This window comes from Adiantum capillus-veneris, chromosome 27 (genome assembly GCF_014529385.1).
Source record: "Adiantum capillus-veneris isolate H3 chromosome 27, ASM1452938v2, whole genome shotgun sequence".
Taxonomy (NCBI): domain Eukaryota; kingdom Viridiplantae; phylum Streptophyta; class Polypodiopsida; order Polypodiales; family Pteridaceae; genus Adiantum; species Adiantum capillus-veneris.
In genome coordinates, this window is record NC_140957.1 from 26,008,424 (window position 1) to 26,080,512 (window position 72,089).

General features: G+C 43.3%; 2 protein-coding genes across 2 annotated transcripts in view; both read left to right on the plus strand.

Moving 5' to 3' along the window:
- Positions 1-5,146: 5,146 nt before the first annotated feature.
- Positions 5,147-57,304, plus strand: LOC147421666 (uncharacterized). The gene is made up of 12 exons (XM_086502958.1): positions 5,147-5,359; positions 9,795-9,967; positions 10,221-10,321; positions 10,579-10,629; positions 10,723-10,776; positions 48,652-48,756; positions 50,316-50,420; positions 51,982-52,086; positions 53,646-53,750; positions 55,312-55,416; positions 56,975-57,079; positions 57,242-57,304. Exons 1-12 carry the CDS (start codon positions 5,256-5,258, stop codon positions 57,302-57,304), a joined length of 1,176 nt encoding a protein of 391 aa, XP_086359084.1. The 5' UTR covers positions 5,147-5,255.
- Positions 57,305-70,613: 13,309 nt separating this feature from the next.
- The window catches only part of LOC147421667 (chaperone (DUF3353)), an 18,101-nt gene continuing 16,625 nt past the window's right edge, over positions 70,614-72,089 (plus strand). The window contains exon 1 of the mRNA XM_086502792.1: positions 70,614-71,131. Within this exon, the coding sequence (XP_086358918.1) occupies positions 70,721-71,131 (411 nt within the window). The 5' untranslated portion in view covers positions 70,614-70,720. The remainder of the gene's footprint in view (positions 71,132-72,089) is intronic.

Genomic DNA, 72,089 nt, shown 5'->3' on the forward strand with positions numbered 1-72,089 from the left:
GCTTGATTTTGACCATACATCATGCAAGTTCCATAAGTGACCTGTTTTTCCTTTCATCAACACCATTTTGTTGAGGTGTATACAGAATTGTACATCGGTGTTTTATCCCATGACTAGCCAGAAATGCATTAGATTCATGAGACATATACTCCCCCCCTCGATCGAAACAGAGGGTGTCCATAATACATTTTGAGACATTTTCAGCCATAGCCAAAAATTTCTTGAAGCACATAAAACTTTGGACTTCACTTTAAGTGGACACACCCATGCATGTCTAGAGTAATCATCAATGAAAGTCACGAAGTACATGTTACCCAAGGACGGAGTTTGCATGGGACCGCTATGCACAAGTTGCAACCTGCATGTAGCCCTTACTGAACTGTCCTTTGAAAACTTCGAACACTGCATCTTACCTTAAATACAACCTTCACAAACATGCTTCATAGGTGCTTCAAGAGGCGACAAAGAAGCAACCATATCAAATTTTTATAAACGTAGCAAACTCGCAAATTCAGATGCCCAAAATGTGAATGCCAAAGTTTTGCATCTGAAACAGCCTTTAAATCCACAACTGTATTTGAAAAATTCTACCCACACTTGTCATACAAAGTGAGCTTATACAACTCACGACATAAAATGCAGATGCAACAATTTCATCACCAAAACTGACATCATGGAATGTACATCTATCATCCACAAATTTGACAACAAGACCTAGTCTAACAAGTGCAGATACAGACAAAAGGTTCTTTTTGATCCCAGGTACATACAATGCATCAACAAGTGTGAAAAAACTACCATTCGTAGTAGTTAGCACAATCTTTCCAACTTTGTTGACTAGATAAGAGGCATTGTTGACACAAGTGACTAAATTCCCATGAGGGACATCCTCGAGAGAGGAAAACAAGTCATGGTGAGAAGTAATGTGCTTTGTAACACCACTGTTGTCAAAGTACCACACATGACCATCTGCAGCAGCAGTCAGCTGGCATACATGCATCATGGATAGAAGTATCATAAGTGCACTCTGCACTAAATGCCCACTTTGCATCTACATCAACATCACAAATATCCTTTTACAAAAGAATCTACAATTGTAGCACTTGTAGTGGAACCATCTTTTTTTGCCTTCAATTTTGGACACTGCTTGATCAAGTGATCATCAACACGTCTTCTTTTTGCCCTTTTCACCAAAATTCCCAGACGAAGTGCTGCTAGCATAAGCATTAGGAACATGTGCTTTTTCACTCCCAGAGAACCATGAGAAGTGGCTACATTGATGTTACCACTTTTTCTTTGAGCAACAATAAAGGCCTGCTCAACTGCATGCTGTTTAGCCCCATTTTTTCTGGAAAGTGACTCTTGCAACAACAATGTGCATAATGCATCAAACTTAACATCTTCAAGATTTCCTTGGGTCACAAATGCTAGTAAAACTTTGGTAAGAATTTGGCAAAGCATCAAGAACGATCTACACAAGGGAATTGTCAGAAATGACTTCGCCTGTAGAAATAAATTGCTCATTAATATCCTTGATACCAGCAAGGAAAGTGTCCATTTCATCTTCCTCATGCATAATCTTCAACTCCATCTCTTTGCGCAACAATGTAATTTTAGCCTCATTTTGCTTGCATAAAGACCAGCTAGAATATCCTAAGCTTGTTTTGTGGATTTTACTGAACTAATATGAGGAGTAATAGTGCGCTTCACAGACAACATAATCAATGCATGAGCCTGCGCATCTCTTACATCCCCACGAGCCTGCTCAGTCGTAGGCAAAACAACTCTAGCAACATCAATCCTGCCACCAAAACCTGCAACATCTTGAGTCGATGCAGTTTGCGGTGCCATTGGACAGATTGCTACCACCAGCTCTTCGATGGTCGATATCGCTTCGTTGAGTAGGGACTCTGTAGACGGGATGGATGAAGGGACCTTCTCGCCATCGTCACTCTCCATGGGTAGATTCTCTCGAGAGGACATGGCTGTAAAAAAACAAGAAGGGTCCGTATTTATGCCTGGAGTTGAGCATCATATTTATGGCAGTGCTAATGCACAACGCCATAATGATGCTATAATGTGCAGTGCCATAATAATGCAGCGCCAACGTAATACATAGGCGAGAGAGAGAGAGAGAGAGAGAGAGAGAGAGAGAGAGAGAGAGAGAGAGAGAGAGAGAGAGAGAGAGAGAGTTCTATTATTGTCCTCGAAGGTCAAATATGACCTATGGGACCAAATGAACATGTCACATGGTGTGAGTGGAGGTCATAAGTGACTCTCGATGCTCAAAAATGGCTGAAATGAGCATCAATCCACATCGTGGTTGGGAGAGGAAGGTATGTAGGGAGAGCTCATGGCTGAATATATGGGGAAAAGAGGACCTAATGTGGTCAAAAGCTGAGCACTCAAGTAGTGTGTGGTACTCACTCTCTCGCACTTGACGAGGACATAAGGTGCAAAGTCGATGAAACTCCTCGCGAGTGCCCCAACGTCGTGTCTCGCAGGGTAGAGAATGGGAGCTAAGACGAATGGAGGCAATGGTGCAGATCGCACTCAACGGGATGGGCTCAAGGATGTAGGGATGGGTTCGGTTACCTCGTTCGGAGAAGAAGAGAGATTTGTAGTTTGGGGCAGCGTGTGTGGTGTAATGGCTGAAGCGAGAACCTCTAGATTTCTCCCAAGCCGTGATACATTGGTGTTGTAAGAAGACCTCATTAACTTGGGAGTCGATTGACACATCCTTGACCAAGTGACATGCATCCCATCTTCCAAACCATTTCTTGATGTCAAGCATCCACCCGAACTTAGTATTTTGCTCTTGCATGTCTTTTGGACCTTTTGACTTGCTTCATATGCGATTCTAGGAAGTCGATGCAAAGGGCTACGTTGTGTCTTAAGCATGTACTCCACAACCCTTTGCATGCCCAAGACTGGGAAGCGATTCGGACTCAAGAAGTAAGAGCATGTAGGGTGTTTGTGTCTTGACTTGGAGAAAGTTGATGAGAAAACGCTTGGACATTCTCAAACTCTTTCCAAGTAGACTTTCCGATGCTTCCACCCCACACCTCCACTCCATAAAGAAGCACCGGTGTCACCAATGTGTCAAAGAGGTACTTTTGAGAGCCCAACACTTGATCTCTCTAGCATTGCACATGTTCTCAAATGCATAATAAGCCCTCTTTCCGGCTTCCAAGCGATGCATTGCACAATCCTTCCATTTATGATTGGATGGAACCTCAAGGCCAAGGTACTTGAAATGATCTACCACTTCAAGTTGCTCATTGTTGTATACAATGCATGGATTTTCGTCATTGAGGGTCTTTACAAGCATAACCTTGGTTTTGGATTCATTCACGATCAGCCCGCTATGTAAGCAAAAGCGTTCCAAGACACTCATAAGCTTTTGTGCATCTTCTAAGGTATGTGCCAAGAGCACTACATCATCGGCATAAAGCAAAAGCATGATCACCGCATTTCCGATCTTAACCTTTTCTATGCCTTCTTGCTGCATAAAATCAAGAACCATGCATTCCAATTCATCAATGAGTAGCCCAAAGAGGGTTGGGGAAAGTGGGCATCCTTGCTTGACACCAATGGTGCTTGCAAAAAATTTTGGAATTCCATCTCCCATACGTAATCGACATATCACTTTTTGGTAGATGCGAAGACTGCATGCATAAATTCTCTCGGCACTTGAAGGCTTTGCATATGTCTCCAAAGATTTCCTCGCGGTACCATGTCAAAAGCTTTCTTGAAATCCACAAAGCAACAATACAACTTTTTTCCTTTCAATCAAGACGCTTCCATAAGAACTCGAAGAGTGACAAGGTGATCAATAGTGCTATGATGCTTTTGAAAACCTGCTTGGCCAAGCGCACGTTTGCCATTCTTTTCAGCCCATTCACTTATCTTCATCTCCATGATACATCCAAATAACTTTGCCATCAAAGAACCAACCATTATAGTGCGATAGTTGTTTACATTGTTTACATCTCCTCCTTTGTGCAAAGGTTTGATCCAATTTGCACTCCAATCATGAGGCATGCCATGCTGAAGTGCAAGGTTAAACATATCGCATATCCAATATCATGTTTTCTTGCTTGTCCATTTAATCATTTCAACCTTGACACCTTGAAGGTCCCCTGCCTTGCGAGTAGCAAGTTTCTCAAGCGCGTGGCATATATCTTCAATGGTAAAGAAGGGAGACATAAAAATGGAAGGGAGCTACAACACTCCATCTTATCAACATTGGGTTGCTCATAAAGGTTCTTGCAATGCATATACATATCCTCAAGAGTCAAGTCACCAAAGCTCTCAACGCGCTTGCCTTTTAGATTTTGCCAAAACTTGCCACATGCATGTGCTTTTTCTTGCGCTAAAAGAATTTGTTTTTGGACTTCCCACCTTCTCGTCTTCTTTTGAACAAGTGCTTTGTCTGTGTGTGAACATTCCAAGTAAACTTCCTAGAGAGAGAGAGAGAGAGAGAGAGAAGGAGAGAAGGACACGAGCTTGCTAAGAAATCAAAGCACCACAGTGTAAGGAAGTAGACAGAGAGGGATTGAGGGGCTTTCATTCACTCATTCAATGAATTGGTAGCGGTAGCTACTGAGATAACGCAAGACAACAAGCAGGTTGAGATGAGACAAACTGTTGCACGCTTGTAGGATGCACGCGCGCACGCACACACACACACACTGAGAGAGAGAGAGAGAGAGAGAGAGAGAGAGAGAGAGAGAGAGAGAGAGAGGTTGCAAGTGTGTTGCAACAATGAATGATTGTATGTACTTCCACTGTAGAGTCGCGACATGGCTGAATGCAGATGCACAGAGAAGTGGAGCGCAAAGCAGATGACCAATTTAGCAAGCTTCTGCATGGTTTCCAAAAGAGACATCCGATGACCATGGAACCCGCCATTGCCACTTGGCAGTCTGGAGTAAGAATGATGTGGAGGGTGAATGAGGCACCCCCCGACGAAACTCCAACATGCTCCAACAAATCACGGCGCTATGGGTCTCCCATGCCATAGCTAAAGGGTTTGTGGCATGCCATAGCTAAAGGGACCTCCACAAACGCCTCCAAGATCCATATGGGGGAGCGCTCTAAGCTTTCCAAAGGAGTTCCTAGTTATCCCCCACACTGCCTAAGTTTCTAACCAATGGAGCTCTCAGTAAAAGCCAAACAAGTTTCAAGGTAAAGTTTGTAGATACCTTGTCAGAGAACGAAATGCAGGTTAAAGAGAATGATAGAGCTTGCTGATGAGAATGGCTATGGCGACACTGCAGCTGCCTGCCCTCCGCCTTCATCGCTCTTTACAAGAGACTTGCATTGTAAATGCACGCCATCCATCCGCCCATAACAGGTTTTCCTCTGTCGAGCTTTTGGCATTAGCTTGCTCTGAAGCATCGTGCATGATACAGTTTCCAAAATTTCCATTTTTCCGAAGAGATGCTCGTAAGCTGAGTGTCTTGATGTATTTGAACTGTGTGTGTGTGTGTGTCCGCTCGCACTTGTGCATGCGTACATTGTGTGTGGAGATGTGGCTACACATGTGTGTGATTGTATGTTATGTCTGTGCTTGTTGTTTGTATAAATGCAGCTCATACATGTACATATTTTTGAGTGTGTATATACATGTGCATACATATGTGGTGTCATTATACACATATACAGTGTCGTATATGTGAATATATTGCACTTGTTTACTCTTATCACATTCACTGCACATGTTCTTTACATCTTTGGGGTTGTTTATGTATACAAAACGGGTTAAAAGTGTATGGGCATATACATGTATTTTTGTGCAGATATAGATTCCTTTTGTGGACAAGCACAATTTAGCTGTTCTTCATACTCTTTTGTCCGTATGATGTATAAAGTCTGAATGTAAGAATTGTGTCTTCAAACTGTCTTGCCCTTGTTGTGAATATTTAATGTTCAAAGATTCATTCCCTCATTCCTTTTGTCGAGCTCTTTAGTGACTGTTGTTGATATGTTTTTATTTCTTTATTTAATTTCGAAGAAGATGTTAATTACATTAGTCTTGCTTCATTATCCTTTTCCCCTGTGTTTTCTGTTTCGGGCACACAAATACCAGTGTATGTGGATGCATGCTTGCACACGCAAACATGTATGCACGGAGATTAAATTCAGATCAATTATGTATTTGTGCAGAAAATAAAAGCATGTGCGTGCGCGCACACACACCTTTTTTTTTTGTAAATCAATTTGATTTAACTATCTGTGGGAAACCTCAAAGAGAGGAAAACCCACCAAAAAGATGTACAAGGAAAGGAACACAACAATGTTCGGCTGTACAAAATATCTAAAAGCATTCATAAGAAAGCTGATGTATCTCTGCCGTGATATCACCAACTTCCAAGGCAAACCGCAAAGACTGCCGAAGGGAAATCTTGAAGAAAGGTAGGGGATCCGTATGAATGCTATGGAACATATAGCCATTACGTTGTCGCCACAGGCTCCAGTATGTCCAAAACCTGACCCACATGAAGAAGGCTGCAAAGCACTGCAACGTCGGCGAGAAGATACCAAAAACCCAAAACCGCTTATGGAAGACCGTCGTGGGAAAACGTAGCCGCATACATGCAGATACTTGACGAAGGAATTCTCGAGTGACACAACAATCCCACAAGAGGTGACAAACATCCTCCTCGGCAGATAAGCAACGGACACATGATGAAGGGCGGATACGGTGCATCCTAAGAAAGGTACCCACTGGGAGCACACCAAGTAAACACCGCCAAAGAAACAAACGCTCTTTCAACGGCAAACAGCTTTCCCATATTGCAGATATAATCCTACGCCACCAAATATCCGATTTATGCATGTGCCAAATAGCATTGCAATGATCAGCAATCCATGGACGAGGCAGAAGAAGAGCATATGCCCGGCCAGCAGAAATATCTTGAAATGGCATTTCCCCAAGCTTCCAATCAGACATGCGATCACCATCAGCCAAAGGTGAAGCGGGCAAGAAACCTGTCAACATTTGCTGTAATTCTCTCCAAAACTGGCGATAGTGCATGCCCAATCCAAAATGACGAGCGGCAAATGGAAACTCGAAAGTGAAACCAGCTGCATCCACCACATCCTCAACCACTCCAATGCCACGGCAGGAGAGGAAATACGCCTGGCGAGGCGAGCGGTCGACCAAAGTAACAGAAAAAGCCCGACTCCAATGAAGGCTCTCCGCACGAAGTGAGTTTCCTTCCCTCCGAGCATTCCATGAGAGATGAATCGTAACCTCTTTCCATGCAGAAAGCAAGGTGGAAGAAAGTGGGCATCCAGGAATATGACCATCCATCTTACCAAATACTGCCTCCCACATGGATGATTGCCACTGACCAAATGAGGATGTAACCACATGCTGACTCAAGTGTGCAAACATAAGAGTCCAAGGCTGAGATTGTTGCACAAGTGTAGGCAAAAGCATAGCCTTCCTAGCAATGACATGCCGACGCAGGTCCAAAATATTCAAACCACCAAAGCGCTTTGGTGTACAAAGTTTTTCCATCGATATCAAGCGCAAACCTTTTTTGTGAGCACGCGTTCGCCACAAATAAGACAAAATTGACTTTAAGACCAGCCGCAAGCGCAAACAATTCCAAAGCGTTCATAATCTCTTGAACATCGTTTTGCTGATTGCGGGGCATAAATAGCGAGTCATCTGCATAAGCCTGCCCAATCAAAGTATGATCCGATGGTAGCTGCAAACCTTGAAGACGCTGCGCAAAGGTCAAGTGATCAAGATACATCAACAAAGGATGAGAAGCAATTGCATACAGCAAAGCACTAATAGGGAAACCTTGCCTAACCGAACAACCAAGTGGCCACGATTTTGTCAATTCCTTGTCCAGGATTCCCGAAGATGTACTACAATCATACGAGAAATAAACCACATTGGCCAACTTAGGACCAAATCGTAGACATCTTATTGTGGCAGCAATGAAGTCCCAGTGCACAGTGTCAAAGGCCTTTTCAATATCAACTTGCATGACCAGCACATCTTGTTGCGTATACTTAGCATATTCCATGCCAATCATAAGATTGGCCAAATTGTCCATGATTTGACGACGAGGAATGAAACCATACCGAGCCTGATGAAGTCCTGTAAACAAATAGTCCTTGATACGGTGGACCAACATTTTAGCCAAAATCTTGTATATCACCGGCATCAAAGTTATGGGCCGCCAATGAGAGAACTGCTCGCAAAGCGCTTGCTTGGGCAACAACTTAAGTAAGCCCTCTTTCCATGAAATTGGTAGATCCTGTTTTTCCCATGCCACATTTATCATGAAGATCAGGGGTTGTTTAAGAGCATCCCAAAATGAGAGGAAAAATTCCACAGTAAGTCCGTCCCAACCAGGAGATCTCCACCGTCCCAATGCAAGCAAGGCACCATGCAATTCGGCGATAGAGAAAGGATCCTCAAGGCATTGTGCCCAGAGTTACCGGGGAACGCCCCCTAGCCCCCGTTCCGGCGTTCTGGGGGGCAGTTCCCTTCCCGAAAGTTCCGAAATGTCCCGGAACGTCTGACGTTCCAGGTGGTTAGTGCAAACCGGAATGGCCGTTCCGGAACGCCCCCGAAATGTTCCGGAATGCCCCTGGAACGGCCAATGGCTACAAACAAATTTGGCAAAAATTGGAAAAATTGAAGTAAATGTTTGGGCTTCTTTTTGAAGTGTGCAAGGCCTCAAGGACTCATAAAATGCACCCCCCTCCCCCTTTCTCTCCACAAGCTAATCCTCAAGGGTCAAGCTCTCTCCCTCTCACACTCTCAAGATCTCTCCCTCTCAAGACTCACTCTCTCAAGGCTCAAGGCTTCAAGCCTTCAAGCTCTCTTCCTCTCCCTCCCACTCTCTCAAATCTCTCCCTCTCCCTCTCACTCTCTCGAGTCTCTCCCTCTCACTCTCTCAAGCTCTCTCTCTCTCTCTCATCTTCGTCTAGTCATAGCAAGGTTGAATGGTCTTCAAAACGAGTTTTTTGTGAGTATTAGAGTCAAAGCACTCTAATACTCCTTGTATTTAAACACAAGGAGCTAAAAAATGCACTATTTGGGTGTTTTTTAACCTCCCGTTCCGCGCCGTTCCCGTTCCGGACCCCTAGCCATTCCCCCGTTCCGCGGGGATCTCGTCGCCGTTCCCGTTCCACGTTCCGGGTAACTATGATTGTGCCTCCTGCAAAGACAGGATCGGACAAACATAAGAGCGCGCACGCGCACACACACATCACTAATTCACTACTTCTTATGTATCCATCAATGTCGGTGTAGTATATTTAGCACACATTTGAAATTAAATAGACGCACACATGCGTGCACATACACATACATGAACACATTCAGAGTATCTAGTTGTTCACATCTGCATTTATTTATAGCACGTATCCATAAATCAAGGTAAACACACATATACTTATTTATAAATGTGGAAACTTTATATTATATTCATAGTTGCATGTGTTTTTTTTTGTGTGTGTGTGTTTGTGTGTCTGTACAGGTTCACACACATACACATACACATAGTTGCATGTGTTTTTTTTTGTGTGTGTGTGTGTGTGTGTGTGTGTGTGTTTGTGTGTCTGTACAGGTTCACACACATACACATACATAAGAGTTTGTGAATACACAAGCACATACAATTTTGCCAAGACACAATTGCAATGTACAACACAGCTGAATAATGCCCTTTGAGAGAGGTTTATGTTGTTTGGTGGTGTTAGCTTCTTAGTCAGAATCCAGATTTGCATGCATTCATCTGATCTAGTCGCAGATGAAGGTCGTTCTTGGCAGATGAAGGGCGATCTTTGGTTTTGGAACGGACAAGGCGTAGCTTATTTCTCAGCAGTGCCACTTTGGCCGGTTCTCTACTTCTGAATTACAACAACCATGCCTTGGCAGGTGTCAAGATTTCTCTTTCCAACATGCAAGCCAAAGAATTCCCTTGCCCAGGTTTGAATTCGATCTTGTAGCTACTTAATAGTTGTTTCTTGGGTTTAATCTGAGCTCTGCCTCCTTCAATTTAAGTTTTTTGTTTCCTATAGCAGGCTTATACGTCGTATTTCTGTGTTTTTCACTTTTTTCCTTGAATTTTTTTCTGCATTTTCTGGTATTTTTAAATTCTCGTACATTAGTAGCCTGCTTGGGGTTGTGAAAGGTCCTTGTTTTGCAATTTCTCATACATTGAGCATGCTTGGTGGTGCAGAAGGACAAACTACTGTCACTGGCGGCACTTCTTTCGGAGCCACCTGTTTTCAAGTAACAGGAGAGGCATTCAATCCATCAAATCAGCCTGTTTACAATGCAGTATGCATCTTGCAGCAACTCAGTTGTTGAAGTAACATGTGTGCATTGATTATCCAGCATCAAATATGAATGTGGGCTCCCTGTGCATGAAACGCTTGAGATTGTATATGTCTGGCGAGTGATCGTATGCACTCTTGTGGTAGTACATCACCATTGGTGCTCTGTAGTGGTTGCACAATTTCACAAACGGTTGGATGGCAATATGGCCTCATGTTTGAAGAACTCAACTCTGAGTTTTTTGCTGGCTGTTTTGGCAGGACATTTTTGGTAGGGTGTATGATGCTCAAGGAGAACCCGCTTTAGATGCTGTATGTAATGGTCATCACGTAATACTCTTGGGCATGTTTTGAGTCTGACTGAAATGAATGAAGTGTAAGATTTGGGTCCGTTTGGACTTGCAGGCAGAGAACTTGAGGATTGACACGATTGCAGAAATCCCTCCTGGCAAAAGCAAGGTATTACCATATGACTTCTTGTGCTTCAAAAGTTTATATATTGTGGGTGGCTGCATTGTTTTTAATTTTTTTTGCTCAGTTAAGAGGCACTTGGTGACAAAAAACCAGCTAACAAAGGATAGAATGCAGTTTGAGTTAATGCTGAACTAATTGTTGAAGACAAGGTGTATCCCTTTTTCAATCAAATAAGAGTATATTCTGGGCTTCAAAGAGTGCCACTGTGCCTGGAAGAATGGTCTTTTATCAAGTACACGATTTTCTGTAGAGGTAACAAAAATGTTAAGGCTCAAAAGATGTCCAATCTGGTGAGATACTTAAAGAAGTTTTTTTTGTTTTCTGTAAAAAAAGATCCTTACATTCGTTGAAAAAACCGTTCAATGGGCTACAAATTGCCCCTACTAGAGAGGGCTACAACAAAGGGTGGGGAGACTCTCCCAATGAAAAACTAGATATGTACAATGATGGATAAATTAATGTTATGTGTGCATTGCACTTGAGCCACGTGGACAAGCTACTGCTACAGGTTAGCGTCAGTCTTAGTTAAGATCTAGCCTAGCAACTTTGTGAGCCTCTAGAAGGACACGCATGACAAGGCAAGTCATAGTTGCATACCCTCACTTGCTTTTCAATTTCTTTCCTCTTTGGCCCCTAGGCGGGCACTTATAAGTTGATACATGTTCCTTCCTCTAGGTTTTAGGCCCCTCGGCCAGAATCTGCAAAACACAGTCAAGTTGGTTCTAGGCCCGCCGGTCACTTAGATGTGCTAGTGCCGTGCACGTGGACATAGATACAAATATCACATAGGGATAATTGTTCACGACACTCAAGGTTTTGGTTTTGATCTAGAGATTGGTATGGACCACCTTATTAGGGGAAGCGAATCTGTGACTAGTCAAATGAACGCATGGATCAGATGCGTCTATGACCTCGACGCAGAACCCAAATCTAGAACCCATCACATACCGCTTCTTAAATCAAAGCAATCCTCCTCGATTGCAGTGCTTAACAAATCAACAATGCTTACTAATGTAATGCTTTCAATAATAATGTAAAAAAATAAATAAATCTTTCAAATGGCTAATTAAATAACATCATACTTTCAATTATGGAGAGTATGTTACGGGTGTACACCATTCTAGTGCATATAAAATGACATCGGATCTCATCAGAGAGTTCTCAACATGATGTCTCTTTGGATGCGATCGTTCATCCAAAGTTTGTGGAGAGTCACATATAGTGAACATCTGCCTCATGATATAACGGCAGCATGCCTTCGGCCATACCATGTCAAAATTCATCCATCCAAAACTCAAGTCAATCCAAATGCTTTTTTGTACAATTGTATCAGATCATCATGTGTCACAAACTGATGATGTGGCATGCCTAACGCAAACAAAGACCCAACTTATAAGTTGTCCCATGTAACAAACTTGGGCACCCCAAGTCTAGAATCTGTCACAAATTGCTGACGTGTCAAACCACTGAAGAACGGAGCCGACTTGCAGATCCCGGCCGAGGGGCCTAAACCCTACAAGCAGCAGAAGAAGTTGAAGTTCCCACCAACTTATGGGACCCCGTCAGATGGTGCCAGGAACGTAAAGAGATGAAAATAAAGCAAGACCCGCTTATACACACAGATATAGGTGCGTAAAAGATGATGATGTGGTAGCTATTCGGAAGCCCGCGATTTGCGTTGGCCTACTGACGCAGCAGCTTGTACGAAATTCCTTGATTTGATGCTTGCCTGCTGACGTGGCAGCCTGTACGGATTTCCGATATTTACACTTGGTAGTTTTCAACGCCAGCTTTTGAGCCAGTTGCTTTTGAGTTTCAAGCTTTTCATGTAAACTGCTTTTCAAGGCCAAGGGCCTTTAAATAAGTGCAAAGGGCTTAGTTTCTGGCACTCTTCTGGCTGAAGGTGCAGCGCACGAGTAGCGGCATTGTTCTGAGTTCAAGTAATATAAAGAAATACCGAAAGGGGCGCCAAGGTTTGGGGCCTAGACTCTCTGGGGTGGAATTCTGTCACTCCGTGTCGCATGTGCTCTCTCTTTCAGTTGTTATTGAAGTGCTAAAAGTCTGTTCAGTCTGTTCTTTTCCGTTGGCATGTGGTGCCCGTCTTGTGATAGAATCTGTCGCGACAAAAGAGAGATTCACTCAAAACAGGCAAATCACAATTCAATTTGAGTCAACACGGCCCGACGTAGTTTTGTGCCAAGAGAGATTGGCCCCAAAGACTGGCGCCCCTTGCGGTATTTCTTTTTATATTAATCCTTGAGCAAAGTACAACTCCCGCGGGTCCTTAGCTCTCAGACTGTGCGTCCAGATGCTCTTAGAAGTGAGGCCCCTAGGGTCCTTATATTACAAGGGCTGCCAAAAACAGAGCCCCAAAAATCTTAAACTCAAAAGCAAAAGGCCCAAAAACTGTTTGTCCTAAAAGCTATCCCAAAAAGCTGATAATGTTGAATGCGGAAATCCGTAGGCTGTGCCACGTCAGCATGTCAGCGGGATTTACGGGAATCCGAACTGCCTACCACATTAGCGTCGGTACTGCCTGCCATGTTAGCAGTCTACTAGCGGGGGTCCGTACAATTGTGCCACGTCAACGGGTGATCATGACACGTCACCATTTTGTAACATATCCCCCTCTTGAAAGAATTGTAATCGCCCTCGATTACGCCTGCAAAATAGACAGAGGCCACAAACCAATCCATCATACATTGACTCTAAGTACCGACGCACTAGACATGACACATCTAGCACTTGTACAAACAATCACATCACATCACAGGACAAATCAAATAAATCACATAAAAATTTCATTCCAAATCTCAAACCATGATTGCCAGCAACGTATTTAGTAATCGCATCTAGATCCATCCCGGACCTCATTGATGTCGGATTAACTAATCCTTTTTGCGATCATGTCTATAGAGATTTTCAAGATTGAAATGCAGCAGTCATTTCATCTTCAGTTCCTGCACTCAAACAAGTCACATGAGAGAGTACAAATCATTCATATTCAATTTTGGGAATTCCATTTCATAAAGTCATACAACAGAATACTCTCAGTATAGCAGTATCTCTAACCAACTTGGACACCCCAAGTCAAGATTCTACCGCGACACAATAGAGATTCACTTCAAAACAGTTCACAAAGATGACACGGCCCGACGTAGTTCCGTACCCAAAGGTATTGGCTCCAAAGACTGACACCCCTTTCGGTATTTCTTTTTATATTAATCTGTGTTCAAAGTACAAGAGAGTCAGTAGGCGCTCACTCTCAGACTCTGCGTCTAAATGCTCTGAGTAATGAGGCCCAACCCTCTTATTTATTGGTACAAGGGATGCCCAAAAGCAGAGCCCCAAAATCTTTTAACTCAAAAGCGAAGTTCCCAAAAAGAATTGGTCTTCCAAAAGCTTTTAAAATTTAAAGCATTATGTCCAAAAAGCTTCTCAACGCAATTTCGGAAATTCGTACGGCTGTCAGCGTAAAAAGCGGGACGTCCGCACAATTGTTCGTACGGCATGCCACGTCAGCATGTCAACACGTCTTGCGGTGGATTTTTTGCTGGCTGCCACGTCAGCCTGTCGGCGCATTTCTGGGGTGTCTTGCCACGTCATCAATTTGTGACATACCTCCCTCTTGAAAGAATTGTAATTGCTCTCGATTATGCCTGCAAAACAGATAGAAGCGAAAGACCTATAGCAGATGTGCTCTATGGTCTGCGTCATCCTTGGAGAAGACAATAATGTCATCAAAGAAAGTGCCCAGAAAAGATCTGTACTCTGAGAAAATCCTGTCCATCATTCAATTAAAGGTCGTTGGAGCATTCCATTGACAAAGGAGCGGAGTGACTCCCCTCTTGTGCAAGCCTGCTGCACTAGATTCACCCATGCTGAAATCGGGGTTCTATCGGAGTAGACTATGCTAAACCGAATGCTTCAAGGTAAAGGTCCAAAATCTGAGGAGTATCTGCTAGGTCCTCCTCCTCCATCCACTTTGCATCCAATGCAGGATAGTCCTTGAATTTAACCAAGAACCGCTTAATTACTTTACCTTTAATCTTTCTATCCTTGTGTGCCAATATCTGTTTTGGAACAAGTATCTCCTCGCTTTCCTCCACTTCGGGTTGCTCATCTGGCTCCCCATCATCGGGATCATCACCTTTAAAAGGCTTCAAGAGACTCACATGAAAAGCATTGTGAATCTTCCAAGTATCGAGCAGCTTCAGTCTAAAGGAGACATCATTTATCTTTTCTTTGATCTGGAAAGGCCCATAATATCTCATGGTACGCTTTGGAAAAAGCCACTCCTTTCTCTTTTTCTTTCTTAGGCGTGCCTTCTCAAAATGTAGAGCACCCAATCGTCTTCCTTTGATTTCAAATCGCGACGGTGTCAATCTGCTGGTGTCACAAGACGGACTGTAACAGACTTGGACACTCCAAGTCAAGAATCTACCACAACAGCACCAAATAACCACTTCAAAATAGTTCACAGTTCACAATTGATTCAACGCTGGCCCAACGGAGTTCTGTGCCTAGAGATATTGGCCCCAAAGACTAGCGCCCCTTTCGGTATTTCTTTTTGTATTAATCTGCGTTCAAAGTACAAGACTACAGTTGGGTCTCACTCTTAGACTCTGCATCCAGATGCTCTGAGAAGTGAGAGACCAACTTCACTTATAAAGAGTTACAAGGGATGCCAAAAGCAGAGCCCCAAAAGCTTAAAATCAAAAGCTCAAAAGATGGTGCTTTCTTTTCTCTCTCAAGTTCTCTCTCTTTCTTGCCCTAAAAATTAAAGCAAAAGAGTTCTCTTCTCTCTCTTTCAAATTGCGTGGAAAAAGCATTGTCCAAAAGCTGCCGTATAGCCAGCGCAAATTCCGCCGCAAAATCTGGCCGTCCGTACTGCTGCCACATGTCATGCAAGGGTTAGGGTTTTCTGGCAGTTTTAGGGTTTCAACAGAATTAGGGTTTCCAAAATTAGGGTTTCTGGCAGAAATTAGGGTTTTCAGAATTAGGGTTTCTTTGGCAGCCACGTCATTACTTTGTGACATACCCCCCTCTTGAAAGCATTGTAATCCCCCTCAATTACGCCTGCAAAACAGACAGAGGCCATAAACCGTCTTAGCAGACACTGACTGTTAGTACCTACGTACTAGGAACACACATCTAGCACATGTACCGATCGACAATCACATCACACGACATCACAGGACATCACTAGACAGCACAGGACATCACATGACATTCAATATTCATTCGGATCTTAGACCGTGATTTATCGGCAATGTAGCTAGCAATTGCATCTAGATCTAGTCGGGACCTCATTGATGCCCGATTGACTAACCCCTATTGCAACCATGTCTATTCGAGATCAATTAGACCAAAATGCTGTAGGCATTTCGTCTATCAGTTCCTGCACTTACAAACAAGTCAAGAACAAATCAGTTTCATATTCAGGAATTCCATTTCATAAAGTCATACAGCAGAATACTGTTAGCTTTCAGTACCCCTGAAGCTCAAAGAGACATCAGTGACTCTAGTATCAAAATCGAGGAATCTATTGACAAAGGAGTGGAGTAACTCCCCTCTTGTGCATCCCACTGCACTAGATCTCCGGCGAAGCTGAATTCTGGGTTTTATTTGGAGTAGACTATTATGCTAAACCAAAAGCTTCGAGGTAAAGTTTCACAATCTGAGGAGTATCTGCTAGATCCTCCTCCTCCATCCACTTCGCATCCAATGCAAGATAGTTCTTGAATTTAACCAAGAACTGCCTTCGGACTTTACCTTTATTCTTTGTGTCCTTATGTGCCAAAATCTGTTCAGGAACAAGAATCTCCTCGTTTTCTTCCACTTCGGGTTGCTCATCAGGCTCCCCATCATCACGCACGTCACCTTTAAAAGGTTTCAAAAGACTCACATGAAAAGCATTGTGAATCCTCCAAGTGTCAGGCAGTTTCAGTCGGAAGGAGACATCATTGATCTTTTCAGAGATTTGGAAAGGTCCATAGTATCGCATACTAAGCTTTGGAAAAAGCCTCTCCTTTCCCTTTTTCTTTCTCAGGCGTGCCTTCTCAAAACGTAAGAGCACCCAATCATCCTCTGTCAATTTCATATCGCGATGATGGCGATCCGCTGCCTTTTTCTGTCGTTCTTGAGATTTCTGCAAAGCCTCGCGGACCTTGGCAAAAGCCGTATCTAAGTCGCCCGTATACTCATCCGCTTCAAAAATCTTATCTTTCGTGCTTAGGAAGGGTGGAACCTTCGCAGCACCTTCAACAATCTCAAATGGCGCCTTCCCCGTCGAAGAGTGTATCGTGTTATTGTAGGCAAATTCCACCAAATTTAGATACTTTTCCCATTGAGTCTTCTAATCCGAGATATAAGACTCCAATAAATCTAAAATCACTGAATTTGCAACCTCAGATTGCCCGTCAGTCTATGGGTGGAACGATGACGAGAAGTGCAACCACGTGCCAATGTTCTCCCAAATTGTCTTTCAAAACAAACTTGTAAATCTGGGGTCCCTGTCGTAGACAATTGTCTCAGGCATGCCATGTAATTTGAAGATCTGGGCCACAAACAGTCTCGCTAAGTGATCCGGCTTGACTGTTTTCTTCATTGGAATGAAATGAGCCTGCTTGCTAAATCTGTCAATAACAGTCTAGATACCATTGTGACCACTCTGTGTTCTCGGGAGATCAAAAATGAAATCCATTGCAATACTTTCCCAGGGGCGGGTGGGTATGGGCAAAGGTTGTAACAATCCCTGTGCTTTATGCCTGTCAAACTTGACCTTCTGGCATACCAAGCAACTGCGCACAAACTCTTCCACAGCCTTATTGAGTCTCAGCCAAAAGAAGTATCTCTCTACCCCTTTCATGGTGGTAGCAATGCCGCGGTGACCCGTAAAAGGTGGACAGTGGCATTCAGTCATAACCTTTTCCCTCAACGGCTGTGTGACGCACAACATGGTTTTCCTCATCAAGTAGCCATCCCGAATGGAATATCCCACTACTGTCTCCCCATCCTGTATTCGTGTGAAAACGTCTGCAAAATCTGTATCTGTGGCATACTGATCGACCATATCCTCGAAGCTCGTATGATGTATCGCGGAAATAGCCATAACCAACGGCTTCCGAGACAAAGCATCTGCCACCACATTCTTCTGTCCCTGAACATGGACAAGCTGTAAGTGAAACTGTAACAAGATGTTCGCCCACCGCATCTGCTTTTCCGATAGCTGCTTCTGTAGCGCAAACTCTAATGGTCTGTAAGGCACTAAAATGCGCTCTGAGTAGGTAGTGTCGCCACTGAGTAAGAGCATGGATAACCGCCAAAAGCTCTTTCTCATAAATCTGTGTTGTCATTTCCGGCCTTGAGAACAATTGGCTCTTGTAAGCAATGACATGGCCTTCTTGCATTAAGACCGCACCCAGACTACGACGACAAGCATCACAATATACTTCAAATGACTTCTGCAAGTCCAGCAAAGTCAAAACTGGTCCCGTAGTCAATTTCTCTTTCAATGTCTGAAAGGCAGTCACCTCTGTGGGTCCCCACGAGAAAGGGACTCCTTTTCGTGTCAAGATATGCAAAGGGGAAGCAACCTCTGCAAACTTTCGAATGAACCGCCTATAGTAAGAACATAATCCCAAGAAGCTTCTAACTTCATGGACACTCTTCAAATCGGGCCAATCACGGATAGTCTCTATCTTGGCTGGATCCATTTGCACTCCCGTTGCTGATACAATGTGTCCCAAAAAGTGTATCTCTGGTAGGAAAAATTCACTTTTCTTTACATTAATCACTAATTCGTGATCTCGTAATGCCTGAAAGACCTGAAGCAGATGATCTCTATGTTTTGCCTCAATTCTTGGAGAAAACAATGATATCATCAAAGAAAGTGTCAACAAATAGCTTGTACTCTTGAAAAATCCTGTCCATCATCCGGTTAACTGTCGCAAGAGCATTGGTTAAGCCAAAAGGCATCACCAAAAACTCAAATAATCCAAAAGTCGTCCGAAATGCTGTCTTGTAGACGTTTCCCGGCGAGATTCTGATCTGATGATATCCACTCTTCAAATCAATCGTGCTAAAGTACGAGGATCCCTGTAATCTGTCGAGTATATCCTAAGAATCGGAAATCTGTTCTTGATGGTGATTTTGTTGAGAGCTCTATAATCGATGCACATTCTCCAAGATCCGTCTTTCTTCAAAACCAACAACACTGGAGAGCAATACGGTGAAGTACTAGGCTAGACAAGACCCTTTTCCAAGAGGTCTTTCACTTGGTTCATAATCTCTTCATTTTGTGCTCGGCTCACACGGTAAGGAGGCCGGTTCGGTGATGTGCTTCTAGGTATCAGATCAATGGTATGATCTTCAGGAGGAGCAGGTGGTAACTCGCTTGGTAGGCCCTTTGAGAAGCAGTCGGCGTGAGAGTGGAGAAAATCTTGGCGTTCTTGATCACGTTTAGACATATTTGTCATATCCTCATCACTCAACTCTTTCATAAAGATCGAGCAAACAAACAGATTGGATTTCATTAATTTAGAAATGGCCGAAGCCGATACAATAGGGACAGAGTCGCCCTTCAGTTTAATGTCAAGTACAATGGTTCTGCCCTTCTCTATAGTCAATGTCGCTTTCCTCGCCCGATAGTCGACCACAGCGTTGTTCTTGTGGTACCAGGGAATTCCCAAGAGAATGTCACAACCTTCCAAAGGCATTATGTAAAAGTCCTCATGCCCCAAATACCCCTGACAATGCAACCAAAGTTTGCCAATGAGAGGTGTAATGGCTACGTCCCTGCCGGGTGCCGCTAGAAATGCCTCCCCAAGTGGTCCCATCCGATTGGGAGTGATCTCGAGCCGCGCCGCCAATTCCGATGAAATGAAGTTGGCCTTGGCTCCTTTATCAAAGAAGATCAGGGCCTCTTGGTCTTTCACTTTGCCCCAAGCTCGGCAAAGTTCTGTACTCTCGTCCATTGTGTTGGGATCGGTACCCACACAATTTGGAACCAGTCCTGTTTTCATCTTGCCTTTTCTTCCACGTTCCTCAGCTGCTCTCGAACTCTCAGGCCTTTCGTCATCCTTGTCATTCTGTTCTTTCTGAGCCTTTTTAGGGCACTTCGCGGAGATATGTCCATGTTCCCTGCATCCAAAGCACCTCCCCTCCCTGATGAAGCGAGCTCTCCCCTGAGGAGCAAGCTTGGGTCGTGCATCCTTCTTTTCTGAGTTGCTCTTTCTCTTTCTACTTTCATTTGCTGAAGTCTGTTCGGTTCGTTGTGTCATGACCTCATCGGTGGGGTAGGTCAGACTGCCAGAGTGAATGGCAAAACCCCGTTTTGCATGACTCATCGACTCCTGAATAGAAGCTGACTTCTGTTCCAAGCAGTGATCTCGGATCTCTGTAGGTAGACCCCAGGTAAACCGCTCAATCTGTCCTCTGAATGAGATCTTGAATGAAGAGGCGGGTAGAAAAGAGCTCCAGAATCTCTTGCAATAAGCGTCCACTGTATCTTTCTTGGTCATTCGAAGATGGTTCCAAGTAGCTCGTATATTGCGTTCATACTCTCGAGTCAGCCAAGAAGAAATAAAAAGCTTCTTAAATTTCAGCCATTTAACTGGCAGTCTTGTTTAAAAGAAGCGTGGACCACCAAGTTCGAGCATTCCCCTTAAAGTAAGAGGTAGCTCTCCGAATCTTAGAGTGCTCTAAGTAGCGTCCTCTTGCGAAAGCGATGTCAAACTGCTATACAAAAGACACAACCTTCGAAGCATCTCTATATCCCGAAAACGTGTCAAATTTAATTATCATCAGATTTCCATCAGAACCCATCAAGAGCACTTTTATAGTGCATAGACCTATTTTCCCTATTTTTGACATTTTTCACTTATTGTTTTTAAGTGACTTTTGTTGGGAAATTGGGTAGGGCAAATTAGCCAAGCATGTATATAAAGAAACCTAGCGCTAGCACTTTTTGGCAGAAGAGGCAGCAGGAACTTCGTGCTCAACAGGCACCTTCTAAGCAGACCACCTTCCGGCAACAGACCTAGTGTTTTCAGTCATCTGCAAAGCCTAATGTTTTTGCCACCAAGATCAGCCCTGGCGTTTTGCATTGCAGATCAGCCCCGGCAACAGAAGGATAGCAGATCAGCCCTAGCGTTAGCAGATTTCCTTAGCAAGATCAGAATTCAGCCCTAGCGTTTTTGCATCAGCATGACCTACTAGCGTTTTGCAGATTCATCGTGACAAGTCCCCGAACAACATCAGTGTTTTCAGTTTTCAGCATCAAGACTCCGCAGTAGAATCCCCAGACCTTGCAGATCTCACCTTCCCGCAGCAGATCCTCGCCGCACGGTCAGATCCAGCGTAGTTTGTAGTTTCAGCCCGGAAAACGCAGATTTCAGCATCTACGTTTTCAGCGCGTCGTCGTTGCATCGTCGCCATCGACATCGTCACCGACATAGAGTCGGAATTCAGCAAATAAAGATTTGCAGATTTCAGCCCTTAGCGTTTTCAGATTTCAGCCCGTCTCGTCGTCGTCCTCATCATCGTCGGCAAGTCCAAGCATTGTAGAGATTTGTGCAATCAATAGTAGACCACTCTCGCCATAGAGAGTGGGGCCTTCGGAGGAGGGTTTGACAACGTTCTGGTGTCGTATTTTTCTCTCTCTATCTCTCAGTCTCAGGCTTCGGCACCTGCATTCACAATGTTTATCCACTTTGTTTGTGTCCATTGCACTCTCTCACTAAAGGAACGAAAGTCTCTCCCTTCCGTAAGTAGAAGAAACCTTGAGCACAATTCGGAGCACTCATCTTGAGCAAAGTTCAACATTCACTTCCGTTGCACCTTACATTGGTATCAGAGCTTTGACAGTGTTATGTATCACTCAAGGAAAGAACCACATAATTTTTTTTGCTTGTTGCGGTCGCACGTAACCCAAGACCTCTTGGGCGTGTCGATTCCTAATCGTGTTTTTGAAGAGTGACAGGAAACCCAAGAAAGAAGGGCTTGTCTAGCCTCCCCTTGTTTCTCTTTTCACTCATTGAGAGCGGACCGTGTACTTAGCGGCCGGCCAATCGACGTGAGGTTGGAAAAAGCAATCTTGGTGTGAGCGCAAGGCCGCCAAGGGGTGCGCCCGCGGAAAAGAGAGGAGCTCAGGTAAAGAGAAGATCCTTCTCTAACACAGATTACAAGCTAAAGAAGAACCTCAAGAACTCAAGAACCTCAAGACGCTCAAGAACCCAAGAACAAAGAACCACAAGAACCCAAGTTCCTCGTGAACTTAAGAACCCAAGACTTCAGTGGATTGTCATCACCCGAAGCGGAATGGATACTTCGCATGGAGGTGGTGAGCCTGGGAGTGGCAAAGAAGAGTTTTCCCCACCGGGAGATTTTTCCGACTCTCCCCCTTTCCCATCTACGCCAAGGATTGCACTAACTCCTACAGAGGCTTTCAACGAGATGATGATGGACAGGAAGTTAGAATGCGAAGCAAGAAAAGCAGAAAGAAAGGCAAAACACAAAGAAAGAATGGCAGCCATAGAGCGTTAGCGCGAGCAAGCACGCTTGGTGGCCGAAGCAATACGAGTAGAAATGGATCGCGAGCACCAAGATTTAAAAGGAGAATTGGCTCGCAAGCGCGAAGAAAGCCGGTTAGTCTTTGAGCGTGAGCGTGAGCAAGCGCGCTTGGCAACCGAAGACAGAAGGGTAGCCTTGGAGCGTGAGCATGAGCAAGCGCGCTTGGCAGCCTAACAGAGAAACCGACACATGCAAGAGTTGTTGCGACTCTTTTCTGTTGTGCATGCATAGATTGCAACGGATCAGGAGAAGGTATACCTTGCACTTTTCTTTAAGGGTGAATCTGGGCTTAGCCTGGATTCATCTAGGTATATATACTCTCTCCGTCTCTTCTTTTCCAAAGCAGGACACACATGATTTGCATGAGAATGATAAGCATGATGATTTGCATGATCAAGATGTGATTACTCACAAGCATGATGATTTGCAGGAAAAAGATGTGATTGTTCACAAGGATGATGGTTTAGTTGATGCTTTTTCTAGCGAAGCTAACCTCATTGCAGATTCTATCGATCACGAAGAACCGATCTTGCATTTCCATTGTGTTTTGCCACAGTTGATTGATTTCGATCAGAAAGACAAGTTTCGAATCCATTGTTTGCTTGTGTTTGATGAACAGTTTGGCACTCTGTCTCTTTGTTCATCTACATTGCATGCATAGTCTTTAAAGAAGACTAGAATTTTTCCAGTCACTTTACATGGAATGGTAATGTTCATGTTTTTGTGTTGGAAGTGGTTTCAGGAATTTTCTTCCTCAGAGATTCTTGAAGAAGGTAGACGCATGACTATAGACGAAGTTGAAGCATTGAAGGAGCCACAGATGACTTTGTGTCGCTTTTAGCGCGGCCCAAAGAAGCAAGCATTGCAGACCTTTATGAAGTTCAAGTATCGCATGACCCACGCATCAGGGTGGGCTGGCGAAGAGTCCTGGAAGACGCTGTTGACGATCTCCCTTGATGCCATACGGTTTGGTACCAATACCTCACTTTGAAAAGGAGGGGATGTCACGTGCACATCTAACCCTTTGTGTACGTGGACAAGCTACTTCATGACATGGGTTCAGTTCAGTTCAATCAGCCAAGATTAGGAGTGTTCTGGCACTTTTGTGACTCTGTTCGCAGACCGTGCATGTCCAGACGCTTAGAGTAGATGCATATCCTTTGGTTGCACACAACATGATCATTAGATTTCCATCAGAACCCATCAGGATCATTTTTACAGTGCATAGACCTCTTTTCCCTATTTTTTGACATTTTTCACATATTATTTTTAAGTGACTTTTGTTGGGAAACTGGGTAGGGCAAATTAGCCAAGCATGTATATAAAGAAACCTAGCGCTAGCACTTTCTGGCAGAAGAGGCAGCATGAACTTCGCGTTCAACAGGCACCTTCTGAGCAAGACCACCCTCCCGCAACAGACCTAGCGTTTTCAGTGATCTGCAAAGCCTAGCGTTTTTGCCACCAAGACCAACCCGGGCAACAACAGGATAGCAAATCAGCCCTAGCGTTAGCAGATTTCCTCAGCAAGATCAGAATTCAGCCCTAGTGTTTTTGCGTCAGCATGACCTACTAGCGTTTTGCAGATTCGTCGCAACAAGTCCCCGAACAGCATCAACGTTTTCAGTTTTCAGCATCAAGACTCCGCAGTAGAACCCCCAGACGTCGAAGATCTCACCTTCCCACAGCAGATCCTCGCCGCACAGTCAAATCCAGTGTAGTTTGCAGTTTCAGCCCGGAAAACGTAGATTTCAGCATCTGCGTTTTCAGCGCGTCGTCGTTGCATCGTCGCCATCGACATCGTCATTGACATAGAGTCAGAATTCAGCAGATAAAGATTTGCAGATTTCAACCCTTAGCGTTTTCAGATTTCAGCCCGTCTCGTGGTCGTCGTCAAGTCCAAGCATTGTAGAGATTTGTGTAATCAATAGTAGACTGCTCTCGCCATAGAGAGTAGGGCCTTTGGAGGAGGGTTTGACAACGTTTTGGTGTCGTATTCGTCTCTCTCTATCTCTCAGTCTAAGCACCTACATTTACAGTGTTTATCCACTTTGTTTGTGTCCATTGCACTCTCTCACTAAAGGAACGGAAGGCTCTCCCTTCCGTAAGTAAAAGGAACCTTGAGCACAGTCCGGAGCACTCATACACTGGAGCATTGGTATTGCCAAAAGGCGTCACCAAAAAATCATATAAAATGAAGCTTGTCCAAAAGACTATCTTGTAGACATCTCCCGGCGCGATTATGATATGATGATATCCGCTTTTCAAATCAATTTTGCTGAAACAAGAGGATCCCTGTAGTCGGTCAAGAATATCATCGATCCTTGGAATCGGGAATCTGTTCTTGATGGTGATTTTATTGAGAGCTTTGTAATCAATGCACATTTTCTAAGATCCGTCTTTCTATAAAAACAACAACACCGGAGAGCAGTAAGGTGAAGTACTCGGCTGGATAAGACCCTTTTCCAAAAGGTCTTTCACTTGGTTCATAATCTCTTCATTCTGGGCTCGGCTAACACGGTAAGGTGGCCTGTTCGGTGCAGTGCTTCCAGGTATCAGATCGATCCTCTGGACGAGATGGTGACAACTCGCCTGGCAGGCCCTCTGAAAAGCAATCGGCATGAGTGTGGAGAAAATCTTGGCGTTCTTTATCAAGTTCAGACATATTTGTTTTGTGTTCATCATTTAACTCTTTCAAGTAGATCGAGTAACAAACAGCTCGAGTTCATTAATTTGGAAACGGTGGAAGCCGATACAATAGGGACAGACTCGTCCTTTAGTTTTACATCAAGTACAATTTTTTGGCTCTTTTAATTTGTCCTTGTCGCTTTCTTTGCGCGATAATTGACCACGCCGTTGTTCTTATGGTACTAAGGGACTCTGAGGAGGACGTCACAACCTTTCAAGGGCATTATGTAAAAGTCCTCGTGCCCCAAATACCCCTGACAATGTAACCGAAGTTTGCCAATGACAGGTGTAATGGCTATGTCTCGTCCGGGTACCGCTAGAACTGCCTCTGCTGGTGGTCCCATCCGATTGGGTGTAATCTCGAGCCGCGCCGCCAATTCAAATGAAAAGAAGTTAGCGTTGGCTCCTCCATCAAAGAAAATCAGGGTTTTCATCTATCGTGCTTGGGTCAGTACCCATGCAATGTGGAACCAATCTTGCTTTCATCTTGCCTTTTCTGCCACGTTCCTCAGCTTCTCTCGAACTCTCTGGCCTGTCTTCATGTTGTTCTTGGTGTGCCTTTTTGGGGCACTTCGCGGAGACGTGCCCATGTTCCTTGCATCCAAAACACTTCCCTTCTTTGATGTAACTGGCCTTCTCTCAAAGAGTGAGTCGGGGTTGTGTATCCTTGTCTTTCTTTTCTTGGAAACTCTTTTTCTTTCTACTTTCATTGTGAGAGGTCTGTTGGGTTTTTGAGTCAAGTTCTCATTAGTGGGGTAGGTGAAATTTCCGAATGGATCTCAAAACCCTGTTTCGTATGACCATCAATTCTTGAATAGAATTAGACTTTTGTTCCATGCAGTAGTCTCAGATCTCTGTAGGGAGTCCGCAGCAAAACCGCTCAATCTATTCCTTAAACGAGACCTTCTTAAATGAATAGGTTGGTAGAAAAGAGTTCCAAAATTTCTCGCAATAAGCGTCCAAAGGATCTCCCTTGGTCATCCGAAGATGATTCCAAGGGGTTTGTATATCTCGTTTGTACTCCCGAGTCGGCCAAGAAGAAATAAAGAGCCTTTTGAATTTCAACCATTTTACTTGAGCTTTCTTCCTTAGAAGAAGAGTGGACCACCATGTTCGAGCATTTCCCTTGAAGAAAGATGTAGCCCCCTGATCTTGGAGTGCTGTGAGTAGTGCCCTCCGGAGAAAGCTATGTCAAACTACTGAATGAAGGCCGAAGCCCTCGGAGCATCTCGAAACCCAGAAAAGGATTCAAACTTAATCGACTGTCCACCTTTGAATTCTTTTACTTTCTTGGTTTTATCTTCGAGAAAGTCATATTGGTTGGCTTTGTAAAAATGCTTCTTCTTTGCATAAAACATATGATCGTCGGAGTTCGAACTGTCTGAGGATGACTCCTTTGTAGAACTGTCAGAAACTGAGCGAAATCTGGGCTTCTTTGCCTTTTTCTTGCCTTTCCGAAGCTTTGCTTTTTGCTTCGCTTTTTACCTTTTCTGTCTTCCTCGCTCAAGTCAGAAGAGTTAGAAGAACTGTCAAAAGAAGAAGAAGAAGAAGAAGAATTGGGTAGTCCTTCAAATCGTACACGCTTCTTTTGCTTTCTTGCAATGCAAAAGAAGATTGACGACCCAAATAACCCGGGAAGTCAGTCCCCTTCTTGTGGTTTTTCTCTTGCTTTTTGGATTTGTTGTTTGCATCCAAAAGCTAACTAATCTATGTGTGAACCACCTCTTGTAATTCTTGCTCTGTAAACATCCTCGGAGAAGGAGGTTTCTTGATTGTCGGTTTGATGGGTGGTTCTGTGGCTTTTTGCCACTGGGTGTGCACTTCTACGATGGATTGCTGAGACAAAAATTTTGCAAATTGCGGATCCTTCGCAATCTTAATTAGCTGCTTTGTGCACTCGTCAATATACTATCGACGTTCCATCTCTTCAAGTTCGTACTGAGTAGGCCGAGGTGGCCTATACTCTTCTTTTGTGTGATCATTAAAATCTTTTTCGTGATCTCCTCCCGCACTAGCTGAAACCGGCCTGTAGGGCGGTAGATGTAGTCTTTCACCCGAAACTTTACATTAGACTTTAGGACACACAGAAATTTTGCAAAAGAAAACCTGCTACGGGAATTGATACTTCAAACACACATGGCTTGGAAGCTACAACGCTACCAAGCAGACGCCAACACCTGTTGGCCCCAAAGACTGGCACCCCTTTTGGTATTTCTTTATTATATTCAAAGAGGGAATAAAACCTGTGATTTCCTACGAGCTGTCCCGCAATAATCCGGGGTGAAAATGACCTATTCTGGCTCGATTTCGGCAGCATAACTGTACTAGGATGCTTCACAGACAGTATTTTCACGCAATATATGACTTTCCCGACGCATACGAATACTTCGCAAAACTTGGCGAGAATCTGCAGCACGCTGAATTCTCTGTTTTCTGCCGTGAAAATGCGCCAAATCACCTGTACAGCGGTCCCCTTGCGTCCTCGGACCGCCTAAGGGTATTACGGACTGTTTAGGGCCGAAACCCTAAACCTGCAAAAATACACAGTATGTTGTATTTCCCTGTTTTAGGCTCCGATTCGCAAGAGGGTTGCGTCTGTACAAGTCCTCGAGCTCCTGCACGTGTAGGGCTACTTGCCCTTTGAATGGATCGAGATTTCTCAAAGTGGCATTCGATTAAAACCTTTTCCCTCAACGGCTGTGTAACGCACAACATCGTTTTCCTCATCAAGTAGCCATCCCGAATGGAATATCCCGCTACTATCTCCCCATTCCGTATTTGAGTGAAAATATCTGCAAAATTTGTATCTGTGGCATACTGATCGACCATATCCTCGAAGCTCCTGTGACGCCCTCATTCGGGACGTCGGGGAAACGGGACCGCACCGGCTCACCTGCGTTGCAAACGGGACCTGCAGGCAAGCAAACGCATACACAAGAACGCAACTTGAAAACGGGACGCAAGAGGGACACGAGATTGAGGGACGCAAACGAATGATCACTATTGAAAGAAAAGTGCCGAATACAAGGGACGCGAAGATCGCATGAAAATGAGGCTCGCAAGTTGGGGGAAGTGGCACGGGCTTCCCTTATATACACCCCCGGGTTGAGAGAGCTTGACGCCCACGTCAAGCCGGGGTTTGAGAGGTGCCGATACAAAAGTTGATGCCGAGGTTTTGGGGGCGGATATTTACAAGGGGGGAGTTAGGTGTTGCAAAAAATGTCTAGCTACCTAGGGTGATGCTAGTTACAAAGTGGGGGGGGGGGGGGGGAAGGACTACTCTCTGTGGTTTTCATTTAGTGTGTTGTCCTCCTCTTCAGTTGGCATGTTGTAGAAGCGCAGCACAAGGGGTCTTCCGAGTCGAAGCATGATTTCTTCAGGTACCCAAGTGCATTCCGTCATGGGGCGATTGCGCCATTTGACGTAGAATAGTTGTCCCCGGCGCCCAAAACGCGACTTTAGGATGGCCTCCGGCTCATGTGGCGGGCCATCCTTTACATACTCGGGGAGCCTTCGCCCATAGGTGTTATCCGGCACAAATCTTTTGAGTAAACTGACATGGAAGGCGTTGTGGATGTTGATGTGTGGTGGGAGCTCCAGCTTGTTGGTGATGTCGTTGAAGGACTTGAGCACTTTGTATGGACCATAGTAGCCGTGATTGAACTTCGGGGAGAGGCCTTGAGGGAGGGTGATGTTCTGAGAGCTGACGAGGACCAAGTCACCTTCTTTGAAGAGTTCGGCAGGCTGTCGCTTTTGGTTGGCGTATTTGGCGATGCGTACCTTGCTTTGCTCGAGGATTTTCTTTGCGTGTTGCATGCGCGTTTGCCATTACTGAAGAAACTCCTCACATTCCAGATCCTGGGCATGCACATCGCCGGTTGCCAGTGCAAGAGGTGTGATGACTTCTTTACTTGTGGAGAGCTCGAATGGGGTATAGCCAGTGCTGCTATGGATGGAGTTGTTGTAGTGGAATTCAAGGACGTCCATGTATTCGGACCAGTCCTTCTGATCGGCCTTGACGTAGCTGCGGATGTAGTCTTCGATGCCTTGGTTGACTCTTTCAGTTTGACCATCGGTTTCGGGGTGGTAGGCGGAGGAGAAGCGGAGCTGGGTGCCTAGAAGCTTGAAGAGCTCGGGCCAGAGGTCACTGAGGAAGCGGGTGTCGCGATCAGAAACTATGGCTAAGGGTAGGCCGTGGTATTTGAAGACTTTAGCGAAGAAGTGTTTGGCGACTTGGTAGGCGGTGACGGGGGGCTTTGCAGGTATGAAGTGGGCTTGTTTGGTGAAGTAGTCACCACCATGATGGTTGTGTGGTCGTGGGAGGGGGGAAGGTCGGTGATGAAGTCCATACTTACCATGTCCCAAGGACAGGAGGGTGTTGGCATGGGGCGAAGGAGGCCTACGGGTTTGACTCTTTGAGCTTTGACCAGTTGACATGTTGGGCATGTGCGCACGTAGTCGATGACGTCGTCCTTCATTTTGGGCCAGACGTAGTGTTGATGTAGTTTGTCATAAGATCTTTTCTGGCCACCATGTCCAGCTAGCTTGCAATCATGAGCTTCCCAGATGAGGTCTTTCTTTAGATCTGGATCATTGGGGATGTAGATTTTGCCATGCGCGTAGAAGAGGTTATCTTTTACTTTGAATAGACCTAGGGTAGCTTTGCCAGCGATGTGGTCGGCGAGCATTCGGAGGACAGCGGGGTCAGCTTTTTGAGAGTCGAGGATGTGTTGGCGTAGGGTGTTGGTTGCGGTGGAGATGGCTGTGAGGGTGGGTCTGCGACTGAGGGCATCGGGCATGACATTTGTGGTACCAGGTTTGTGGATGATGTCAATGTCGTATTCTGCCTGTGTATCTTGCCACCTGGCTTGCTTGGGGGTTATTTTGGGCTGTGTTTGGAAGTAGTTGAGGGAGATGTTATCTGTGTAGACTTTTGTGTGCTTGTCTTGGACATAGTGTCGCCACTTGCGGAGGCAGTGGACGACAACGAGCATTTCCTTCTCATGTGTGGTCCATCTTGTGAATTTGTGGGATTCATATGCTATGGGTTGATTCTCTTGCATGAGGACACCACCAATGGCACCATCGGAGGCATCAGTATGAACTTCAAATGGCTTAGTGAAGTCGGGTAGTCGGAGGACGAGGGCACCACACATGGCTATCTTCAGGTTCTCAAAAGCTGCTTCTTCTCTGGAGGTCCATTGAAAGGGTTTGTGGCCTTTGGTGATCTCTGTAAGTGGTGCAGCAATCTTGCTCAAGTCGCGGATGAAGCGGCGTGTGTATTGACAGAAACCCACAAACTCTCGGACTTCTTTGATGGATGTCGGGGGAGCCCATTTGATGACGGCGTCGAATTTCTTGGGATCCACCATTATACCTTCTGATGTGACGATGAAACCGAGCAACTTGATTCTTTGGACAGCAAACTCACATTTTTTCAGCTTGAAATAAAGCTGGTGTTCACGGAGGCGTTGAAGTACTGCGACGACATGCTTTTGGTCATCTTCTAAGGTTGTGTTGTGGATGAGGAGGTCATCAATGTAAGTGATGAGAAAATCATCAATCATGTCGCGGAAGCTGTCATGGATTACTCGGCAAAAAGTGTCAGGACCGCCGGTGAGACCGAAACCCAGGACAAGCCATTCCCAGGAGCCGTAGCGTGTACGGAAGGCGGTCTTCGCGATGTCTTTAGGGGCAATGCGGACTTGGTGATAGCCTGAGCGGAGGTCGATGCGAGTGAAGTACTTGGCACCCTGTAGTCTGTCCATGAGGTCTTCCATGAGAGGAACTGGGTATTTGTTTTTTATAGTGATTTTGTTGAGGGCTCGATAATCCACGCATAGTCTCATCGAGCCATCTTTCTTCTTGACAAACAGGACTGGGGCCCCAAAAGGAGAGGTGCTGGGCCGGATGAAGCCTTATTCTCTAATTCATGGAGTTGCTTCTTGAGTTCTTTTAGCTCCGTGTCATTCATGCGATAGGGGGCCTTGGCCGGGGGTGTACTCCCATAGATGAGATCAATTTTGTGTTGAATTTGACGGGGAGGGGATAGACCGGAAGGAAGTTCTGGGGGCATGACATCTTTGTACTTCTGGAGAATGGGGGTAAGTGGCATCACCCACTTTGGCCTGTTCGAGGGTGATGGAGTTGAGTCTTGCTGTGGGCCGTTCCTTTACTTGCATGATGCAGAGGTGAACCTCAGCTCTTTTCTTCATAGCCCGCTTGGCTTGCTTTGCACTTATGAGATTGAGTTTAGGGGAAGATTTCTGTGGGACTTTTTGTTTACTTTTTATCGCTGCCAATTGAGCGGGGTCTTGGCGGTTGAGGGGGGGGGGGGTTTGGTTTGAAGATGAGCCTGACGTGTGAATGCTTGATTTGTTGTGAGTCGAGCGCCTTGTACTGTAACTGCTTGGCCTTGATTATTCAGAAGTAATTGATCCACCTTCATGCCTAGGAGTGCAATGAGATACTTGTCATTGAAGGATAGACCAATAATTGCCTCGAAGTCATCCATTGGTACTACTATGAAGTCAAGTCGGCATGTGAATTCATCCATTTCAATCTTGACTTGACGGGCTGCCTTGACATTGCTATCATTTCCTCTTGCAAACTTGACAGTAGTTTCATTTACGATGTTGAGACGTAGGCCTAGGCGAGCGGCGCACTGCGGTGATAGAAAATTGTGTGTAGCGCTTGAGTTTACCATGATCCATTGCTGTTGTGATCCAATTGTTGCCTGGACATGTAAGTTATGAATGTCCGTGATAGCTGCGGCCATGCATTGAGGGCGGAGGGATACTGCTCCAATACGGGGTTGTTGGTCAGAAACGGGGTTATCCATTTCTTTGATTCTTATTTGGGGATGGAAGGGTGGTTCTTCTATTTGGAGGGTGTTGACCCTGCTACGTGATGATGATGCTTGATTGCGCTTGCGGACACATGCGTAGTAGGGACCATGAGAAATTCTTCAGTCACTGCACCAGGTGCGATCGGGGTGCGGGTTGTTATTATTGCCGTTGTAAGTATTGGGGACACAACTGTTGGACGTGGTGCTGTAAGAATTGCTAGCAAAAGAGCTCCGTGGGACTAAGGCGCCATTTCCGTAGCCTAATCGAGGGTTGAAATTGGGTGGTGGTGGGCGGGGGTCATTGCTTCTGGTATCGGGTGTAAATCTGCGGCCTCGTCCGGCGTGTGGGTTAGACCAGTTGTTGGAGATAGTGGGGGCAAAATTGTTGGGGCGAGGATTATTTGGAAGAAAACCTTGTGTTGAATTTGTGTCGCGTAGCTTTTCGGCTATATTGGCGGCCACTTTCCAGGTGGTGGGGTTCTGCTTTTCTACTTCTCGACGGGCCCAGGGCTTAAGGCGGTAAAGGAAACCATGTAGTTGGTCTGCTATGTGCATCAGTGGGAGTTGAAGCATTTGTCGACGATACTTGACAATATAATATGATATGGTTCCGGCTTGGTGCAGTTCGCGCCACGAGTCTCTGACTTTGTTGCCTTCATTATCGGGGACAAAATAGCTGATCATGTCTCTTTGTAAGTCTTTCCATTCCTCTCAGTTCTTTGATGTCTGTTCGGTAAGGAACCATACATAGGCGTCGTCGGCTAGGAAGGTTTTAGCCACTTGCACCCTTCTGCGTTTGCCTATGTTGTTCCACTGCAGGTAGTCTTCTACCTCTCTAAACCACTTGTTGAGTTCCAGTGAGTTGCGATGGCCTTTGTACTTCTCTGGAAGAATGGGTTTGAATTTTCCCAATCTGTTTTCATCTTCTATATTTCTCTCAGGGCTGTAGTAGCGGCCTTCACTTTGGTCATCCCAACAGTCTTCGTCTTCGTCGACTGTTGCTAGACTTCCGGGCCGCGGTCGTCTTTGTGTGTTTCGTCGCGTGTTGACATTACTTGTGCTTGGGCGGTCTTCGTGTCGCTGGCCTAGCTGTGCTTGAATCAGGTTAGTAGAGATCAAGTTCATCTGGTGTTCCAAGGAGGCCATGAGGCGTGCCTCAAGTCTCTTTTCCATTGGGTCTTGGTCATCTTGTCGCAACTTCGTTTCTTTCTTCTTCTTGCGGTCTCTATTCAGGTCAGGTTCGGTTCTGTATCCTTCGTCATGTTCTTGATTTTCAGGCATTGTTGTACTCTTGTGGTCGAAGCCGAGGAAAACGCAAAAATATCAAAAAACTGTGAAAAACTGTGAAAAACGGGCTTGAAAACGTCGATAAACGATGAGACAGCGCAAGATGGGGTCCAAAACGACAAAAACCGAGAAAAACGGGAGGTAGAACCGACGTCGGCCCGTGGCTTGTTTTTCTCGGTTTTCGTCGTTTTGGACCCCGTTTTGCGTTGTCTCATCGGTTTTCGACGTTTTCAAGCCCGTTTTTCACAGTTTTTTGATATTTTTGCGTTTTTCTCGGTTTCGGCCACAAGAGTACAACAATGCCTGGAAATCAAGAACATGACGAAGTATACAGGACCGAACCTGACCTGAATAGAGACCGCAAGAAGAAGAAAGAAACGAAGCTGCGACAAGATGACCAAGACCCAATGGAAAAGAGACTGGAGGCACGCCTCATGGCCTCTTTGGAACACCAGATGAACTTGATCTCTACTAACCTGATTCAAGCACAGCTAGGCCAGCGACACGAAGACCGTCCAGGCACAAGTAATGTCAACACGCGACGAAATACACAAAGACGACCGCGGCCCGGAAGACTAGGAACAGTCGACGAAGACGAAGACTATTAGGATGACCAAAGTGAAGGCCGCTACTACAGCCTTGAGAGAAATATAGAAGATGAAAACAGATTGGGAAAATTCAAACCCATTCCCCCAGAGAAGTACAAAGGCCATCGCAACTCACTTGAACTCAACAAGTGGTTTAGAGAGGTAGAAGACTACTTGCAGTGGAACAACATAGGCAGACGCAGATGGGTGCAAGTGGCTAAAACCTTCCTAGCCGACGACGTCTATGTATGGTTCCTTACCGAACAGACATCAAAGAACTGAAAGGAATGGAAAGACTTACAAAGAGACATGATCAGCTATTTTGTCCCCGATAATGAAGGCAACAAAGTCAGAGACTCGTGGCGCGAACTGCACCAAGCCGGAACCATATCATATTACATTGTCAAGTATCGTCGACTAATGCTTCAACTCCCACTGATGCACATAGCAGACCAACTACATGGTTTCCTTTACGGCCTTAAGCCCTGGGCCCGTCGAGAAGTAGAAAAGCAGAACCCCACCACCTGGGAAGTGGCCGCCAATATGGCCGAAAAGCTACGCGACACAAATTCAACACAAGGTTTTCTTCCAAATAATCCTCGCCCCAACAATTTTGCCCCCACTACCTCCAACAACTGGTCTAACCCACACGCCGAACGAGGCCGCGGATTTACACCCGATACCAGAAGCAATGACCCCCGCCCACCACCACCCAATTTCAACCCTGGATTAAGCCGCGGAAATGGCGCCTTAGTCCCACACAGCTCTTTTGCTAGCAATTCTTACAGCACCACGTCCAACAATTGTGTCCCCAATACTTACAACGGCAATAATAACAACCCGCATCCCGATCGCACTTGGTGCAGTGACTGTAGAATTTCTCATGGCCCCTACTACGCATGTTTCTGCAAGCGCAATCAAGCATCATCATCATCTAGCAGGGTCAACACCCTCCAAATAGAAGAACCACCCTTCCATCCCCAAATAAGAATCAAAGAAATGGATAACCCCGTTTATGACCAACAACCCCGTATTGGAGCAGTATCCCTCCGCCCTCAATGCATGGCCGCAGCTATCACGGACATTCATAACTTACATGTCCAGGCAACAATTGGATCACAACAGCAATGGATCATGGTAGACTCAAGCGCTACACACAATTTTCTATCACCGCAGTGCACCGCTCGCCTGAGCCTACGTCTCAGCATCGTAAATGAAAGTACTGTCAAGTTTGCAACAGGAAATGATAGCAATGTCAAGGCAGCTCGTCAAGTCAGGATTGAAATGGATAAATTCACATGCCGACTTGACTTCATAGTAGTACCAATGGATGACTTCGAGACAATTATTGGTCTATCCTTCAATGACAAGTATCTCATTGCACTCCTAGGCATGAAGGTGGATCAATTACTTCTGAATAATCAAGGCCAAGCAGTTACAGTACAAGGCGCTCGACTCACAACAAAGCAAGCATTCACACGTGAGGCTCATCTTCAAACCAACCCCCCCCCTCCCCCCCCAATCAACCGCCAAGACCCCGCTCAATTGGCAGCGATGAAAGGTAAACAAAAAGTCCCAGAGAAATCTTTCCCTAAACTCAATCTCATAAGTGCAAAGCAAGCCAAGCGGGCTATGAAGAAAGGAGCTCAGGTTCACCTCTGCATCATGCAAGTAAAGGAACGGCCCACAGCAAGACTCAACTCCATCACCCTCGAACAGGCCAAAGTGGGTGATGCCACTTACCTCCATTCTCCAGAAGTACAAAGATGTCATGCCCCCATAACTTCCCCCCGGTCTACCCCCTCTCCGTCAAATTCAACACGAAATTGATCTCATCTATGGGAGTACACCCCCGGCCAAGGCCCCCTATCGCATGAATGACACGGAGCTAAAAGAACTCAAGAAGCAACTTCATCCGGCCCAGCACCTCTCCTTTTGGGGCCCCAGTCCTGTTTGTCAAGAAGAAAGATGGCTCGATGAGACTATGCGTGGATTATCGGGCCCTCAACAAAATCACTATAAAAAACAAATACCCAGTTCCCCTCATGGAAGACCTCATGGACAGACTACAGGGTGCCAAGTACTTCACTCGCATCGACCTCCGCTCAGGCTATCACCAAGTCCGCATTGCCCCTAAAGACATCGCGAAGACCGCCTTCCGTACACGCTACGGCTCCTGGGAATGGCTTGTCCTGGGTTTCGGTCTCACCGGCGGTCCTGACACTTTTTGCCGAGTAATCCATGACAGCTTCCGCGACATGATTGATGATTTTCTCATCACTTACATTGATGACCTCCTCATCCACAACACAACCTTAGAAGATGACCAAAAGCATGTCGTCGCAGTACTTCAACGCCTCCGTGAACACCAGCTTTATTTCAAGCTGGAAAAATGTGAGTTTGCTGTCCAAAGAATCAAGTTGCTCGGTTTCATCGTCACATCAGAAGGTATAATGGTGGATCCCAAGAAATTCGACGCCGTCATCAAATGGGCTCCCCCGACATCCATCAAAGAAGTCCGAGAGTTTGTGGGTTTCTGTCAGTACACACGCCGCTTCATCCGCGACTTGAGCAAGATTGCTGCACCACTTACAGAGATCACCAAAGGCCACAAACCCTTTCAATGGACCTCCAGAGAAGAAGCAGCTTTTGAGAACCTGAAGATAGCCATGTGTGGTGCCCTCGTCCTCCGACTACCCGACTTCACTAAGCCATTTGAAGTTCATACTGATGCCTCCGATGGTGCCATTGGTGGTGTCCTCATGCAAGAGAATCAACCCATAGCATATGAATCCCACAAATTCACAAGATGGACCACACATGAGAAGGAAATGCTCGTTGTCGTCCACTGCCTCCGCAAGTGGCGACACTATGTCCAAGACAAGCACACAAAAGTCTACACAGATAACATCTCCCTCAAGTACTTCCAAACACAGCCCAAAATAACCCCCAAGCAAGCTAGGTGGCAAGATACACTGGCAGAATACGACATTGACATCATCCACAAACCTGGTACCACAAATGTCATGCCCAATGCCCTCAGTCGCAGACCCACCCTGACAGCTATCTCCACCGCAACCAGCACCCTACGCCAACGCATCCTCGACTCTCAAAAAGCTGACCCCGCTGTCCTCCGAATGCTCGCCGACCACATCGCTGGCAAAGCTACCCTGGGTCTATTCGAAGTAAAAGATAACCTCTTCTACGCGCATGGCAAAATCTACATCCCCAATGATCCAGATCTAAAGAAAGACCTCATGTGGGAAGCTCATGACTGCAAGCTAGCTGGACATGGTGGCCAGAAAAGATCTTATGACAAACTACATCAACACTACGTCTGGCCCAAAATGAAGGACGACGTCATCGACTACGTGCGCACATGCCCAACATGTCAACTGGTCAAAGCTCAAAGAGTCAAACCCGTAGGCCTCCTTCACCCCATGCCAACACCCTCCCGTCCTTGGGACATGGTAAGTATGGACTTCATCACCGACCTTCCCCCCTCCCACGGCCACACAAGCATCATGGTGGTCGTCGACTACTTCACCAAACAAGCCCACTTCATACCTGCAAAGCCCCCCGTCACCGCCTACGAAGTCGCCAAACACTTCTTCGCAAAAGTCTTCAAATACCATGGCCTACCCTTAGCCATAGTTTCTGATCGCGACACCCGCTTCCTCAGTGACCTTTGGCCCGAGCTCTTCAAGCTTCTAGGCACCCAGCTCCGCTTCTCCTCCGCCTACCACCCCGAAACCGATGGTCAAACTGAAAGAGTCAACCAAGTTATCAAAGACTACATCCGCAGCTACGTCAAGGCCGATCAGAAGGATTGGTCCGAATACATGGACGTCCTTGAATTCCACTACAACAACTCCATCCATAGCAGCACTGGCTATACCCCATTCGAGCTCTCCACAGGTAAAGAAGTCATCACACCTCTTGCACTGGCAACCGGCGATGTGCATGCCCAGGATCTGGAATGTGAGGAGTTTCTTCAACAATGGCAAACGCGCATGCAACACGCAAAGAAAATCCTCGAGCAAAGCAAGGTACGCATCGCCAAATACGCCAACCAAAAGCGACGGCCTGCCGAACTCTTCAAAGAGGGTGACTTGGTCTTCGTCAGCTCTCAGAACATCACCCTCCCTCAAGGCCTCTCCCCGAAGTTCAATCATGGCTACTATGGTCCATACAAAGTGCTCAAGTTCTTCAACGACATCACCTACAAGCTGGAGCTCCCACCACACATCAACATCCACAACGCCTTCCATGTCAGTTTACTCAAAAGATTTGTGCCGGATAACACCTATGGGCGAAGGCTCCCCGAGTATGTAAAGGATGGCCCGCCACATGAGCCGGAGGCCATCCTAAAGTCGCGTTTTGGGCGCCGGGGACAACTATTCTACGTCAAATGGCGCAATCGCCCCATGACGGAATGCACTTGGGTACCTGAAGAAATCATGCTTCGACTCGGAAGACCCCTTGTGCTGCGCTTCTACAACATGCCAACTGAAGAGGAGGACAACACACTAAATGAAAACCACAGAGAGTAGTCCTTCCCCCCCCCCCCCCCCCCCCCCCCCCCCACCACTTTGTAACTAGCATCACCCTAGGTAGCTAGACATTTTTTGCAACACCTAACTCCCCCCTTGTAAATATCCGCCTCCAAAACCTCGGCATCAACTTTTGTATCGGCACCTCTCAAACCCCGGCTTGACCTGGGCGTCAAGCTCTCTCAACCCGGGGGTGTATATAAGGGAAGCCCGTGCCACTTTCCCCAACTTGCGAGCCTCGTTTTCATGCGATCTTCGCATCCCTTGTATTCGGCACTTTTCTTTCAATAGTGATCATTCGTTTGCGTCCCTCAATCTCGTGTCCCTCTTGCGTCCCGTTTTCAAGTTGCGTTCTTGTGTATGCGTTTGCTTGCCTGCAGGTCCCGTTTGCAACAAAGGTGAGCCGGTGCGGTCCTGTTTCCCTGACGTCAAAAGCTCTTTCTCATAAATCTGTGCTGTCAATTCTAGCCTTGAAAACAATCGGCTTTCGTAGGCAATGAAATGGCCTTCTTGCATTAAGACCGCACCCAGACTACGACCACAAGCATCACAATATACTTCGAATGACTTTTGCAAATCCTGCAACGTCAAAACTGGTTCTATAGTCAATTTCTCTTTCAATGTCTGAAAGGCGACTAGTCACCTCTGTGGGTCCCACGAGAAAAGGACTCCTTTCTGTGTCAAACTATGCAAAGGTGAAGCCACCTCTACAAACTTTCTAATGAACTGTCTGTAGTACGAACACAATCCCAAGAAGCTTCTAACTTCATGGACATTCTTTAAGTCGGGCCAATCACGGATAGTATTTATCTTTGCCGGGTCCATCTGCACTGCTGCTGCTGAGACAATATGTCCCAAAAAGTGTATCTCGGGTAGGAAAAATTCACTTTTCTTCGCATTAATCACCAAGTTGTGATCTCGTAATACCTGAAAGACGTGTAGCAAATGTTCTCTATGTTCTGCCTCATCCTTGGAGAAAACAATGATGTCGTCAAAGAAAGTGCCAACAAATAGTCTGTACTCTCAAAAAAGCCTGTCCATCATCCGGTTAAATGTCGCAGGAGCATTGGTTAGGCCAAAAGGCATCACCAAAAACTCAAATAACCCAAAAGTTGTCCGAAAAGTTGTCTTGTAGACATCTCCTGGCGCGATTCGGATCTGATGATATCCGCTCTTCAAATCGACCCTGTTAAAACACGAGGATCCCTGTAGTCGGTCAAGAATCTCATCGATCCTAGGAATCGGAAATCTGTTCTTGATGGTGATTTTGTTGAGAGCTCGATAATCGATGCACATTCTCCAAGATCCCTCTTTCTTCAAAACCAACAACACTGGAGAGCAGTACGGTGAAGTACTAGCCTGGACAAGACCTTTTTCCAAGAGGTCTTTCACTTGGTTGATAATCTCTTCATTCTGGGCTTGGCTCACAGGGTAAGGTGGCCGGTTCGGTGGTGTGCTTCCAGGTATCAGATCAATGGTATGATCCTCAGGACGAGTGCGTGGTAACTCGCTTGGCAGGCTCTCTGAAAAGCAATCGGCATGAGTGCGGAGAAAATCTTGGCGTTCTTTATCATGTTCAGACATATTTGTCCTATTCTCATCATTCAACTCTTTCAAAAAGATGGAGTAAACAAATAGACTCGATTTTATTAATTTTGAAACGGTCAAAGCCGATACAATAGGGACAGACTCGCCCTTAAGTTTCACATCAAGTACAATGCTTCGGTCCTTTTTTGTAGTCAAACGCGTTTCTCGCCCGATAGTCGACCATTGGGTTGTTCTTATGGTACCAGGGAATTCCCGGGAAGACATCACAACCTTCCAAGGGCATTATATAGAAGTCGTCGTGCCCCAAATACCCCTGACAATGCAACCAAAGTTTTGCCAATGATAGGTGTAATAGCTATGTCCCTGTCGGGTGCTGCTAGAACTGCCTCTGCTAGTGGTCCCATCCGATCGGGTGTGATCTCGAGCCGCGCCGCCAATTCAGGTGAAATGAAGTTGGCCTTGGCTCTTACATCAAAGAAAATCAAGGCTTCTTGGTCTTTCACTTTGCCCCAAGCTCGGCAAAGTTCTGTACTCTCGTCAATCGTGCTTGGGTCAGTACTCATGAAATCTGTAACCAGTACTACTTTCATCTTGCCTTTTCGTCCACGTTCCTCAGCTGCTTTCGAACCCACAGGCCTGTCTTCATCTTTGTCATTCTGTTCTTTTGGTGCCTTTTTTTGGGCACTTCGCGGAGATGTGTCCAGTTTCCCCGCATCCAAAGCCTTCTCGTCTTAGATGTAGAGAGATCTCTCTCAAAGAGTGAGCTTGGGTCGTGCATCCTTTCCTTTCTTTTCTGGGTTGCTCTTCTTCTTTATACTTTCATTGTTCGAAGTCTGTTTAGTCCTTTGCGTCATGATTTCATCTGCGGGGTAATTCAAATTGCCTGAATGAATGGCAAAACCCAGTTTCGCGTGACTCATCAGTTCTTGAATGGAATCTGACTTTTGCTCTAAGCAGTGGTCTCGGATCTCTGTAGGAAGTCCCAAGGTAAACCGCTCAATCTGTTCTTTGAACGAGATCTTCTTAAATGAAGAAGCTGGTAGAAAAGAGCTCCAAAATCTCTCGCAATATGCGTCCAATGTATCCTTCTTGGTCATCCGAAGATGGTTCCAAGCAGTTCGTAAGTCGCGTTCGTACTTCTGAGTCAACCAAGAAGAAATAAGAAGCCTCTTAAATTTCAGCCATTTAACTGGCGCTTTCTTGTTCAATAGAAGAGTGGACCACCAAGTTCGAGCATTTCCCTTGAAGTAAGAGGTAGCCCTCCGAATCTTGGATTGCTCTGAGTAATGTCCTCCAGAGAAAGCTATGTCAAACTACTGTGTGAAGGCCAAAGCCTTTGAAGCATCTCGAAATCTAGAAAATGTGTCAAGTCTAATTGACAATCCACCTTCTTTAAACTCTCGAACTTTCTTGCTGTAAGGGTGCAACGGATGTGAATGTTGGACTTTTGCTTAAGATGAGTGCTCCGAATTGTGCTCAAGGTTCCTTTTACTTGCTGAAGGGAGAGCCTTCCGTTCCTTTAGTAAGAGAGTGCAAATGATCACAAACAAAGTGGCAAACACTGTGAATGAAGGTGCTGAGAGAGAGAGAGAGAGAGAGAGAGAGAGAGAGAGAGAGAGAGAGAGAAGAATACGACACGAGAATGTTGTCAAACCCTCTCCACTCTCTATGGCGAGAGCAGTCTACTATTGATTGCACAAATCTCTACAATGCAATGGACTTGCCGACGATGTCGACGATGATAAGGACGATGATGAGACGGGCTGAAATCTGAAAACGCTAACGGCTGAAATCTGCAAATCTTTATCTGCTGAATTCTGACTCTATGTCGGTGCCGACGGTGATGATGACGATGCGACGACGACGCGCTGAAAACGCAGATTCTGAAATCTGTGTTTTCCGGGCTGAAACTGCAAACGCTTGCTGATCTGACCGGGCAGCGAGGATCTGCTGGGGGAAGGTGAGATCTGCGAGGTTCGGGACTTCTACTACGGCGTTTTGATGCTGAAAACTGAAAACTGAAAACGTTGATGCTACTTGTGGTTTTGTCGCAATGAATCTGCAAACGCCAGATGGTCAGGCTGATCCAAAAACGCTAGGGCTGAATCTGAGTCTTGTTGTAAAAACGCTAGGCTTTCGCTGATTTTGCTAATGCTAGGGCTGATCTGTGATCTACTGTGGCCAGGTTGCTGCACATGCAAAACACTTGGCTGATCTGCAAAGCTGAAAATGTTGGGTGGTTCTTGTTGGCTGAAAACGCTAGGTTGACTGCCGGTCTTGTTGAGAAGGTGCATATACCCACCGTGGTCTGCTACCTCTTCTGCCCAAAAGTGCTAGCGCTAGGAAGTGTTCTGGCACCTTTGTGAGTCTGTTCGCAGACCGTGCATGTCCAGGCACTTAGAGTAGATGCATATCCTCTAGCTGCGCACATCATGATCATCAGATTACCATCAGAACCCATCAGGAGCATTTTTACTGTGCAGAAAACCTATTTTCCCTATTTTAGCCATTTTCACTTATTATTTTTAAGCGACTTTTGTTGGGAAATGGGTAGGGCAAATGGCCTAAGCAAATATATAAGAAACCCTAACGCTAGCACTTCTTGGCAGAAGAGGCAGCATGAACCAGTGTTCAACAGGCATCTTCTCAGCAAGACCTCCCCCGGTAGCAAACCTAGCGTTTTCAGCCAATAGACAGCCTAGCGTTTTTCAGCCTTGACGTTTTGTATTGCATATCAGCCCCGGCGGTAGCAGATTCCAACATTCAGCCTAGCGTTTTTGCATCAAGCATCAAAACAGCCCAGCATTTTTGCAGTGCAGATTAGCCTCGGCATTTTGCAGATCCACGGCATCAGATCAGCCCATTGAGTCAGCGTTTTCAGTTTCAGCGCGTCGTCGTCACATCGTTGTCGCCAACATAGAGTCAGAATTCAGCAAATACAAGATTTGCAGATTTCAGCCCTTAGCGTTTTCAGATTTCAGCTCGTCTCGTCGTCGTCGACATTGTCGGCAAGTCCATTGCATTGTAGAAATTTGCGCAATCAATAGTAGACTGCTCTCGCCATAGAGAGTGGGGCCTTTGGAGGAGGTTTGACAACATTCTGGTGTCGTATTCTTCTCTCTCTATCTCTCAGTCTCAGCACCTTCATTCAGAGTGTTTGCCACTTTGTTTGTGATCATTTGCACTCTATCACTAAAGGAACGGAAGGCTCTCCCTTCTGTAGATAAAAGGAACCCTTGAGCACAGTTCGGAGCACTCATCTTGAGCAAAGTTCAACATTCACATCTGCTGCACCTTACATTTGAGTAGGCCGAGGCGGGCCGTACTCCTCGCGTGAATCTTCTTCGTAATCTCTTCCCGCATCTCCGGATGCAAAGGAAGTCGACTGTCCTTTGCTTGAATCCATAAGTGCCGCGTAAAAAGAATTGGATTTCCCAATAGAAGAGAAATCGGCCGCGCTCTAATACCATTGTAATAGACTTGGACACTCCAAGTCAAGATTCTACCGCAACACAGCAGAGATTCACTTCAAAACAGTTCACAGTTCACAATTGATTCGACAGGGCGTGGCGGAGTTCCGTGCCTAGAGATATTGGCCCCAAAGACTGGCACCCCTTTCGGTATTTCTTTTTGTATTAAATCTGTGCTCAAAGTACAAGGGAGTGGGAGGGTCTCAGACTCTGCGTCCAGATGCTCTGCAGAGTGGGAGCCCTGCCCACTAATTTATAACTTTACAAGGGATGCTAAAAGCAGAGCCCCAAAAACTGAAAATCAAAAGCCTACAAAAATAAAGCATATCCTCTCACAAACTTGCTTAGAAAATTGAAGCAACTTGCGTAAGTTTTCAACCTTGATTTGCGTAGCCAAAAAGCAGCTTGTCCATACACTTTTGCCACGTCAGTAGTTCGTACGACTTTCTGCTTTTTTGCGCCGCAATTTGCAGGGGTCCGTACGGCAGTGCCAGGTCAGCATTTTCAGTACACACACACACGCGGTCATTGCTTACGTGGCAGACAATCCTGGATTTTTTGCTAAATGCTGACGTGGCACTGTCGTACGAACAGTTTCGGAATTTACGGCGTGTTTTGTGGAATGCTGACGTGGCAACAGCGTGCGGAAATTCCTGCTTTATTCTATGCATGGGCTGAAAATTTCCTACGCTGGGCTTCTTGGGAGTTGCTTTAATTTCCCAAGAGGGCTTGTGAGAGGAACTTGCTTTATTTTTGAAAGCTTTTGGGACAGCTTTTGGGGCTCTGCTTTTGCATCCCTTGTAACTCTTTATAAGTGTTGTTGGGCTCCCACTTCTCAGAGCATCTGGACGTAGAGTCTCATAGTGTGACCCAACCACTCCCGTGTACTTTGTGCAACAGATTAATACAAAAAGAAATATCGAAAGGGGCGCCAGTCTTTGGGGCCAATATCTCTAGGCACGGAACTCCGTCGGGCTGTGTCCAATCAATTGTGAACTGTGAACTGTTTTGAAGTGAAATTCTTGTCGTTAGAATCTTGACTTGGAATGTCCAAGTTTGTTACAGTTCTTCTAAGTGATCCTCCGAAACGAGGACACTGGCTAAAAGGTACTGCAAAACCTTTGGTAATAGTCATCCAAACATCTTCATCGTATTCTTAGATTAACCTTGCAGAATTGAAAACTCTCTTTAATTTTACTCACTTCTTAGGTGCTTTTTTGTGCAACAACAGAGTAGACCACCATGTTTGTGCGTTTCCTTTCAAATAAGATGTCGCCCTTTGTACCTTGGAGCGTTTTGAGAAACTACCTCCCCGAGAAGGCAATGTCAAGCTGCAATATGAATTCAAGGGCTCTATGGGTCGTGATAGCTTGAAAATGTGTCAAACTTGATGCTTGACCCCCATCCTAGAACTCCTTTGTCTTCTTTATCTTTTTATCATTGTTTGAACAATGAGAAGAGGACGAGATCTCCTCCTCTGAACTGCTAGATTGCTTTCCGTGCTTTCTAGACTTTCTCAAGGATCCGCTTTTCTTGTTGTTCTTGCTTTTTCTGATCCTCACTGGAGCTAGAGGACAACGAAGTGTTGGAACTCTTTGAAGATGAAGGGTATCCTCGAAATGAACTTGCTTCTTGGAGGTGCTTACCACCTCGAAAGTCGCTTTTTAGCCCAATTATCTGAGGAAATCTGTCACAAAATGATGACGTGGCCACCGACATCAGAAACCCTAATTTCTGCCAGCCCTAATTTGCAAAAACCCTAATTTCTGGAAACCCTAACCCTAACAGCTGGCTGAACCCTAATTTGGCTGGAAACCCTAACACATGCGACTGAAATGCCACGTGGCAGCAGTACGGTATTTTCGAAAATTGCGGCGGAAAATGTGGAGCTGAAAAAAAAGCACTTTGAGTGACGCAAATTTCAGCTTTTTGGCTCTACGCTTTGGAGATAGAGAGAGAAAGGGAATACTTGCTTTCTTTTTGCTCTCTTGAGAGAGAGAGAGAGAGAGAGAGATTGCTTTTGAAATGGAAGCTTTTGGGGCTCTGCTTTTGGGCATCCCTTGTAATCTTTAAGTAAACGGTTTAGGGCTCACTCTGCAGAGCATCTGGACACAGAGTCTGTGTAACAAACTTGGACACTCCAAGTCAAGAATCAATCGCGACAACACCAAATAGCCACTTCAAACAATTCACAGATCACAATAGATTTGTATTGGCCTGGCGGAGTTCCGTGCCTAGAGATATTGGCCCCAAAGACTGGCACCCCTTTCGGTATTTCTTTTTGTATTTATCAGTTCAAAGTACAAGAGAGTGGGTCGGGATTCACTCTCAGACTCTGCGTCCAAATGCTCTGAGAAGTGAATGCCCAAACCACTTATTTAAAGTTACAAGGGATGCCCAAAAGCAGAGCCCAAAAAGCTTTCAAAATCAAAAGCAAGTGTTCTCTCTCATAAGCTCTCTCTGTGTGGCTTTTAATAATAAAAGCAAGTAATCCTTCTCTCTCTCTCTCTCTCTCTCTCTCTCTCTCTCTCTCTCTCTCGCCAAGCGTAGAGAAAAAGCTGAGATTTGCGTCGCTTTAAAAAAACAAATTTTTAATTTATTTTTTATTTTTTTTCCACCTCCGCGATTTTCGGAAATTAGAATTTTTGGCAGAAATTAGGGTTTCTGCTGTCGCTAGCCACGTCATCACTTTGTGACAGTCTGAGAGTGAAACCCTAACCGCTCTTTGTACTTTGACATTGATTTAATACATAAAGAAATACCGAAAGGGGCGCCAGTCTCTGGGGCCAATATCTCTAGGCACAGAACTCCATCGGGCAAGTGCAAATCTATTGTGATCTGTGAATTGTTTTGAAGTAGTTATTTGGTGCTGTGGTGATCGATTCTTGACTTGGAGTGTCTAAGTCTGTCACAGTGGTATCAGAGCAAGGCCGATTTCTCTTCGACGGGAAATCTGATCCCCAATTTTTTTTCCACGGCACCTATGGCTTCACGCAAGGATCAGTCGACTCCCTTTGCATCTGGAGATGCGGGCAGGGATCACAACGAAGATTCCGACAGAGTATGGCCCGCCTCGGCCTACTCAGGCGGAGCGGCGAGAGATGGAGCGTCGTCAATTGATCGGCGATGCAACGAAGATGATGCTCAATTTTGCGCAGGACCCAAAATTTGCAAAATACATGAGCGAGACTTCTTTTCAGGAAGTGCATGAGCAGTGGTGGCAGAAAACCACTACACCACCCGCGAAACCCGCTCTCAAGAAACCTTCTGCTCACAATAAATATTCAGAGAAGGAACTAGAAGAGGTGGTTAATGCACGGATTGCTCAGCTTTTTGACGCGCAAAAGAAAGCCAAAAAGCACGGCAAAAAGCAAAAGAAAGGCACTGACTTCTTGGGTTATTTGGTTCGTCAGTCGATATTTGACAAAGCAAAGAAACAGAAGAAGCGTGTTCACTTTGAAGGAGTACCCAGTTCTTCTTCTTCTTCTTCTTCTAGCTCTTCAAATTTGAGCGAAGAAGACAAAAAAGGTCAAAAGCGAAGCAAGAAACAATGCTTCGGAAAGGGCAAGAAAAAGGCAAAGAAGGCTAAATCTCGCCTAGAGACTGACAGTTCTACCGAGGACTCGTCTATAGACAGCTCAGATTCCGATGACGGAAACTTTTATGCGAACAAGAAGAATTTTTGTAAAGCCAACCGGTATGACTTTCTTGAAGATAAAAGCAAGAAAGTCCGAGAGTTTAAGGAAGGTAGACACTCGATCTAATTTGATACTTTTTCAGGATACTCAGATGCTTCGAAGGCTTTGTCTTTTATACAGCAGTTTGACATCGCTTTCGTGGGAGGACACTACTCAGAGCACTCCAAGATTCGGAGAGCTGCCTCTTACTCTAAGGGGAATGCTCGCACTTGGTGGTCGACGCTTCTTTTAAACAAGACTGCTCCAGTTAAATGGCTGAAATTTAAGAAGCTTTTTATTTCTTCTTGGTTGACGCAAGAGTATGAATGAGATATACGAGCTGCTTGGAACCATCTTCGGATGACCAAGAAAGATACAATAAATGCTTACTGTGAGAGATTTTGGAGCTCTTTTCTTTCCGCCTCTTCATTCAAGAAGATCTTGTTTAGAGAACATATTGAGCAGTTCACCTTGAGTCTACCTACAGAGATCCGAGATCACTGCTTGGAGCAGAAGTCAGCTTCTATTCCAAGGGGAATTTAAACACAAATTAAAATTGGATGTTTTATTTTGCCATCTCGATCAGGGTTTGGCCACCCGTGTCCTTTAAATTTGTCGGGTTTTTTTGGGCATTTTAGTGTATTTTTTGGAAGCTAGCTCATGTCTTCAATTGTTAGAAACAGGCAAAATACCCCAAAATGGATAAAATGCCTGTCAAAAAGCAACCCTGATCCCAATGCCTCTTTGTTTTCTACATTTGTTGGCATCTTCATGGGTCATGTTCATATGAGATGAAAACAAGGCGAGGAGGCAGAAGGCCTACTAAGTTAAGGGGAGGATGAGATTTATGGAAGTAAGTTTAATTGAGTGCCTATTATCACATGGAATTTTTATTGTGTTTTAATATAAAATCATGGTATCCTTTGTATGCACATAATCACAAATGGTTTATATGTTTAAAAAGGTGAAGAGTCACGAAGGCATGCTAAGTTAGGGGGGGAATGAGATATGTGGAAAGTAAGTTTAAATGAGTGCCTCACATGAAATTTTTGTCGTGTTTTAATGTAGAATTATAGTATCCATTCTACATACATAATTTCATATGGTATATTAGGAAAGGCTCCAATTAAATAACAAGGTGAAAGATGCACATTGCACATTGTCGTGTCTTCGGATCATGACACTTCTGTTGCAAGCTAGATTCACAAGAGCTGGCTACAAAGAACTTGCACTTTCTTTCATCTCTCTCTTTAAACTAAGGGACGGAGGTAACTCTATTAAATTTACTCTACATGATTTTGACGTCCAATGAGTTATAGTGTAGCGATAGTTGTTGAGCACATAGCCGTTCGATTAAGGTCAATGACATCAATCCACGTTTTGTGTTGAAAAGTGGATGGTAGGACTACTCTTTTGGGGGGTCTTGTTAATTTTTTTGTGAGTCCATGAAAATTGGATGGTGTATCATATAGAAAATGCTGAAAATGATGAAGGTATGTCCTTTCGTGCCGTGTCACTGAACTTGGCAAGTTAATTTTCAGCTCCCCGCTCCCCTTTTCTTTTGGTGGTATGGTTTTTGGGGATGAAAGAACATGGAAAGCAAGAGATTTATGTGCGTTTGATTATTTGTAGGTAAGCTTTCAGATCACAGTGAATGCAGCCCAAGCAAAGCTTGGACCATTGGAATTGAAGAATTTCAAGGCCACTGGGTTTTTAGGCAAGGTGAACAACAAGCAAGTAAGTAGTAATTAGCACCGCCCAATATAATCAAACATGATGCAATTGTTGCATTGTTTGCCAGATAATAGAAGAGAAAATTTGGCATTTTATAACGGGCTGAATTGTAGTGTTTCTTTTAAAAATTACAACATGATTGTCTCGTTATTCAAACTGTTGCAGGGCACCGGTCGCTTGGATGACATTGACTTCTCTGAGCTGGATGGGCCAGACGAAATACCATAACTCCCTCTTGTTCTTGCCTTTATCAATGTACTCTGAAGGACCCAATGCATTATGTTACATGTGCAGACACGATGCTGAATCTTTTGGGGTACACTCATGTCAACCTTGCATGTTGGGTAATCTGTATAATAGGCTGTGTTTTTTATTCTTTTGATGTCATGCATCCATACCTGCTGTACTAGATATTGCCTTTATTTATGGAATCGTGCGTCTCTGTGCTCCATTTAATTCCAAGGGGAATTTAAACACAAATTAAAATTGGATGTTTTATTTTGCCATCTCGATCAGGGTTTGGCCACCCGTGTCCTTTAAATTTGTCGGGTTTTTTTGGGCATTTTAGTGTATTTTTTGGAGGCTAGCTCATGTCTTCAATTGTTAGAAACAGGCAAAATACCCCAAAATGGATAAAATGCCTGTCAAAAAGCAACCCTGATCCCAATGCCTCTTTGTTTTCTACATTTGTTGGCATCTTCATGGGTCATGTTCATATGAGATGAAAACAAGGCGAGGAGGCAGAAGGCCTACTAAGTTAAGGGGAGGATGGGATTTATGGAAGTAAGTTTGATTGAGTGCCTATTATCACATGGAATTTTTATTGTGTTTTAATATAAAATCATGGTATTCTTTGTATGCACATAATCACAAATGGTTTATATGTTTAAAAAGGTGAAGAGTCACGAAGGCATGCTATGTTAGGGGGGGAATGAGATATGTGGAAAGTAAGTTTAAATGAGTGCCTCACATGAAATTTTTGTCGTGTTTTAATGTAGAATTATAGTATCCATTCTACATACATAATTTCATATGGTATATTAGGAAAGGCTCCAATTAAATAACAAGGTGAAAGATGCACATTGCACATTGTCGTGTCTTCGGATCATGACACTTCTGTTGCAAGCTAGATTCACAAGAGCTGGCTACAAAGAACTTGCACTTTCTTTCATCTCTCTCTTTAAACTAAGGGACGGAGGTAACTCTATTAAATTTACTCTACATGATTTTGACGTCCAATGAGTTATAGTGTAGCGATAGTTGTTGAGCACATAGCCGTTCGATTAAGGTCAATGACATCAATCCACGTTTTGTGTTGAAAAGTGGATGGTAGGACTACTCTTTTGGGGGGTCTTGTTAATTTTTTTGTGAGTCCATGAAAATTGGATGGTGTATCATATAGAAAATGCTGAAAATGATGAAGGTATGTCCTTTCGTGCCGTGTCACTGAACTTGGCAAGTTAATTTTCAGCTCCCCGCTCCCCTTTTCTTTTGGTGGTATGGTTTTTGGGGATGAAAGAACATGGAAAGCAAGAGATTTATGTGCGTTTGATTATTTGTAGGTAAGCTTTCAGATCACAGTGAATGCAGCCCAAGCAAAGCTTGGACCATTGGAATTGAAGAATTTCAAGGCCACTGGGTTTTTAGGCAAGGTGAACAACAAGCAAGTAAGTAGTAATTAGCACCGCCGAATATAATCAAACATGATGCAATTGTTGCATTGTTTGCCAGAGAATAGAAGAGAAAATTTGGCATTTTATAACGGGCTGAATTGTAGTGTTTCTTTTAAAAATTACAACATGATTGTCTCGTTATTCAAACTGTTGCAGGGCACCGGTCGCTTGGATGACATTGACTTCTCTGAGCTGGATGGGCCAGACGAAATACCATAACTCCCTCTTGATCTTGCCTTTATCAATGTACTCTGAAGGACCCAATGCATTATGTTACATGTGCAGACACGATGCTGAATCTTTTGGGGTACACTGATGTCAACCTTGCATGTTGGGTAATCTGTATAATAGGCTGTGTTTTTTATTCTTTTCATGTCATGCATCCATACCTGCTGTACTAGATATTGCCTTTATTTATGGAATCGTGCGTCTCTGTGCTCCATTTAATTCCAAGGGGAATTTAAACACAAATTAAAATTGGATGTTTTATTTTGCCATCTCGATCAGGGTTTGGCCACCCGTGACCTTTAAATTTGTCGGGTTTTTTTGGGCATTTTAGTGTATTTTTTGGAGGCTAGCTCATGTCTTCAATTGTTAGAAACAGGCAAAATACCCCAAAATGGATAAAATGCCTGTCAAAAAGCAACCCTGATCCCAATGCCTCTTTGTTTTCTACATTTGTTGGCATCTTCATGGGTCATGTTCATATGAGATGAAAACAAGGCGAGGAGGCAGAAGGCCTACTAAGTTAAGGGGAGGATGGGATTTATGGAAGTAAGTTTGATTGAGTGCCTATTATCACATGGAATTTTTATTGTGTTTTAATATAAAATCATGGTATTCTTTGTATGCACATAATCACAAATGGTTTATATGTTTAAAAAGGTGAAGAGTCACGAAGGCATGCTATGTTAGGGGGGGAATGAGATATGTGGAAAGTAAGTTTAAATGAGTGCCACACATGAAATTTTTGTCGTGTTTTAATGTAGAATTATAGTATCCATTCTACATACATAATTTCATATGGTATATTAGGAAAGGCTCCAATTAAATAACAAGGTGAAAGATGCACATTGCACATTGTCGTGTCTTCGGATCATGACACTTCTGTTGCAAGCTAGATTCACAAGAGCTGGCTACAAAGAACTTGCACTTTCTTTCATCTCTCTCTTTAAACTAAGGGACGGAGGTAACTCTATTAAATTTATTCTACATGATTTTGACGTCCAATGAGTTATAGTGTAGCGATAGTTGTTGAGCACATAGCCGTTCGATTAAGTTCCATCACATCAATCCACGTTTTGTGTTGAAAAGTGGATGGTAGGACTACTGTTTTGGGGGGTCTTGTTAATTTTTTTGTGAGTCCATGAAAATTGGATGGTGTATCATATAGAAAATGCTGAAAATGATGAAGGTATGTCCTTTCGTGCCGTGTCACTGAACTTGGCAAGTTAATTTTCAGCTCCCCGCGCTCCCCTTTTCTTTTGGTGGTATGGTTTTTGGGGATGAAAGAACATGGAAAGCAAGAGATTTATGTGCGTTTGATTATTTGTAGGTAAGCTTTCAGATCACAGTGAATGCAGCCCAAGCAAAGCTTGGACCATTGGAATTGAAGAATTTCAAGGCCACTGGGTTTTTAGGCAAGGTGAACAACAAGCAAGTAAGTAGTAATTAGCACTGCCCAATATAATCAAACATGATGCAATTGTTGCATTGTTTGCCAGAGAATAGAAGAGAAAATTTGGCATTTTATAACGGGCTGAATTGTAGTGTTTCTTTTAAAAATTACAACATGATTGTCTCGTTATTCAAACTGTTGCAGGGCACCGGTCGCTTGGATGACATTGACTTCTCTGAGCTGGATGGGCCAGACGAAATACCATAACTCCCTCTTGATCTTGCCTTTATCAATGTACTCTGAAGGACCCAATGCATTATGTTACATGTGCAGACACGATGCTGAATCTTTTGGGGTACACTCATGTCAACCTTGCATGTTGGGTAATCTGTATAATAGGCTGTGTTTTTTATTCTTTTGATGTCATGCATACATACCTGCTGTACTAGATATTGCCTTTATTTATGGAATCGTGCGTCTCTGTGCTCCATTTAATTCCAAGGGGAATTTAAACACAAATTAAAATTGGATGTTTTATTTTGCCATCTCGATCAGGGTTTGGCCACCCGTGACCTTTAAATTTGTCGGGTTTTTTTGGGCATTTTAGTGTATTTTTTGGAGGCTAGCTCATGTCTTCAATTGTTAGAAACAGGCAAAATACCCCAAAATGGATAAAATGCCTGTCAAAAAGCAACCCTGATCCCAATGCCTCTTTGTTTTCTACATTTGTTGGCATCTTCATGGGTCATGTTCATATGAGATGAAAACAAGGCGAGGAGGCAGAAGGCCTACTAAGTTAAGGGGAGGATGGGATTTATGGAAGTAAGTTTGATTGAGTGCCTATTATCACATGGAATTTTTATTGTGTTTTAATATAAAATCATGGTATTCTTTGTATGCACATAATCACAAATGGTTTATATGTTTAAAAAGGTGAAGAGTCACGAAGGCATGCTATGTTAGGGGGGGAATGAGATATGTGGAAAGTAAGTTTAAATGAGTGCCTCACATGAAATTTTTGTCGTGTTTTAATGTAGAATTATAGTATCCATTCTACATACATAATTTCATATGGTATATTAGGAAAGGCTCCAATTAAATAACAAGGTGAAAGATGCACATTGCACATTGTCGTGTCTTCGGATCATGACACTTCTGTTGCAAGCTAGATTCACAAGAGCTGGCTACAAAGAACTTGCACTTTCTTTCATCTCTCTCTTTAAACTAAGGGACGGAGGTAACTCTATTAAATTTACTCTACATGATTTTGACGTCCAATGAGTTATAGTGTAGCGATAGTTGTTGAGCACATAGCCGTTCGATTAAGGTCAATGACATCAATCCACGTTTTGTGTTGAAAAGTGGATGGTAGGACTACTCTTTTGGGGGGTCTTGTTAATTTTTTTGTGAGTCCATGAAAATTGGATGGTGTATCATATAGAAAATGCTGAAAATGATGAAGGTATGTCCTTTCGTGCCGTGTCACTGAACTTGGCAAGTTAATTTTCAGCTCCCCGCTCCCCTTTTCTTTTGGTGGTATGGTTTTTGGGGATGAAAGAACATGGAAAGCAAGAGATTTATGTGCGTTTGATTATTTGTAGGTAAGCTTTCAGATCACAGTGAATGCAGCCCAAGCAAAGCTTGGACCATTGGAATTGAAGAATTTCAAGGCCACTGGGTTTTTAGGCAAGGTGAACAACAAGCAAGTAAGTAGTAATTAGCACCGCCCAATATAATCAAACATGATGCAATTGTTGCATTGTTTGCCAGATAATAGAAGAGAAAATTTGGCATTTTATAACGAGCTGAATTGTAGTGTTTCTTTTAAAAATTACAACATGATTGTCTCGTTATTCAAACTGTTGCAGGGCACCGGTCGCTTGGATGACATTGACTTCTCTGAGCTGGATGGGCCAGACGAAATACCATAACTCCCTCTTGATCTTGCCTTTATCAATGTACTCTGAAGGACCCAATGCATTATGTTACATGTGCAGACACGATGCTGAATCTTTTGGGGTACACTCATGTCAACCTTGCATGTTGGGTAATCTGTATAATAGGCTGTGTTTTTTATTCTTTTGATGTCATGCATCCATACCTGCTGTACCAGATATTGCCTTTATTTATGGAATCGTGCGTCTCTGTGCTCCATTTAATTCCAAGGGGAATTTAAACACAAATTTAAATTGGATGTTTTATTTTGCCATCTCGATCAGGGTTTGGCCACCCGTGACCTTTAAATTTGTCGGGTTTTTTGGGCATTTTAGTGTATTTTTTGGAGGCTAGCTCATGTCTTCAATTGTTAGAAACAGGCAAAATACCCCAAAATGGATAAAATGCCTGTCAAAAAGCAACCCTGATCCCAATGCCTCTTTGTTTTCTACATTTGTTGGCATCTTCATGGGTCATGTTCATATGAGATGAAAACAAGGCGAGGAGGCAGAAGGCCTACTAAGTTAAGGGGAGGATGGGATTTATGGAAGTAAGTTTGATTGAGTGCCTATTATCACATGGAATTTTTATTGTGTTTTAATATAAAATCATGGTATTCTTTGTATGCACAACATAATCACAAATGGTTTATATGTTTAAAAAGGTGAAGAGTCACGAAGGCATGCTATGTTAGGGGGGGAATGAGATATGTGGAATGTAAGTTTAAATGAGTGCCTCACATGAAATTTTTGTCGTGTTTTAATGTAGAATTATAGTATCCATTCTACATACATAATTTCATATGGTATATTAGGAAAGGCTCCAATTAAATAACAAGGTGAAAGATGCACATTGCACATTGTCGTGTCTTCGGATCATGACACTTCTGTTGCAAGCTAGATTCACAAGAGCTGGCTACAAAGAACTTGCACTTTCTTTCATCTCTCTCTTTAAACTAAGGGACGGAGGTAACTCTATTAAATTTACTCTACATGATTTTGACGTCCAATGAGTTATAGTGTAGCGATAGTTGTTGAGCACATAGCCGTTCGATTAAGGTCAATGACATCAATCCACGTTTTGTGGTGAAAAGTGGATGGTAGGACTACTGTTTTGGGGGGTCTTGTTAATTTTTTTGTGAGTCCATGAAAATTGGATGGTGTATCATATAGAAAATGCTGAAAATGATGAAGGTATGTCCTTTCGTGCCGTGTCACTGAACTTGGCAAGTTAATTTTCAGCTCCCCGCTCCCCTTTTCTTTTGGTGGTATGGTTTTTGGGGATGAAAGAACATGGAAAGCAAGAGATTTATGTGCGTTTGATTATTTGTAGCTAAGCTTTCAGATCACAGTGAATGCAGCCCAAGCAAAGCTTGGACCATTGGAATTGAAGAATTTCAAGGCCACTGGGTTTTTAGGCAAGGTGAACAACAAGCAAGTAAGTAGTAATTAGCACGCCCAATACAATCAAACATGATGCAATTGTTGCATTGTTTGCCAGATAATAGAAGAGAAAATTTGGCATTTTATAACGGGCTGAATTGTAGTGTTTCTTTTAAAAATTACAACATGATTGTCTCGTTATTCAAACTGTTGCAGGGCACCGGTCGCTTGGATGACATTGACTTCTCTGAGCTGGATGGGCCAGACGAAATACCATAACTCCCTCTTGATCTTGCCTTTATCAATGTACTCTGAAGGACCCAATGCATTATGTTACATGTGCAGACACGATGCTGAATCTTTTGGGGTACACTGATGTCAACCTTGCATGTTGGGTAATCTGTATAATAGGCTGTGTTTTTTATTCTTTTGATGTCATGCATCCATACCTGCTGTACCAGATATTGCCTTTATTTATGGAATCGTGCGTCTCTGTGCTCCATTTAGTTCCAAGGGGAATTTAAACACAAATTAAAATTGGATGTTTTATTTTGCCATCTCGATCAGGGTTTGGCCACCCGTGACCTTTAAATTTGTCGGGTTTTTTTGGGCATTTTAGTGTATTTTTTGGAGGCTAGCTCATGTCTTCAATTGTTAGAAACAGGCAAAATACCCCAAAATGGATAAAATGCCTGTCAAAAAGCAACCCTGATCCCAATGCCTCTTTGTTTTCTACATTTGTTGGCATCTTCATGGGTCATGTTCATATGAGATGAAAACAAGGCGAGGAGGCAGAAGGCCTACTAAGTTAAGGGGAGGATGGGATTTATGGAAGTAAGTTTGATTGAGTGCCTATTATCACATGGAATTTTTATTGTGTTTTAATATAAAATCATGGTATTCTTTGTATGCACATAATCACAAATGGTTTATATGTTTAAAAAGGTGAAGAGTCACGAAGGCATGCTATGTTAGGGGGGGAATGAGATATGTGGAAAGTAAGTTTAAATGAGGGCCTCACATGAAATTTTTGTCGTGTTTTAATGTAGAATTATAGTATCCATTCTACATACATAATTTCATATGGTATATTAGGAAAGGCTCCAATTAAATAACAAGGTGAAAGATGCACATTGCACATTGTCGTGTCTTCGGATCATGACACTTCTGTTGCAAGCTAGATTCACAAGAGCTGGCTACAAAGAACCTGCACTTTCTTTCATCTCTCTCTTTAAACTAAGGGACGGAGGTAACTCTATTAAATTTACTCTACATGATTTTGACGTCCAATGAGTTATAGTGTAGCGATAGTTGTTGAGCACATAGCCGTTCGATTAAGTTCCATCACATCAATCCACGTTTTGTGTTGAAAAGTGGATGGTAGGACTACTCTTTTGGGGGGTCTTGTTAATTTTTTTGTGAGTCCATGAAAATTGGATGGTGTATCATATAGAAAATGCTGAAAATGATGAAGGTATGTCCTTTCGTGCCGTGTCACTGAACTTGGCAAGTAAATTTTCAGCTCCCCGCTCCCCTTTTCTTTTGGTGGTATGGTTTTTGGGGATGAAAGAACATGGAAAGCAAGAGATTTATGTGCGTTTGATTATTTGTAGCTAAGCTTTCAGATCACAGTGAATGCAGCCCAAGCAAAGCTTGGACCATTGGAATTGAAGAATTTCAAGGCCACTGGGTTTTTAGGCAAGGTGAACAACAAGCAAGTAAGTAGTAATTAGCACCGCCCAATATAATCAAACATGATGCAATTGTTGCATTGTTTGCCAGAGAATAGAAGAGAAAATTTGGCATTTTATAACGGGCTGAATTGTAGTGTTTCTTTTAAAAATTACAACATGATTGTCTCGTTATTCAAACTGTTGCAGGGCACCGGTCGCTTGGATGACATTGACTTCTCTGAGCTGGATGGGCCAGACGAAATACCATAACTCCCTCTTGATCTTGCCTTTATCAATGTACTCTGAAGGACCCAATGCATTATGTTACATGTGCAGACACGATGCTGAATCTTTTGGGGTACACTGATGTCAACCTTGCATGTTGGGTAATCTGTATAATAGGCTGTGTTTTTTATTCTTTTGATGTCATGCATCCATACCTGCTGTACCAGATATTGCCTTTATTTATGGAATCGTGCGTCTCTGTGCTCCATTTAATTCCAAGGGGAATTTAAACACAAATTAAAATTGGATGTTTTATTTTGCCATCTCGATCAGGGTTTGGCCACCCGTGTCCTTTAAATTTGTCGGGTTTTTTTGGGCATTTTATTGTATTTTTTGGAGGCTAGCTCATGTCTTCAATTGTTAGAAACAGGCAAAATACCCCAAAATGGATAAAATGCCTGTCAAAAAGCAACCCTGATCCCAATGCCTCTTTGTTTTCTACATTTGTTGGCATCTTCATGGGTCATGTTCATATGAGATGAAAACAAGGCGAGGAGGCAGAAGGCCTACTAAGTTAAGGGGAGGATGGGATTTATGGAAGTAAGTTTAATTGAGTGCCTATTATCACATGGAATTTTTATTGTGTTTTAATCTAAAATCATGGTATCCTTTGTATGCACATAATCACAAATGGTTTATATGTTTAAAAAGGTGAAGAGTCACGAAGGCATGCTAAGTTAGGGGGGGAATGAGATATGTGGAAAGTAAGTTTAAATGAGGGCCTCACATGAAATTTTTGTCGTGTTTTAATGTAGAATTATAGTATCCATTCTACATACATAATTTCATATGGTATATTAGGAAAGGCTCCAATTAAATAACAAGGTGAAAGATGCACATTGCACATTGTCGTGTCTTCGGATCATGACACTTCTGTTGCAAGCTAGATTCACAAGAGCTGGCTACAAAGAACTTGCACTTTCTTTCATCTCTCTCTTTAAACTAAGGGACGGAGGTAACTCTATAAAATTTACTCTACATGATTTTGACGTCCAATGAGTTATAGTGTAGCGATAGTTGTTGAGCACATAGCCGTTCGATTAAGTTCCATCACATCAATCCACGTTTTGTGTTGAAAAGTGGATGGTAGGACTACTGTTTTGGGGGGTCTTGTTAATTTTTTTGTGAGTCCATGAAAATTGGATGGTGTATCATATAGAAAATGCTGAAAATGATGAAGGTATGTCCTTTCGTGCCGTGTCACTGAACTTGGCAAGTTAATTTTCAGCTCCCCGCTCCCCTTTTCTTTTGGTGGTATGGTTTTTGGGGATGAAAGAACATGGAAAGCAAGAGATTTATGTGCGTTTGATTATTTGTAGCTAAGCTTTCAAATCACAGTGAATGCAGCCCAAGCAAAGCTTGGACCATTGGAATTGAAGAATTTCAAGGCCACTGGGTTTTTAGGCAAGGTGAACAACAAGCAAGTAAGTAGTAATTAGCACCGCCCAATATAATCAAACATGATGCAATTGTTGCATTGTTTGCCAGAGAATAGAAGAGAAAATTTGGCATTTTATAACGGGCTGAATTGTAGTGTTTCTTTTAAAAATTACAACATGATTGTCTCGTTATTCAAACTGTTGCAGGGCACCGGTTGCTTGGATGACATTGACTTCTCTGAGCTGGATGGGCCAGACGAAATACCATAACGCCCTCTTGATCTTGCCTTTATCAATGTACTCTGAAGGACCCAATGCATTATGTTACATGTGTGGACACGATGCTGAATCTTTTGGGGTTACACTCATGTCAACCTTGCATGTTGGGTAATCTGTATAATAGGCTGTGTTTTTTATTCTTTTGATGTCATGCATCCATACCTTCTGTACCAGATATTGCCTTTATTTATGGAATCGTGCGTCTCTGTGCTCCATTTAATTCCAAGGGGAATTTAAACACAAATTAAAACTGGATGTTTTATTTTGCCATCTCGATCAGGGTTTGGCCACCCGTGTCCTTTAAATTTGTCGGGTTTTTTTGGGCATTTTAGTGTATTTTTTGGAGGCTAGCTCATGTCTTCAATTTTTAGAAACAAGCAAAATACCCCAAAATGGATAAAATGCCTGTCAAAAAGCAACCCTGATCCCAATGCCTCTTTGTTTTCTACATTTGTTGGCATCTTCATGGGTCATGTTCACATGAGATGAAAACAAGGCGAGGAGGCAGAAGGCCTACTAAGTTAAGGGGAGGATGAGATTTGTGGAAGTAAGTTTAATTGAGTGCCTATTATCACATGGAATTTTTATTGTGTTTTAATATAAAATCATGGTATCCTTTGTATGCACATAATCACAAATGGTTTATATGTTTAAAAAGGTGAAGAGTCACGAAGGCATGCTATGTTAGGGGGGGAATGAGATATGTGGAAAGTAAGTTTAAATGAGTGCCTCACATGAAATTTTTGTCGTGTTTTAATGTAGAATTATAGTATCCATTCTACATACATAATTTCATATGGTATATTAGGAAAGGCTCCAATTAAATAACAAGGTGAAAGATGCACATTGCACATTGTTGTGTCTTCGGATCATGACACTTCTGTTGCAAGCTAAATTCACAAGAGCTGGCTACAAAGAACTTGCACTTTCTTTCATCTCTCTCTTTAAACTAAGGGACGGAGGTAACTCTATAAAATTTATTCTACATGATTTTGACGTCCAATGAGTTATAGTGTAGCGATAGTTGTTGAGCACATAGCCGTTCGATTAAGTTCCATCACATCAATCCACGTTTTGTGTTGAAAAGTGGATGGTAGGACTACTCTTTTGGGGGGTCTTGTTAATTTTTTTGTGAGTCCATGAAAATTGGATGGTGTATCATATAGAAAATGCTGAAAATGATGAAGGTATGTCCTTTCGTGCCGTGTCACTGAACTTGGCAAGTTAATTTTCAGCTCCCCGCTCCCCTTTTCTTTTGGTGGTATGGTTTTTGGGGATGAAAGAACATGGAAAGCAAGAGATTTATGTGCGTTTGATTATTTGTAGCTAAGCTTTCAGATCACAGTGAATGCAGCCCAAGCAAAGCTTGGACCATTGGAATTGAAGAATTTCAAGGCCACTGGGTTTTTAGGCAAGGTGAACAACAAGCAAGTAAGTAGTAATTAGCACCGCCCAATATAATCAAACATGATGCAATTGTTGCATTGTTTGCCAGAGAATAGAAGAGAAAATTTGGCATTTTATAACGGGCTGAATTGTAGTGTTTCTTTTAAAAATTACAACATGATTGTCTCGTTATTCAAACTGTTGCAGGGCACCGATCGCTTGGATGACATTGACTTCTCTGAGCTGGATGGGCCAGACGAAATACCATAACTCCCTCTTGATCTTGCCTTTATCAATGTACTCTGAAGGACCCAATGCATTATGTTACATGTGCAGACACGACGCTGAATCTTTTGGGGTTACACTCATGTCAACCTTGCATGTTGGGTAATCTGTATAATAGGCTGTGTTTTTTATTCTTTTGATGTCATGCATCCATACCTGCTGTACCAGATATTGCCTTTATTTATGGAATCGTGCGTCTCTGTGCTCCATTTAATTCCAAGGGGAATTTAAACACAAATTAAAATTGGATGTTTTATTTTGCCATCTCGATCAGGGTTTGGCCACCCGTGTCCTTCAAATTTGTCGGGTTTTTTGGGCATTTTAGTGTATTTTTTGGAGGCTAGCTCATGTCTTCAATTGTTAGAAACAAGCAAAATACCCCAAAATGGATAAAATGCCTGTCAAAAAGCAACCCTGATCCCAATGCCTCTTTGTTTTCTACATTTGTTGGCATCTTCATGGGTCATTTTCACATGAGATGAAAACAAGGTGAGGAGGCAGAAGGCCTACTAAGTTAAGGGGAGGATGAGATTTATGGAAGTAAGTTTAATTGAGTGCCTATTATCACATGGAATTTTTATTGTGTTTTAATATAAAATCATGGTATCCTTTGTATGCACATAATCACAAATGGTTTATATGTTTAAAAAGGTGAAGAGTCACGAAGGCATGCTAAGTTAGGGGGGGAATGAGATATGTGGAAAGTAAGTTTAAATGAGTGCCTCACATGAAATTTTTGTCGTGTTTTAATGTAGAATTATAGTATCCATTCTACATACATAATTTCATATGGTATATTAGGAAAGGCTCCAATTAAAGAACAAGGTGAAAGATGCAGGGTTTGGCCACCCGTGTCCTTCAAATTTGTCTGGTTTTTTGGGCATTTTAGTGTATTTTTTGGAGGCTAGCTCATGTCTTCAATTGTTAGAAACAGGCAAAATACCCCAAAATGGATAAAAGTAAAAAAAAAGATATTAATGCGTTCATTAAAAAGATAGATTTAGTAAATATAGAGAAAATAAAACAATTTAACAATTTATTGAAAGGAATCTTTGTGAAGTCCTTAAATAAAAGGAATTTTTACAAATGAAAATATTTAGACAAGTGAGAGTCATGGTGGCTTTTTGAAACAATAAGAAAGTAATAAAAATCATTAGGTTGAGCTTAATTGGCAATTTCAGTGTTTGGGAAAGGATTGCCTCAGCTTAGCCTTGAGCCGGTTGAAAATTGAGACTAGTCGGTTGTAAACCTTGGTAATGGGAGGAAAAATCGTTGAAATATGTGATAAAATAGTTCAAAAAATCTTGTAAATCTAAAAATTTCTACTAGTATCTCCGGTTTGCTTCTTCGCAAGGAGAGAACTTGATTGACGATTGCAGTGTTCAAGAAAGGATTGCCTCAGCTTAGCCATTAGCCGATTGAAATGGAGACTACCTGGTTGCAAACCATGGTAAAGGGAAGAAAAACTGGTGAAATATGGGAGAAAATAGTTCAAAAATCTTGCAAATTTTAAATTTATGCTAGTATTTCCGGGTCGCTTCTTTGTGGGAAGGAAGCTTAGTCGACGGCCGCTTAATAAAAGAGACTTTCTTGAATATTGATTAGAATTAAGGTATAGAATGTAAGAAAAGTCAAGCCATGTGAAGCTGTGAAATGAAATGTAAAATTGAAAAAACTCATTAATATGTGTGTGTGTGTGTGTATGTGTATCCATAGAATTTACTAGAATTATGCAAGTGAAGTTTCACTTTAACATTCTAAAACAGCAACAAGAAGAAAAACCGTTGAAATATGTGATAAAATAGTTCAAAAAATCTTGTAAATTTCAAAATTTCTACTAGTATTTCCGGTTTGCTTCTTTGCAAGGAGGGAACATGATTGACGATTGCAGTGTTCAAGAAAGGATTGCCTCAACTTAGCCTTGAGCCAGTTGAAGTGGAGACTACCTGGTTGCACACCATGGTACATGGAAGAAAAATTGGTGAAATATTTGAGAAAATAGTTCAAAAATCCTGCAAATTTTAAATTTACGCTAGTATTTCCGGTTTGCTTCTTTGTGGGAAGGAAACTCAGTCGACGGCCGCTTAAAAAAGACATTCTTGAATATTGATTAGAATTAAGGTATAGAATGTAAGAAAAGTCAAGCCATGTGAACATGTGAAATGAAATGTGAAATAAAAAAACTCATTAATATATGTGTGTGTGTATGTGTATCCATAGAATTTACTAAAATTATGTAAGTGAAGTTTCACTTTAACATTCTAAAACAATAGAATGCAAGAAAAGACATGTCAGGATATGAAATGAAAGTGAAATAAACATTTAAGGTAAGCCTCCATCATGCACTGAAAACAATGAAAGTCTCCCTAATCTGGCACAACACTAAGGTTTCTGTTAGAAAGCAAAAAGAATGCAAAAAAATTCAAGCCTTGTGGGATTGTGAAATGAAAGGTGAAATAAAAAGAATATATATATATATACATATATTTGTGTATGTGTGCATAGAAATTGCTGAAATTATGCAAGGTGAAGCTTCACTTTAGCATTCTTAGATAATAGAATGCAAGAAAAGACATGCCAAGATGTGAAATGAAAGTGAAATAAAAAGATCCATTTAATATTTTAAAATCAAAATAACATTTAAGGAAGTCTCAATCATCACTGAAAACATTGAAAGTATGCTTAACTCAACTCTCCTTTAAGGCTTCTTTTAGAAAGCCAAAAAATTATTGAATGGATACTTTATATCATGGATTAAACTCCTTTGAGTACTCTTTAATCTTTTGTTCTCTAAAGTCTTTTTCAGCATGCAAAAAAGAAATGAAAGCAACTTTGGGAATAGCATTTGAAAGGAAATGATTTCTTTCTCTTCAACTTTTAAGGGACACATGTCAAGCAACTAGAATTGAACGACCTTCACCCATATGGATAGTAAGGCTTTTAGCATGCTAAAAATTCCCATGTATGAAAATGAAGGGTCATTGAATCAGACCGTAACTTGTAGTTAAAGGGTTTTATAATTTAAAAACATATTTGCCATTGATAGTGGTGGCAAAGAACATTCCACATTGAATTCTCCTACATCGCATGTCATGCCAAGCCAAGCTGCTTGATTTGAGATTTTGAATGAAGTGGCTGTAGAGGAGAGTGCAGTGTAGGCACATTGAGTATGAGGCCCGCATCTAGGAGCGCACAAAGTGAGATATATGGAGAGATTATGTTCAACAATGTAAACTTTGACAAATAAATTGCTACATGCTATATGCCTCTGGTTTTAGAATGGAATTCAATATAGTTCCAAGCGATTAATTTGAAAGCATTGATTTTAAGACATCATAGTAACTCTGAAAGATAATGTGACATTGTAAATAAGGCTCCACGTTGAATTGGTTTCGTTGCCATCTCAAAGAAATGCCATCATTTACTGCTATCTTTATCGGAAGTTACTTTCACATTGTGTAGATCATTATGAGTACTACCATTTGGGAATGTTTAATGATTAAGCAAGGCACCAGTGTGGCTTTTAGTTCTACGAGCTGAATTCAAATGGAGCTAGTGATATTGTGGTGCTTCATGGCTACATTGTGTTTGGCTCCTTGTGTGTGTGCAACTAACTAAAACTAAACATACAGACAACAATTCAAATTTGTGATTTAAAAGCATGGGAGGAAAAGGGTGCCATACACTAATTACATCTAGTAGGTGTTGCCAATCTAGAATGCTAGAAAAATTCATTACTTATAAACCTGCAATGATATCTTTTTCTTTCAAATTAGAGGCAAAGTACATGTGGAAAATAATTAATGAATTAGTGATTAAATTCAATGAGCTTCTAGCAAGGAAATATTCATATATGAATGGCTTTGTTCATAACAAAAGGCCTATGAAATGCAGAGGATACTCTCTCTCTCTCTCTCTCTCTCTCTCTCTCTCTCTGTCTCTCTCTCTCTCTCTCTCTCTCTCACACACACACACACACACACACACACACACACACACACACACACACACAAACAATTACAATAGTGCACAAAGAATTTTGATTGGCTAGGATTGACTTTGCACGCACATGAGTCCGTATGCCTTCCAAATTATCAACATGAAAAAAAGTATAAGGGATATAAAATGATATAGTAATAGCCTAATGATGCTTAGTGTTTTCAAAGGATAGCAATTATTTTAACTTCACACATGTAGTTCATGCACCAAGTTTTGCATGGGTTGTGTGTAGTTTTACGCTAAGTGTAGTAGTAGATCACAACACACATAAACACATACGTATGTAAGTAATGTGTATCTGTAAACATGAATCACACACCAAGGGAAGGAAGATGGAGAGAACTCGTAGCAACCAACTAGGAAACTCATGCTTGGGTGACCCGATGCACTCGAGTGTCCAATGGCAAGAGCCCTAACAACGTAAGCACCAGGAGAGCACAAGGTGTACCTCTAGAGGTGACCCAACACGGGATTTGAACCCATGACCCGTAGGTTGCGAGGCCAAAGCCTTACCGTTAGACCAACTCTTTGGGGACATGTGTTAGGTAAAGGCGGTGTGCCTCACCGTGCTTTGCCCGTGTCCGCCGGCTAGTGTCCGGCTGCCCACATTTATCTCCTTATTCTTTATACATACAAAGAATAAGGAGCTCTCACTCACATTCTCACATGGTACTCATACAATGAGATTTGGGAGCTCTACCCACATCTTGTGTCCTACTCTCTATCTCCCTCACTCTCCGCACACGCACCGCATCCGCGCACTCACAATTGGTATCAGAGCTATGGTGACCGCGGAGAGCACGACGACTTTGAGAGCTTCGAGGCGATAGCTCGCGCTCGCTCTCGGCGGTGGAGAGATTAAGAAAGCTTGGAAGCTTTGTGAGAATGCAATGGGAGCTTGTGAGCTCAATTGAGAGTGATGTATGCTCTTGTGGAAGCTTAGAAAGGAGTGTGGAAGATTGTGTGTAAGTGAAGGTGCTGCCCTAAAAACTGTGTGCGCAGTAGCACTTTTTTTAGATTCGTTTTTCTCTTTGTACAATGCAGATCTGAAAATTCTGTCTACGTTGCCCATCCGTTTTGACGTGATCTACAACTTTGCAGAAGAAATTTTTTGTAAATTCCTCACCGTTTTGCTGATATTCAGCTCAAACTGACTGTATACAGAAATTGTAGGTTTTTTGTTTTCGCATAGTGTGCGAGTTTGATGCACTTTTGGAAGCACGACAGGTGCTCGAAGTTAGGTGCATCAATTTTGAGCTGAAGATGCAATTTCAGCTTGTGCAGAGCTTGTGGTTTGAGGGTTTTTTGGTAGATTTGGGCAACGAAGTACGGAGGCGTTTACACACCATCGAAGCGGTCTCTTGAGAGACACGGTTTTGGAGCACACAGGTGGAGTTTCTTTCATTGGTTTTCATAGGATACTTTGGCAGTGATTTTGTGCTTGGATTCATGGTCTTTGCGGATGGTTTGCATATGGTTATGGCGCATGGTTGATGCCCATTATACATGTATTTTGGTGAGCACTTTCAAGTGCCGGTGAGCTCTCTTGAGAGCATTGTTTTCGCATTGATCAAGTTTCCGGATTGCAAATCTTTTGGCGCTTGCTTATGCGCGGTCACTCCGTTGATGTACGTTGAGTGCGGATTGCCAGTGTATGTGAAAATGTGGAGCCATTTTGGCATTTCTACTCATTGGCATTGAGTAGTGTTATGGTTTATAGTAGAGATTGTACTTGAGTTTTTTGCTCAATTTTCAGGGGAAACTCTGTCGGATTTTTCCCAAATTCTCGCCATAGTTTGTGATCGAGTGTTTACTCTCACTTTGACAGGTTTTGTCGGTTTGGACACAGTTTTGTGTTTTTGTATCCACTCTCGCAAGAGTGACGAGTTGTGTATCCTTGTTTGCTTGAGACAGTGGTTTGCTCTCGGGTGGGAGAGTTTTGTGATCTCGAGCATTGTTTGCCATAGTTTCGGCATGGAGACGCTTCAGGTTAGAGGCGGTTCTCGTTCACGATCGTGATTGACATGTTGGCACTGCGGCCATGATGGGCATATTAGGCGTCGTTGCTTCAGGCGTATGAGGCAACGGAAGAGGCAGATGCATGGTGCGATTGTGACAGATGCTAGAGAGTATGCATGTGACAGGCATGTCACTTTTGAGTCTAGCTTGCCTTCAGACTACTTTGTGTCTTGGGATAGTACATTGTCTACGCGTTTTCTACTAGACGAGCATGCAATTTTCTACTAGACGCATTTTCTACTAGACGAGCATGCAATTTTTCATGTGACACCACGTCGTGATTTGTTTTGCCCTTTCTCTAGTGGGAGACTTGGTTGTGTGCAGTTTGCTGATGGTTCAACATATGACATAGAGGGTGCTGGAGATGTATGCATGTATTTACCTAGCGGTGCATTGCTTACGCTACGAGATGTACGTTATGTACTAGGACTCAGTCAGAGTCTCATTTCAGTGCGTCAGTTGCAGAGTAGTGGACATTGTGTACTGCTTGGAGAGCGGTCATTTCAGATGCATAGGGGATCACTGGTGATAGCCAGAGGTGCTAGGAGTGGTCTGGTATACCCTTTGTATATTTCTGACACACGAGGTGGTGTAGTCTCTGTGTATTTGCAGCCATGTTTGGAGCGAGAGACGAGGCGTGTCTCTTTTGCAGATGTGCTACATGGAGAGCAGGTTGTGCATTTGCCTTGTGGTGATGTTCACGCAGACAGTGGTATCTCTGGGGATGCACAACTTTGTCAGTCATCAGTTGAGCCAGAGACCGATGCATTGTTCTATGATGCGTTTGATACGTTTGAGGGCGACAGTGTCCTTCAGACAGCTGTGTGTGATTGCAGTGGTGCTTATTTTTCGGTTTTGCAGTCATTCTCAGCGAACATGCCTTTGCCAGATGATGCTGACATGGTGATGCATAGCAGGTGGTTCCTGATGAGGATGCATGTGGCACTGAGGTTGCTGACAGGGATAGGTTGGCACACATAGTGCATGTTTCGTCGGCTTTCGGGTCTCTCATGTCTGACCTTTTGGTTTCGAGACCTGATCTTGCTAATACGGTTGGTGCATTGCAGTGGGAGTTGTCACTCATGCGATGACTGACACTGGCATTGTGCATTGTGGAGCCATGCAGGTCGTCACTCGATACCTGCATCAGGAGTGTCATCGTAGCTCTAGCCGTAGTGGTATGCATGTTGCATCTACACTAGAGCGGTTACAGAGTGAGCCAGTGGGCATAGGTTGAGAGCCGTCTTCTCTCACCTCTTGTATATATTAGTTGTAGGCTAGTCTTCTCGCCACTTATCGGCACACAGCCTTTAGTGGGAGAATGTTAGGTAAAGGTGGTGTGCCTCACCATGCTTTGCCCGTGTCCATCGGCCAGTGTTCGGCTGCCCACATTTATCTCCTTATTCTTTATACATACAAAGAATAAGGAGCTCTCACTCACATTCTCACATGGTACTCATACAGTGAGATTTGGGAGCTCCACCCACATCCTGTGTCCTGCTCTCTGTCTCCCTCTCTCTCCTTCTCCGCACACGCACCGCATCCGTGCACTCACAACACGAATCACACACATTCAATGTTTACATGTGAGTAAATATAAGCACACTCATAAGATTACACTGCACACATGAACACATACATATGTAAGTAATATGTGTATCTGTAAACATGGCATCGTTCAATGATGCATATTAGTCATAGTATTGATTATGTTGTCCACTTTAAAAGCTTTCTTTTCATGTCCTACCTAGCATGCTGCTTTCAGTCAAAGCAAGCTAAAGCCATACGTCATATTTTCTATTCATGTCCGTTTTGGGCACCAAAAGCGTTAGAGACTAGATTTTATGGCATCATGTATTACTAACCTCTTTGCCTTTTTTTAATCATATAATAGAAATGGAAACACAATAACATTCCTATTTATGCATATCATATCATTCTTGCATAATGAACCACGTGACCCACTTCAAGGAATTGAGAGGAAACCTTTCAACTTTAGGTATCTTTGTTACCATAAACATTGAAATATGCTACCTATCTAAGATACCAACAATTGCAAATTTGCTTTTGACAAATCAACCTTTTATATTCATATTTATTGCCTATTAATACAAGATTGAGGAACCATCTCAGAGCATCAATCTTCTACAACACGAGGGCATCCTTGGGCCTCCCATATCGTGTGTGTGTGTGTGTGTGTGAGAGAGAGAGAGAGAGAGAGAGAGAGAGAGAGAGAGAGAGAGCATTTTAGTGTCTCAAAGAGGCCAATGTGGCATATGGAACCTAACAACCATCCAATGAAAATGTGTCACTCATATCAGGGGAACATAAAAACTGGTCTAAAGCTAAATACCTTATATAAGTATTAGTCTCAAAGTACATCCATAATTCAAAATATACAAGATAGAAAATCTATCTCTTAGTGTATATGAAGATGGATATTGGAAAATTGACTTGTCTTGGAAGCTCTAGTATGTCTCCGATGCAGGCATTTGGGTGTTCTCTAGGTGACCGTGGGTGTTTCACCCATGTGGTGTTGTCAACCATGAAATTGCTAAAAGATGAAGCCTCTTCATGATAATATTAGTATCAACACCCTAGCTAAACTAGCTTATGTGTCCCTTTGACGTGGAGTGCCTAAGGAGGTAAAAGAAGGGGAAGGACCTAGGGGAGACTAGATGTAAGAGGAGTCACAGATGTAGAAACACTCATGGGGGTTGTGGCTGTAGACAGCGGACCAACGAGGATCGTGCCCTAACTTTGCCAATAAGTGATGGCCCCATGTGCTGTTGCTTGGGGGTGGCATCCCCGTCGGATGAGACTTTAGATGTTGGTATGCATAGATGCCAACTTGGTTTTAGTTTGCATGGATTTATTGTGGATAATTTGCCACCCCTTTGATACTCTTTAGATGCACCATCGCTTGTATTCATATGCTCTAAACTCATTAGATAAGACCTCACTTGGATTGAAAGGAGAGAACTTGGGTAACTGATCCTCATGGGGTGAGGAAGAAGATGTACTTTGGTACCTCCAAAGCAATGGATAAGCTAGCTAAATGACTTAGAGGTGGAAACAGAGGACCTTTACATGTGTTAATGCCCTATGTATTGCATATCATTGTCTCTTCTGAGAGGGCTTTGTGCCTCTTTATAGGGAGATGGATCACATTGATTAGAAATGCCTAAGGCTTTTCTTGCTAGAGTTACACAAACACATATATGCTCTAACAGAGTTCCCATCTAGAAGTAACATATTTGAGCCATAGCAACACCCCTAAACTCCCTCATCCCTCTCACATATTGAATCGATGATATATTTATCATTGCCCTAGACCTTTATTGAGAAGCATATAGAAGCTCCTATGAGAATCTTTATGGAGAAGAAGATTGATGCCATGGTGATGGCCTACTTGAGATCCACTTGTTGGAGATATGCACTTGTTTGTTGGCATTACCTTTCAGCAAAAAGGGAGGGTAAATGCTTAGGGAGTTTCAACTCATGTACAATGGAGCACCCTTCAATTTTTGGAAGGTATGTTTAATTTTTTTCCTCTTTAATCTATAGTCTTTCTTCTTCTTCTTCTCTCTCTCTCTGTGTGTGTGTGTGTGTTGGAGTGAAAGGCAGTGCCAACGTTTGTGTGTTGTTTGAACTTTTAGCAGTTTTTACACATTTCTGTAAAATTTTGGTCTCTAATTAAAGACCTTCTGCATAATTTAAATAAACATTTCATTTCATTTCGCGTCATCTCTCTCTCTCTCTCTCTCTCTCTCTCGATAAAAAGAGGAAAATGGTATAACCTTTCTATCACCCAAGTGTGGTAGATTGGTTATGCCATTTCCCTCTTGAATAACATGTCTTGAGTTCAACTCTCCTCGTCGGCGGATAGATCTTTAAAGTCTCTTGGGATAGTTTCCTACAATGTTAAAACAATCTTCCTCTTCTTTCTTTCTCTCTCTCTCTCTCTCTCTCTCTCTTGTTTTTGGGTGATGATGGGGCATGCTCTTTAACTGTCCGTTGTTTCCCTCAGACAAGGTGAGCTGAAGACTCTGGAATGGCGGCCCTGTGTGTGCCATCATCGCCGGCAGTCTGTACCTGCTCGTGCTGCTGCTCCGCTTCACCCAGTATCGACGCCCTTCTCCATAGCTCGACCTTCAGCGCAGTACCATCACTGTACTTACCGTCCAAAGATGGGTCATCGCAAAGACCCTGGGTCGCAAGATCACAGTTAAGTACGTGCCGAAGTGGCAAATTGCGTCCCTGGAAACTCGCTCGGATTTCCTCTCCCCCTCTTCTGCAGGTGTGGGCGAACTCAAATGCCGACGATTCCCTTCCTTCTGAAATGACCTTCGAAAACGCTCTCAACATTCTTGGCGTTGCTGAGGGTGCTTCTTTTGAGGAAATACTTAGAGCAAAAAATGCTGTTCTGAGTAAGCATACTGAAGATCAAGATATGGCAATCCAGGCATGTGTAAAAACTATGTCTAATAGTTTTTTATTTTCTTCTTTAGAAAAAGGTCAGAAAAATTTGAAGTTAACTTAGAAACTTGAAATTTTTGGTTTTCTAGGGAGGGCACATGGCATTATCCTGTGTGGGGCAATGAAACTAGTCACCTTGTTAGGACATACGTTGGATGTAAACTTGGACATGCAGTGATTGTCCTTTTAGAACTCAGTGATTGTCCTTTTAGAACTGTTATATTGCTCTGTACATTTAATGGATAACCCTGTCAAACAGTCGTCATGCTCTGACATTAAATTGCAATTCTTTACTATGGGGACATTTAGAGTGAAAGAATATTGTAAGCTGAGCGGTTAAAGTATTGGAGCTGGTAATGTTGAATACAATGCCGCCAAGATCTTGTGCCTACAACAACGGGAAGACAGTTATTTTGGTAAAAGTGCAACCAGCCTCATATGAATTAAGGTTATGAGAAAAATGGATGGCATAAAACAAGGCTTGAGGATGACCACATGAGTTTGTAAACTGGCACTCTCCTTTAAAAGTAAATTTGGGCTTTTCTTTATCAATTTTGTTAAGTATGTTCATCAACCAAGTTCAAGGGGCACAACTGTTTGCATTTCATATGAGGAGAAACTCGATTTGACATTTTCATTTGCGAAAGTGCTACGTTTGTATATATGTAGAGGCACATGTGTACTTTTGGGCTCTCATAACTAAGGCAGTCAAGGGGCTTTATAGTTAGGGTGCATGGCCCATTTAGGAGCTATCTTGTATCATTGTGATCATCACACTTGGACTCTATTCTCTAGAGTAGCTCTACTTGCAATTTGGTATTGGTGTGGGTTGGTAATATAGAACTCCTACATCGTGATGGAGGCTTGGCTCTTTTCTTTTACTAGTTCCTAGGCTCAAATGTGATTCCCAGTTTTGTCTCTGTCCTTGAGGTGAGGCGCGAGCT

Excerpts from the sequence above, each read along its gene's own strand:
- LOC147421666 (XM_086502958.1), top strand. The coding sequence starts at position 5,256 with ATGAGAATGGCTATGGCGACACTGCAGCTGCCTGCCCTCCGCCTTCAT. Across the intron at positions 10,322-10,578 it reads ATCAGCCTGTTTACAATGCA|GACATTTTTGGTAGGGTGTA; the intron begins GTATGCATCTTG and ends CTGTTTTGGCAG. Across the intron at positions 48,757-50,315 it reads GCAAGGTGAACAACAAGCAA|GTAAGCTTTCAGATCACAGT; the intron begins GTAAGTAGTAAT and ends GATTATTTGTAG.